At 46.3% G+C, this 72,089-nt stretch overlaps 1 pseudogene; it reads right to left on the bottom strand.

The window, feature by feature from the left end:
• Nucleotides 1-52,658: 52,658 nt before the first annotated feature.
• Nucleotides 52,659-54,450, bottom strand: LOC107527409 (DNA polymerase delta subunit 2-like; annotated as a pseudogene).
• Between the last annotated feature and the right edge of the window lie 17,639 nt (nt 54,451-72,089).

The raw sequence follows: 72,089 nt of genomic DNA, 5'->3' as shown, positions 1-72,089 counted from the left end.
CCATTACCTTGGGAGTTAGGATTTCAACATATGAATGAATATGAGAGGGACATAGACATTCAGACCATACATAGAAAGTACCTACTTCATAGCATTGTCAAGAGAAACACATGAGTCTAAGTGTGTATAAAAGCAGTCGGGACAGTGATTGGCACATATACAGGCCTCTGCATAATCCTTCCCATTCACAGAATCATCATGTGTAAGAGTTGGAAGGGTCTTGGGTGGTTCCAGTTCGCAACTGAAGACATTGAGGTCCTGAGAGGAAAAGCAACTTGCCTACTGTTACACAGGCACTAGCTTGGATCACAAAGCTACCAGCCTGGACTACAATCCCAGTCTTCTAATTTCAGCTTCGAGTACTTTTCCATGATTCCCTTTTCCTGGCCTTTCCAGGATTTGAGTAAATCTTATAGCCATTGATCCAGGTCTGATACTCAAGACGCTGGTACATGAAAGCAGATGTCTGACCACAAAGCAGACTGAGGACTTCTTATCTGCAACATCATCATGGCTTTGTTTTCTGCCAGCCTTGATTCACAATTTAGGAAGGAGACTCGACTTTAGGTGGTGAACACAGCAGGATGGTCTTGGCTCTCAGAGTACTGTGCATGTTCTCTGCTGCCCAGGAATTTCCTATTTCTAAGAACAGTTCTTTCTTTCTTAAATTGCTTATTGGGTGGGTGCCCTTAGGGATCCTTAACCTGGCTCTTCCATGCTCTTATCATTTGTTTACAATATGTTCACCTATCTCAAAAACACCCTTCCCTGATTTATAAATATCTTGCTACATTATTTGTTTTTTTCTGGCTCAACTGTCAGGTCCCTCCTTTTCTGTCTCTATACCCCCCATCTGATGGAGGGTTGAAGTTCAGACTTAGCATCAGGCTTGTCCTACATGCCACCATGGGAGTTTTTCAGGATGGAAGGTAGATCACCTTTAGGAACTCATTTTCCAGGACCTGCCCTGTGAAAAGGGATATATATATATATACACACATACATATAGATACATATACATACCTGGCAGTTCTCCCCAATCAATTGCAATCTCATTTCTGGTTATCTTTATAAAGACTTCCTGATGAGTGGTCTGGGAACTGAATTGATTGTAGATGTTCAGACATGCAGAACCCCAAGTGTCCAAGACTTGAATGGAGTAGGACCAGGCTGACAAGTATGGCCAGAGCCACAGCAATGAGATGCCCATTTTTCTGTGTTAGGTTTCTAGGTGAACCACTAAGCCTGTCTTACTAATTGGGGGATTTTGAGTTTCATGGGCAAGGAATTATGGGACTTCTCTCATGAACACTGACTTCCAATAACCCACTAAGGTCCTTTGACTCTTCCTCCTAAATATCTCTTGGTTATATCCACTCGTCTCCACCCTCTGCCACCACCACCTCCCGCCTGGACACTGCATGGCTCCGCAACCAGCTTTCCTGACTCCCCTCTGGTTTCCCTCTAATTTGCTCTTCACACAGCATCCAGAGCCATCTTCTTAACCACAGATCTGACTGGGTTATCTCCAAGGCTTCCCTAGACTTTAAAAACCCAAGCCTCTTTAACCCGGCCCACAGAATCCTCCCAACTTGGCCCCTGTTGACTTCTAGCTAGATCCTCATTCCTCAGCACTGGCTCCCTGTACTAATGCTCCAGCGACTCATATCCTGTGCTTGCTTTTGTTTCCATGGGTCTGAACATGCTGCACTTCTGCCTGGAGCTTCCTGCCCTCTCCTTCCTAATTCCTAGTCAATCTTGAAGACGCTGTTCAGACACTACCTAAGGATACCAGGGTAGAACACTCAATGACCCCCATCCCCTTTCCCAGCAGCTGGACTAGAAGGCCCTGCAGTTGTTCCCAGAGCCTTCTGGACCCTTCGGTTGGACCATTATCATAATATATACTAGTTTCCTGCTTAGCTATCTGTCTCCCTTACCTGGGAATATAAGACCCTTGAGATTCATATTCTCTCCTATCCATTATTGTATCCCCAGTAGCCAGCATAGTTCCCAGCATATAGTGGGGAAGAAATCAGTAAGTGTTTGTTGAACTAATTCATTCATGAACAGATTTGCTGAGATAGATAAATCCTAGGTCTTGATGTCAGGGGTGATATGACACAGTAAGCAAAACGCTAGTTCTGAGTTCTTTATAAATTTGAACAAGTCACTTCTCCTCTCTGTACAAAACTTCAGTTTACAAATTCCTGGAATCCTAATCTCAAAGGTCCCTTACAACTGCTGTGGTCCATGGTGCTGAATCATACATGTTTTCTTTAAGAACTACTCTGGGTTGCCTATAAGGGGACTCGGAAGACCATTGTGTCCAGAAGGACCCTTTAAAAACCCATAAATAGCATTAAGGACAAAATTAAAAACAAGTGCTGCTTTGGTCGCAATGGGACTCAGTCCTCGAAGCTCAATTGTCAACATTTCTTGCTAATTTTTCCCTGGGATTGAGGGCCCCCTGCCTTTATTTCCTCCTAATTGGCCTACTGGAGCTTCACTGTGAAGGCTTCACCATCTTTTCCCTGCAGAGCTGATAAAGTTGCTGAATTCCAACGATTAGAGGTGAAAGTAAGGTTCAGAATCAAGACCTGAGAAGAGGTGGAAGCGGTGTCAGAGTCCATGAATCAGGGTACAGTGTCGAGAAATTTAGTGTCACCCTCCAGAGCCTGAAGCCTGAGACCACAGCATCCTGGGCTGGAGGAAGGCAGTGAGTAGAAGGTCCAAAATTATTGCAAGGCTCCACAAGTCCATTTATGAATCAAGCATGGTCTCTGACTAAATGAGTACAACATCTTGCAAATATACATAGTTTTCAAATGTATAACAGAGCTGCTATTGTGACTAATGCAATAACATTCATTTAAAAGTAGCTCTAAATTCATACTAGGCATCACATGCTTTCCTTGCTCAGTGGATGCTACAAGGACTGCAGGCTCTAAGAGAGATGAATCCACATCTGTCTTGTAGCTGCACTCCTAGCAACTCATTCAAGGCTGGGCATGTACTAGGGGCTTAAAAAAATATTTGTTAGGATTCAGAAAATATTTTTACTTTGAAAAGACAGACTTATATTTGAAAAGATTAGGTGCCTAATCAGGGTAATTAATAAAACAATATTTTTGTGTTTTATTATATAGCCTTTTGCAACTTAAAAAAAGAACTGCTTTCACATACATCATTGCATTTGGCCTTAAAAATTGACCTTGAGAGGACAGTGAACTCAGAGGCTAAGAGGCTGCTTGCAAGAGAGGCAGGGGGAGCTGCAGGCAAAAAGTGGTGGGCCTGGGTCTTCAGCTGTACCCTCAAAGATGGCAACAGTTTGCAGAAGATTGTCTCTCCTCTGTCACTCTGTCAGGGCTCAGACATGTGACATCTAGGTAAGATAAGGCCCCCAAATGAGACTGGCATTTTGTCAACTTGGTTTAGTTACTGTAAGGATTACAAAGACAGTACAGGGCTTCTTGCCTTTAAAAAGAAAACGGAGCTGAGGAAGTTGCCTGAGAAACTGCAGGCTAGAGGCTCTCCTTCCTTTTGTATCTCTATTGTTTCCCCCCTTTTCTGCCATTAAATAGAAATATAATGGTAGGAACAAAATGAAGGTTAATCTCTGTTGTGTAATTTAAAGTATTTTTGTGCATTTTGATTGAGGTGCAAGGTTAAGTTATCATAAAAGATGGTTGAGAAAAGAAACACAATGCAAATTGCAATCAGAATAACACTGATTTAAAAAATGATACATTTGTACAATGGAATTGGGTGCAGTAGTTAACATGATATAGGTTTAATTTACTGATTTATAGTGACTATTATTTATTGATTTACTTATTTATTTTGATGATGATTTTTTTTTTTATTGTTAAAACTTCAATAGTGTATAGAAAAGAAATGAGTGGAACTCTGGGTCACTAGAAACATATAAGTTGATTAGTTAAAGCAAGTGAAAGGACAGTATATAGTGTAAAGTGTTTAAATGTAAAATTGTACACACTCTCACAAGTGCAGAGACAACTGGGATAAGCAATAGTCACCAAATATTAAGTAGCTCTGCACAGAGGATTTCATGTGGTTTGACTTTCCCTTTGTGTATTGTTCTCATTGTGCATGGTGGGTGCTGGACTGCACGTCCTCCGAGTCCACTTGCATTGCTGGTCCCAGAGAGGATGACATCTCACCGCAGGGCAGTGGTTTTTATTAGCCATTCCTCACACAATGCCCCAAGATGACTGGATACTCTCAGTTCTTTTGATAACGAAGGATTCTGAGTCTTGACTGGCCTTGTGGAGAGCTGTGGTGGGAGCAGAAGTGGCCAGGCCACCACCACATGGCTCAGGTCACAGTGCTCACAGCTTCCCTGAGTGCTGTCCGCCCGGTTTTCCAGGAGCAGCAGGACACCCAGGCCAGGCACGAGCCCATAGTCTATCCTGCCTGCCTCTCCCACAGGGGCCAAGCTCTGGTTCTTTGTATTTGTTTCCTGTGCCCAGGAGGCACTCATGAGGGTGGGCAGATGGTCCCAGCCTGCCAGGTGTCACAGAGTTTGTGTCCATTGCCTTCTCCCCTACAAGGCCTCTGGTCGTTCACCTTTGCATCCTGTGGTTCCTTACCCTGAGCAGGTATAGGGAATATTGAGTCTGAGGGCCCTGGCGTGGCCTGAAGGCTCCTTAAATGGGAGCCTGGTGGGTAGTGACTGCTTCCTTCACCTGTAAAATTGGAATAATAATGCTGCCTCATATGAGGATCAAATGCAACAACGTTTATAGAAGTATTTTGCAGACTTTAAAACTGCCTTATAGATGGGAAACTGGCAAGACGGCAGAGGCTTAGAGTTAGACATGGATCCGAATGCAGCTTGCCACACAGTGACTCCGAGACTTTGGGAGAGTTAAACTACCTCTCACAGCCTCAGTTTCTGACCTGTGGAATGGGCTTATTCTGCTTTGTCCTGCCACCAGCCCTAAACTCTCCAGAGGAACTGTGGTTTGTGTACTCTCCAGAAAACTGAGGCTCAAATTAAACTTTCTCATGGGCAATTATTCACATATTGTGGGAGTGGGGATGCCCTGTGGCCGGAACCCAGCTTCCCCCACCTTGTTTTTATTTTTACACCCCTGAAATTGAAAACCAGCTGTCTGAATCACTTGCAAACAGAGTCAAAATAATTTTCATGCGTCACAGGAGGCCACGGGCTCCAGCCACGCCTCAGGATAATGCACTAAAAATATCTTTCCAGTGCTATTTTTAAGGCCCTGCAGGCTGCTCGCCACAGGCCAAGGCAGCGGAACTTCTCACTGTGCTCACGCAAAATGCACCAGGCTGATTCCTGGGTGGGCCCTTGGGTCAGTTAAGGAGCTGAACTTCTCAACCCGCACATCCTCCTTCTGACCACAGGGGTTGCTCACTGGGCAAAGGCCCACTCCGCAAGTGCAGCCTGGCCTCTCTCTGGAGACCCTGCCGGGCACAGGGGCTCCCCATTACGCCAGCTGTGTGCTGACCACATGCCAGCTGTGCACAGCCTTTCCACACTGCGCACCCCCTGCATCACCCGCACAGGGACTCTGCCAGGCAAGGACACGGCATGCTCATCCCTCACGTTTAAATAGTCATTTATAATTTTCACAGCCTATTCACGTCTATTACCTTCTCTGATCTCCATGGCACTCCTGCTAAATGGTATTACCATCCCCATTTTATAGATTAGGGAAGTAAAGGAATATTTGTGTTCTTACAACAACCTGTTAGGCAATAGAATGCAAATGAACTCCTCTGCGTGTCTGAAGGTGGGATGACCTCAGATATCCTGACATGGGCTCAGCGCCTTCCTTCTCAGTCTCCTGTACAGTGGCTACACCCACCCCCACTGCAGTCAGACTGCTCGCCTTTGTTCATTCATTCATTTATTCACTGTTCATTCACTCATTTGACACATTTCCTGAGCACCCACTGTAGGCCAGGCCATCACTGCTAGGCTCAGAGATAAATGATGTCGTCCGTGCCTTGGGGAGGTAACAGTGACAGGACCCAAGTCCACAGTGCGTGGTGGACACAGGGTGGCGGGAGGAAGAAGTTATGAAAGGCTTCAGGAAGGGGTCACCTCTTTGGGGGTCTGAAGGCTGAGTAGGAAATAGCAGAGGAGCTCCCAACCTGGTCTGGCAGGAGATGCGGGAAAAGCAGGGAGCATGTGGGACTTGAGAGCAGGTCAGAATGGGTGCAGGCAGGAGGCAGGGACCATGATGCTAGATGGTTAGCAGGGTCAGAGCAGGAGGCCCAGGGGCTACCAGAAGGGCATGGGGAGTGGCTGGAGGTTTTCAGCGGAGAAGAACATGATCATATGTAGGTTTTAGAAGCATCCCTGTGAGGCTGGAGCAAGAGGAGAGAGTCTGGGGAGAAGGGGGCCACACTGGAGGCCATTAAACTAGTTCAGGTGAGACAGGATGGGGGCCTGGACTGAGGTAGGCAGTCAGAGAAGATGAAAAAGACGGATCTCATTCTAGAGGTACTTAAAAGTAATTAAAGGGCTAAAAACTAGTCATAGGGCTCAGTGACCAGTTGGGTGTGTAGGGATGGGAGAAAAGGAGAGTCTGAGTATGGGGTTTAGCCCTGGGTGACTAGGAGCAGGTTGGTGCCCTTCAGGGAGCAGGTAAACGTGAAGGAGGAGCAGGTGGCGGAAAGGGCAGGCTTGTTTTGAATATGTCACAATGTGGAGCCAGTTGGATATCCAAGTAGCTGGACACACAATTAGGTGCTCCAAGAAATCAGGCTCCAACATAACAGCACGGAAGGTGGGTGGGAAGTCGATGAAGCCTGTGAGTCTCAGCCCTCACTTTCAACAAAATCAAATGGGCAGCTTTAAAAATAAAGAAATATTAGTATCTGGGCCCCATCCCCAGAAATTCTGATTTGATTACTACATAATGGGCCCTGGTATTTAAAAAGTCCCCAGGTACTCCTTCTGATGAGCAGCCAGGGCTGGGAAACATGGCCATGGAGACGTGATGATGAGCGGAGGTGGCCCAAACAGGCGGCTGATGGACAGGCCTGTTGTGCACACGAATGTGAAAGGGCCACGGAGGACAGAGGGCCCATAATCAGCCTGATCTCTAGGGAGGAGGCCACCAGGAGAGCATCATCTCACCAGCCAAGGAAGGCAGATACTAAGAAGGAGTCCGGTGCTTAGATGCTCAGGAGGGGCCAGGCAGGGTGAGGGCTGGAGGGTGTCCAGGGGTGGACTTGGGCAGAGCAGACTTGGGAAGGGAGATTGAAGAGCCAGATCAGACCAGACTCAAAGAGAATGGAATGGGGGAAGGGAAGACTACCAAAGGTGGGCAACTCTGTTAAGAAATGTGGTTATAAATGGAAGCAGAGAAAACAGCTAGAGGCACGGGCAAACAGATTTGAGGTAGCCTGTCCCAGGCATAAGGAAGCAAGGAGGACCAGTTGACATCACCCTGAATGATAGGGGAAAGTTAAATTAATAGAGGGGCTCGGGTACAGAGCCCAGTGGAAAGCTCAGCCCTAGGAAAAGAATGCTCCCCCATCTAGGGCAGCAAGGACCCATTAGGGTGTCGCCTTCCTCCACGAAGCTCAGCATCTGTGCCCACTCCAGAATATATACTGATGGGCAGGCTGGCACCGCTGCTTCCCTGCTCCCCACAGGCCCACCTCCAGCCCTTCCTTCTCACGCTCCCCTTCCATGTCCTCGTCTCACTTTTCTAGCTGGAGATGCCCAGCACTACCTGATGCAGGTGACTCCCACCTCTTCTGCCCACTCCTCACCCCTAGAATGTTGCTTTTTTTTTTTTTTTTACCAACTGTTAAGTAGGCTGTGGATGCCTTAAAAGCAGGGACTCAAAATTTCCCTGAAGCACTTGGTGCTAACATATGGTAAGTTTTTAATAAACATTTGTGTGTAAATACATGCCTACACACACTCATAAACATAAAGCATCGACATAAATACATTTATATATTTATGAGCCTAATTGTGCATGCTCATCACAGGGCGGACACACATGCTTACTCTGGTAAATGGGTGCTCCCCAAGGTCTCCCTGCAGGGCCCTGTTGGCTCCTTTCTGTGACATGCTCCCATATCTTGGAAGGAAGCCCTGCATGGACAGGGGGCCTGGCCCATCCACGCTTCCTGGATACATTTGATCTAGTTTAGGAAGTGTTATAGGTCACCTTCAGATTCTGGGATGTGCACTGACATATGGTTAAAGGGAGGGAAATTTGCCAGCCATTATGGAACTTATGCTCCATAAGGCTCATTTTCTATTTTAACGGTAAATGGCTTCTAGGAAGATAACAGTAAGAGGCATCCTTCAGCCCTCATCCTCATGCCCAGTTTGCTCAAGAAACATATGGCAGAAGCAGTGGCTCAATTTCAACTGGCAGTTTTATTTCCTAGTTTATAAGAGTGTCCAGCAAAGCAGGCACTAATATTTTCAAGCTTCCAACAAAAATTCTTGTTTCTACTAGCAAATGTTAGGGTATATTTACCAAAAAATGTTTAAAAATTCAAATTCAGTTTATTTTATTTAAATATATTAAAATTTTTTCTAACACACAAATTGCTCTCTTTAACCAAAAAGCTTCTTAATTCTAGATAAAAATAACAAGTACATGGATGATATGCCATCATGAGTTTAGGGTGGTTGTTTTTTCAACCTTGTGTGAGGACTTTGGTTGAGACAAGAGATGCTGTCTGCTCCTCCCGTCTGTGAGGGACAGTGAGAAGGAGCTATGTCTATATTATCATGCCTTTGATAATCAAGACCCCCCCCCCCCCACACACACACACTACACAATCACATGCAAAACATGTAAACCTGAGCCAGGTCTGTGTGAGGCTGTTTCTTAAGAGTAAGAACCATTGACTTGAGATGCATTGGCCCTACTGAGATCATTTGAGCCCCCACACCATTCCATCCCCTGCTTTGTTTGGCCTCAGATAGGGCCCCTGACATTGGCTAGTCACCCTGAAATATGGAAGGGTCCCAATCTCCCAGGTTACCAATTTCTGTCTCCCATGACTCCTCTAACTGATTTCTTGGCTAATTGGGGAAGATTCCTCCTCCCCTCGGAATAAGAGGATGGAAGCCCAACGGAGTTACCATTTTGTGTCTCAAAAGGGTATCTGGAAACAGATGTTTCTAGAACTGTGAGATCTTCCTGCCATCTACCCTTTGCATTCTTCCATGCTGATGGTTTCCTGAGGTGCTGAGCAGTTAAGACCTGTAGGCTTCAGAGCCTGTCCTTTACATGGAGACCAATAGGTAGAAAATGATGGGGGTAGGAGACAGGGTTGGAAGGGGAACAAATCCCAGGGATAAAGTGGCAGGGGTGGTGATCCAGAGGAGAGGAAAACAAGTTGAAGGCCCAGGGCTTATATGAGGAAACAAGAATTGGGAGCCTGATTGGGCCTCAGAAGGGAGCTTGGGGGGTTCCGAGTGACCCCAGTGTGGAAGAGAGAGAGGGAGGAAGGAAAGAAAGAGTAGAAACACAAGATCTTTCTAGTACCTACTTCACTTCCAATCTGGAACGTGCGGAGAATAATCTGTCAGAACACAAGCCTTGGCACAGGGAGATCTTGACAGTTGCCACATCCTACAGCTACAGCCCTTGACTTGGGACTAGGTCCTATAGACAGAGCACCAACAGGAGCCAGTTCTTCAGTGAAGAGGCTTTATCATCACTCACTCCAGATGAGTGCTCATTAATAACGGCAGTTTCACCAGTTTCATAACAGATGCCAGATGGAGGAACATCCAATTCCTATTTTGTTCATGCTTGAAATAAGGTTACATGAGGAGCAGCTGAAGGAGGAGGGATCCTGGAAAAGAGAAGACTAATGGGAGACATGGGAACTGTCTTCAAACATCTGAAGAGCTGCCCTGTGTGTGGAAGAGGGGCAGGCTCCCTGCTTGAGAGATCAGAGGGAGAGAAGGTAGCAGGTTCAGGTCATTGAAAGCAAGAACCACGGCGCAGGCTGCCACGGGAAGTGGAGAGTCCCCCATGCAAGGGTGATTCAAGCAGAGGCTGTGGAACCATTTGTCATGGATATCCCACAGGGATCACTGCTTCTGAGGCCTTTGTGATCACGCCTGCAGAGCTGAAGCTTGGTCCAGCCTCTCATCCCCTCATTACGTCTCCTTTGTATTGCCTGGACAGGGCTCATCCGAGACACTCAAGGCTAATTGGACAGCCTAAGCTGTCCTCCTCTGGTGATGAAAGCCTGTCTGGCCTATGACTTTAGCTCATTAAAAGTGCCCAGAGCTCACACCAGTGCTGAGTTATAAGCCAATGTTCTGGCTTTGGCCATATGAGAAAGGTATTAATAGCTTTACCTTACTAAAGAAGAATGCAAGGCTAACAGAAGTCATGTAACTAGCTGCTAAGTGCAAGTCTGGCCCAGGCTCCTAGCCACTAGGCCACGCTGATTTTTAAAAATTTAATTAATTAATTTTTTTTAATTACAGTTGACATACAATATCAGGTATACAACAGAGTGATCAAACATTTATATAGTTTATAAAGTGATCACCTTGATGAGTCTAGTACCCATCTGGCATGATGCATAGTTATTCCAATATTATTGACTCTGTTCCCTAGCCTGTGTTTTACATCCCCAAGACTGTTTTTATAACTGGCAATTTGTACATCTTAATCCCTTCCCCTTTTTTGCCCCCATGCTGATTTTTAAAGGCATTCCCAGGTAAGAGAGTAGTGTAAACAATTAGTACTCCACCTAATTTGATCTGTTTGTAAATCAAATTTTTGAGTACCTTCCTTAAAGTGGTGTTTAGTGACACATGATGTCTGTCCCTGCTCACAGGATTTTTGGTTTCATACCGTCTCTTTCATCATAGGCCATGCAGATCAGTGATGACCAGACTTTGGGGAGATGTAATACCCGAGGGTTGCTGGTTTGGTTTAGTAACCTGTCCTCCCACACCTTCCTAAAAGTACTTTCTGGAGTAGTTGGAGGCATGCAGGTGCACATGCAACCCAAGCAATTAAAACATGTTTTGTTTCCACACATTCTGTGAGGTTTTGGGGGACAACAAAATATTCTGGGTGGTCTTAGACCTTACGTCTTTGGTCAGGAATCCAGAAGTAATGCAAATTAGACAGGTGAGGGATGTCAGGAGAGACTGTGCCCTGAGTCACCGCCTAACCCTGCGCTTGCATCACCTCCCAGGCGTCAGTGCTCCCACAGGTAGAAAGAGAAGGTGGGATAGTTGGGCTTATAGGTCATGTCTACAACCTTTGGTTTAAAAGATAGTACTCTGCCTGTGACGTGGGAGGTGGCAGTATCCACTTCCCACACAGCCGGGGATGTGGACTTGGGAGCGTCACACCTGCTGGGTAGGAAATTCCCACCTTAGTTTCCACAACCCTCCTCGCCCAGGAAGGCCCTGCCTTCTCATAACCTCTCAAGAAAGGCTTTAAAAAAGAGTCAAGAATTCTCTGCCTCCTCCGTCCTTTCATCAGGACTCCTTATACCTCATTCCTAGGGCCAAAGCCATGACCCACTGATGAAGAGGAAGGCAGGGATCATTTCCTGAAGAGAAATAAAATGAAATGGAAGGGAGTTCAGAGGAAGTGCTGCCTTTTTCAGGCAAAAGACAGAGACGGGGATGTAGCAGTGTCCACCCGGCCACTGAAGGGGTGTCGATCCCCAACGGCAGAGTACAGCCGAGAGTAGTCTAAACACAGAAGCTAAGCAACGAAGACGGTTTCATCCCCAAGTGGTGCATTTATGGGAAATTTAGGAAACGCAGGGCATTTCCCTCTCCTGAGGCCTTTAAAATGTAGCCAAAGTGTGTGTACTGGGATGGAAGCCCAAGGAGAAAAAGTCCCCTGGCTATTGGGGTGAGAGAAAAAAGGACACAGGAGGACCATGGGTCATAATCAGCATGTTTTCTTATCTCTAAATAAATAAATAAATTGGCTTGTTCATTCATTTGGGGGCTATTCTGGGCTAAAACAGGCTGGGGGAGGGAGAGAAGAAGGGTGTGTAGAAAAAATGCAAATGATTAAAGAAACTGATCTGCACAAATTACAAATATACCCTCAAGCTTTTAGAAAAGCAGAGGGCCTGCGAGAGGAAAATAGTATCAATTAAGGTAGAGCTTACTGTAACACTACATGCCCCAGGAAAAGATGAAGAGAAAGGAGAAGGGAAAGGGAGGGGAGGGGAGGGGAGGGGAGGGGAGGGGAGGGGAGGGGAGGGGAGGGGAGGGGAGGGGGAAATAATAATTTTCTAAACAATCCTGTGCTCTCAGTGTCACTCCTGCCACCATCAGCTCTTACAGGAACGACCGTCTCTCCTTGGCTCCACTTACGGGTATGTGAATAAAGAACAGGATAAATGAAGACTCTGCTGTCCTGGAAACAAACCAGAGAAACCGCACTCGCGGTCCTGGGTTATAGTGAGAAAGACAACCACCTGCCCTGAGTGGGAAAGAACTGGGAAAACCAAATGTGTTCTTGGACCGTCCGTGCGCCCGTGACGTGCAGAAACCCAAGCCAGCAGGTTCCTGTCCCAGCCGGCTCAGACCCCGAGAAACCAGCAGCCCCACACAGGTGCACGTAGAACCACACGGTAAGCACGCCCAAGGCCGCGGAACCCTCCCAGGCAGCAACCCCGGTGCAGGTGGGTTTACAGTTAGAACAGAACAGAACAGCTACATAACAAAGCGCGAAAAATACCTTAAAAAATTGAAGTATCAGTGGCCACAAAAAATGAGACGATAACCCAAAAGAGACTTTGAATAAATAAGTTTAAAAAAACTGAATGGGAGGTGAGCAAAGGGCATGACTGAGTGTGGCCAACATTTTCAGTAAGTCTTCTTGTGAAGAGGAACGGAAAGGGGATGGGAGAGGAAACAAAGGGCATTTAAAGATGGAAGACTGTTGACAGGAATGACCGAGCAGACAGACAGACGCTGAGGATGCGCTGAGAGAGGACATCATTGTAGGAGTAAAGCCCTAGAGAGGGGGAGAGGGGGGAGGGAGGGAGGGCCTCCGGCAGGAGGAAGGACGCCTTGTCCCTCCTAGCGCAGGGAATGAGCTGGTGCAGGTGCAGGGTGGTTCTAGCTTTGGGGGTTGGGGGAGGTGGGGGTGGTTTCTATCTGGTGACTTCTGTTAAAGACAAATGAAGCCAGGTCACTGGGTGAAAGTGATGGAGTTTGAAATGAAAGGACAAGGCATGCGACTGTCCTCTTGCAGAGGTAAAGAACAAGCTTTCCAGAAGAACTCTGGAGGATGGCTAATAACACAGAGTGTGTAATTGAGTGTGGGACAGGGGGAAGAGGGGTGAGGACCAGGGCAGTTCCGGGTGAGTGATTACAGCACTGCCTTATTGCCTGTGGAGCGCTGCTGCAGCAGGGGTGATCAGAGGACAAGCCAGCCACTTCACTCAAAGACCCCAGATGTCAGCCTCTCAAGGTCTGTTCTTGGCATCTGTTCAGCTCCTCCAGAGAGAAAGACTCCATCTCTGTTTAGCAGGGCAAACGCCAGGTCATAGTGGTTCTGTGGCAGGGTGGGGACAGGGGTGGGTCTCATTGTATACATTTCACTGAATCTTCCTGTTTTCAGCCCATGTGTCATCCCCTCCCCACTACCTTCCACTGAGCCTAGTGACCCTGAGGTCCAAGTTCATTGAGTTAAATTTATTTAGAGAATAAATCTCCATATTCTTGCTGGCATTAATGGGGAAAGGCTGGGAGTAGGAGGAGTGTAAGCCCCTGACTGTGTGTAGTGGGGTAACAACATAGATATTCAATCCACAGACAGACTTTAAAATAATGACACTCTTTTCATGCCTGAGCCACACCCTGACTTCTGCAGGGTGGGTAAGAGACCAGTTCAGGCCCTGGAGGTGGCTCCAGGCTGCTTGAGCAGGAAATTCTGTCCTCTGCGTACCAGGAACAAGGTCTAGATGGGAGTGTGGGCCTGCTGGGCACAGCCCTCGGCCCATGGACTCATCACCCTGTGGCTGTAAGAAGGCCCGCAATGCGGCCATTTAAACTGTGGGCAGAGACTTGCATTGCTCAGCTCTCATGGGGATACTACAGCTAACATTCAGTAAGTAGAAGATTACAAATAACTCATTCTTTCTACTTCATTTTTTACTCGTAAAATTGGAACTGTCATCCAAACAGAGAACACGGATGTAGTGTTGGCTCTTAATCTGGGCTACAAGGCAGAGTCCGTCTAGTAGCACTGGAGAGCTCCACCTCCCCCAGAATCTGCTGGAGTCTTAGTCCATTAAGAGTAGTGTGCCAAGAGCTTCTTTATCTCTCCTGGCTGAATGTTTTCATCGTTGATAATGAAAGTCTGGCAGGCAAGGTCAGGGGCGGCTTCTGACTCCCAGCCCTGGGGTCCCACCATCAAGGGCAATGGAGCCAAAGTGATGGTGCGTCCAGAGAGATGGGAGCAGCAGAGAGAGGCCGGCCCTGCTTTCTGCAGTGAGTTCTCAGGCCTTTCATGCTGGGGAAGAGCAGTGGGTCAGGAGTCAGAAGTTTTAGGATTGGGAGCCAGTATTCCCTCTCACCAGATGCTAACCATGGGAAGATATAATCTGTTAAATGCAGCAGCTTTGGAGTTGTCTAAACTTGGGTTTGAATCCTGGCTCTGCTACTTATTATATGTGTGACCTTGGACAAGCTACTCAACCTTTCTAGTCTATACTTTAAACCTTATCAAAATGGGGGTAACAGCACCCTCCGTCTGTGAGGATGAGATGAAGAAATGCTTGTAAGGTACTGAGCACAGTGTCTGCACTGAGGAAATACTCCGTTAAGGTTTCTGATGATTATGAAAATTATGGTGATAATAGAACAGATACTTGGAGCTCTAAGGAGCATCAGAAGTTAGTTCGCCTCTCCTTGACTCAGTTTGCCCATCTGTAAAATGGAGACAATGTTGCAATCCTTTCCTCGTCTCCCTCATTTGTTGGGTCATTCCCAACTGCATATCTACAGAGAGTTGTCAGTTTATGACAAAGTTTCCACCAGTCTATGAAGAAATGAAAAAAATAATAACATAGTGAATGTTTTACAAGTAGAAACACTTCCAATTTTCAAAGACTGTCCTTTATTCTGATATTATGTCATTTCTATTCTGTATGTGTGTGTTAAAATAGCTCTTCTTTTATGAAAGTATGTTGCTAATGGAAGGTGTAGTTTGTTTGTTTGTCTTTAATGGCCTTACTCAGCAAAAAAAATTTGTCAACCCTATATTGGTTCCTTGTTTTTTGAAATTTTACTGGTCTGTGAAATCAAGTCTATAAAGAAACCACCAAAGATGAGGAATTTCAAAGAGTTTGCCAATCGTAAGGGTCTGTATGGAGATAATGAAAATAACAGTACCTCATATTGCATCCCTGTGATGTGCCTGGCATTGCTGAGAACTGACACACATTAGCTATATGCCCGTTAACCGTCCAGCAGGCTAGATGTCATTTAACCCATTTGACGGATGGCGAAACTGAGACTTAGAGCATAGGCATCTGGGCTTTTCATTCAGAGGAGGAACACAATACCAAGTCTGCCTGACTTCAAACCTCACAGTTTTCCCTGAACCTTGCTAAAGGATTACTACAGAGGAGGCCTTGACACAGCCACTGAGACTTCACCCCTATAAAAATAACCACAACAAGGGCTTATGGGCAAATCACTTAACCTCTCTCTGCCTCTAGTATCCAACTGAGAAATTAGGTAGAAATCAGGGTCATGCTGGAAACAGATGGACAGTCAAGCTGAGCCGTCCTAGGAAGTAAAATTAACACAAAGAAACCTTCTCTTTGATTCTCTGTGACTCAGTGCTCTTGGATTATTTACAAAGTTGTGAGGCATCCCAGCCAGCTAATGGACAGAATGCTGCCTGATTACGGAGATGTCATCAGATGGCCACTTTTACTCTTTGGCCAACCAGATTCAATCCGTCTGCCTTCTCCTAGCAGGTCAGGACCTCTCTTCCTGATACTCATGGTGGTGTTCTGGGTCCCAGAGGCCAGAAAACCAGCCCGTGGGCCATTCTGGGCTATGTGATGGGAGACCCCTGCCCTCTCCACTCTCCCTCCCTCCCACTCCACAGTAGCAGGCATAATGCTCTGCATTGTGTACATTTGCCATATTATTCCTTAAGCTCCTCTGGGAGGAGGTTTTACTAACCTTACTTTACAGATGGGGAAACTGAGGCTCATTGAAGCTAAGTAACTGGCTGGGGGGAGGGGGTCACACAATCTGTAAGGGGCCAGAAAAAGAAGGATCCCCACCCGGCCAGGGTGCCTGATGTAGGTCTGTGCCTTCCAGTTCACCATTAAAGTGCTTCCTGGAGACTGAGGAAAGAAGACCCTAAAACTTTACCAGCTCCTGGTCTCCTGTTATAGAAACTGCCCTCTCTGAGTGCCAGGGTATTCCCAGGGAGCCCACCATACATAGGACCTTCCACTCAAGGGCCAATTCCAGCCCAGCAGCTGCTTCCTGAGCCTTATACCCCAAAATGACTGGCAGCAGTGCTTACCTGCCAGGTAATAATGCTGGTGGCAATGATACTTCAATTCAAAATTCGTCCTTTCTTTCTGAATTTGAAATCCAGTGCTTCACAGTCCTGTCTCCAGCCCTTTTAAATTATTTCACTCTTGTAGAAGACAATTTAACAATTAAAAAATTCCTTGTGATCATTTAACTTTTGTTGCAGGACTGAGCATTCATGGCTTGGCAAGGTGAGGGTTTCCATTTCTTCTCTTTTTTACTGTTATTTAAAAATGCACCAAAACGATGCATGCACTCAATTAAAAATAAGAGTATATAAGAGCTTATGAAAGAAAAACAGTAGGTGAAGCCTCTGTCCTGTCTCTCCCCACTCAGTTCCACAATCCAAAGACAACCAGTTATACCCATTTGGTTGGGGGTGGGGGATGTTATTTTAGTTAATTTTCTACTAGTTACCTCCATGCCTCTAACTAAACAGCTTATACAATTCTTCAATCATTAAATTCGGATATTGTTTATTGCTTTGAGAGATGGAGACTTTACTCATTTCCTCCTCCTACCACCTCATTGCCCCCTCCCAATATATCTGTAGCGATAGATTTAATTAATACACTTGACCCCTACTTCCTGTTCTGCCACCCTGGGGACTATCTCCTCTCTTCTCACTGAGGCAGATTAGGATACTAGAACGCCCCTCCTCTGTCCATCCCTTCAATCTGTCACCCCGTGTCACCTGCCCCTTTATTTCTGTGTTTTCAAGGTTGATCACATTAGTATTCATGACCGTAAGCGTGAATACTTTTTCCACACTCCGCCTAATGTGGTTCCAGGCTCGGATCGCGGCCTTTTTCATTGGGGCAGCTGCCCTCAGGGTCCTCGTCATTCATCTTAGATTTCTTTTTCTGGTGTAGATTGATTAATACCCTTGTTTGCCACCCATACCCTGACCTGAGGCAGCCCCATTCCGTTAGCCGCGCCTCCATCGCGCTGTGGGTCCAGGCCCCAGGCTGCCACTCCGTCCTGGCTGGCTGTGCCGGGCCTTCAGGGCCCTGCTGCGACGCTGAAGCGGCGGGGTGGGGTTCAGACACCCGCAAACACAGCCCCCTCCTCCTGGCTTCTGCGGCGCTGAGCCCCCACTCCGCCTGGGCCACTTATCCTCTGAGATGGGGTTGCTGCTGCCCTCGGTGGCTGTGCCTTGGTGGCCCTCAGCCTCCTCCTGAACTCACAGGTGGGGGTCGGGCAGGGGGTGTGGGCCAAGGAAATCACCACGGACCCAGCACATGCAGGCGCAACAGGGGTTTGTATGGGAAGCAGCCATTTCCTGGGCTTGGCCCTTTAATCTCACGCCAGCCAAGCCGGAGCCTCTGGATCCAGGGAGTCCCCTTCTTCACCGGGGGACACTGCCGAGATTTTTCACTCACACCCCGTAGGCAATCGATAGTGGCTGAGAGGCCATTTGTGCAAGCCATTCTCACCCTGGTCCCAGGCGTGGGCCCAGCTTCCTGGCGGGGCCTGAGCCGTTCGGCGCCCTGACCCTGGTTCTGAGGACTCGACACCTGCTCCTCCTCACTGATGAGCCACGGAGGGAACCCGGAGCGTCGGCCCACCCACTGCCCGGCCTCTGCAGACCCTTCCCTTCCCCTCCAGATGATGCAAAGAGGTTGGCAGGCCGTAGTGATTTTTCCCAGGGGTCTCTCCATGACCTGCATTTTCCCCGCTCAGGATAATTTAAGGCTACATTTTCCCCTCACTTTTTGGGCACTGTATATTTTGAATGGCACGAAAGCAGAGTAACACTGGCAGGCAGACCTCTGCACCTGCAGACAGAGAGAGCTGCCAGCCCCTGTCTGCCCTCATTGCCAACTTCCTCAGACTCAGAGGTTGAGTTGATCTATTTGGTTCTTAAATTCCATATTCTTGGATAAGCTAAAAGGGTTATAATTAATGCCTTGCTTTTAAATAAAATTGAAAAGTTAAGGGCCACATCTTGAGGACACTTTGATTAGACACTCCATACATGAGGACAGAAGAAAACGCACACTTTCCGTATCATTGCCAGATGTGCTGGGCACCTTCTGCATGCCAGACACCGTGCCCAGTGCTTCCCGCTTGATCCTAGCTACAGCTGATGGAGGAAGTTGGATGCATCCTGTGGTCCTAAGTTTTCAGCTAAAACAAGTGAGACATAGGAAGGGGTCATAGGCACCTTGGGGCGGAGGCTGTTCTGTACACCTCGGCATCTTCCATGGCAGGTGACAGGATCCCCTGCTCACAACGAGGGCCCTGAATGTTTGTGAAAGAGTGAAATTGCCCAAGAGCACAGAGCTAGTTTGTGTCTCTGAGCTCCTAATGTGCCTCAGAGCTCCTAATCAAATGTTCTCTCCACTAATCCAAGCTTCTTTTGTCTGAGTGAGCCAAAGGTTTTGAAAACAGTAAACCTCCCTTCCTCTCTCTGAAATCAATAAAGTTATATTTTAAAAACAACAACAGTAAGTAAGCAGATTTTAATGATTTCAAACTTCCAAGAAAATCAAGCCAGAAGCATGAAAGAAAACAAGTTTTAAGCAAAAAAAAAAAACAGAGCAGTTTCCAGAAATCCATGATGCTACTTATCCCATGACTACCTCACCCATTGCATCTAAAATGGACAAATATCTGACCAGGGATTGTCTATTTTTTACAGAAAAGTCCATTTGCCTTGTGACCCTCCAGGCCCAGGTGATCTGTGTAAGTCTGGGTGACAGCAGTCCAGCTCATGCCCCCCCCCCCCCCCACCCTGCATCTTCCCTCATGACCCCCTCCCTGGCCCTCAAATGTGCCTGGAGAGAGGCATCCTCCTGCCAAAGCAGGCCCATGCGCCATGTGCAGTGAATTGAATCAATGCATCACTCTTCATTCAGGGCGTGGGAGCTAATGCAGTCAAGGCCCAGCCTGGAGCCTCTGTAGCATATTACTCCCATTAATCACCACTCCCACTGAACAGCTCTCCTTCCACGTTGCCTGAGTGAACACTGGAGGTGCTTCTGGGACTGTCAAGTGTTAGCGGAGTTTTGACTACTTTTGTGTCTCTCTTGATACAAGATTTGGATTATTTAAATAAGCTAAAGCCTCTTACCTTTCAGTGCTTTAAAGTGAGGACGCTGCTTGGGGTCCACCACTAGAGAGAGCATTGGAGACTTTCACCCCCTGAGGGGGACCTCTGTCCTTGGAGGTGCTGAGCTCAGGCCAGCCCTCCCACCTGCTGCCCAGCATATCTACCCCACGCAGGGCACCGGGGAGTGGGCTGCGTGGTTCAGGGACAAACAACATGTTCACTCCCTCACTGAGCAAAAGGACAAATCACTCGCTTGCTTCAGAGCTCAGCATCCCTTATTCTATACAACCGCCTGTAATAACCCCATATATGCATTTAGTGTGTTACGTTAACATAGCCCTTTAGTCTTCGTTATATCTAACTCAGTGTTTACACCAACCCTCTGAGGGGGGTACCATTACGCTCATTTACTCAGTTAGTAATACCTTCATTCATGGAGTGCCTAGCATGTTCCATGCACTCTTCTAGGCGCCACCATTCAACAAATCATTTTATGATTATATCCCCCCAAGAAGGGGATTTTATGGGCCTCATTTTAAGGAAACTGAAGCCCAGAGATACTTAGTGAGCTTTTCACTACATCTTAGAGCAACTGCATAGGTCTCAGAAAGAAACCAGGGCTCAAACTATAGGGGTCACTGTCCGCTCTCCAGACTTGCCTTTTAATGACTGAAACTTGGGTTGTGGAGTGGGAAGAGGGAACTCTTTTCATGATACCAAAAGATCAGAAGGTATTTCAACCACAAGGAGCCCCAGCCCTCCATAAACTTTCCAGCGAGGTCTCCGGATGCGTGTAATGCAAGGGTAGCCATGCTGAGGCTCAGTGACAGTCACCACCGCCTGTGTTCACACACAGCAGTCAGCCTGGCTTCATGGGGAAAGAAGGCTGGGGTGAGAGGTGGCGGGAACGAGACAAGCTTCAAAGGCTGATGGGCCTGACTTTGAATTCTGGCTTCAGCCTTGAGCTGAAAAGGCTTATCCTTTTGAGGCTTTAGTTTCCTTATCTTAAATGGAGGGAATATTATTTTCAGGGTTCTTGGATGGCTTAGTGACAGTGGCGGGACTAGGTGGTCATTAAATGGTGCAGACGGGATGATACTAGTGGGGGGACAGCAGCCGTTATTAATCCCCTTCCAGGTGGTCCAAGCTTCTTTCCCCTGGTATTGCTCTATGTCAAGATAAACAATAAGATTGAGACTATTTGCAAAACTAAAAATAATCGAAACAGATGGTCTTTGCAGTAAAATGTTCTAATTGCTCAGTTAGATTTGGAGGCCAAATCCCAGTATCAGAAATATGATCACTAAACTTCTGTATAACAAAGTATTTTCGAGCTCAACAGTGACTCTCTCACTTTAGGCCCAACAGGAAAGCTACCTGTGTGGGGTAGGTCGTGATTAAAGGCACAGCCCCCTTCTCTCATCCTCGTGACGTACACGTAGCACAGATACCCCCACGGCTGGGTGAGGACAACAGGTGGAACCCATCTCAGATATTCAAGACCGAGAAACTGAAATCAGACACAATCCGATTCATTTCCTGTGCTCGGTGAATCTAAATCGGGAACAGGTGCCTCCAAATTGAATTGTAACAAAATTGGCTTATTTCCTATCTCTACCCACTGAAAACGAATAATTCAGAAGTGCCACAAAACTTTTATCCTATGGCTTATTACTTTGGCTACTTTGTCATTTTCCCCTCTCAGTTCCCTCAACTAAACTCTGAAGGCCTGCTTTGTTCCAAGGCGCTGCGGGGAGAAAGCGGGAGCTAACGTGCCTGTGGCGCCTGCCGAGTTCTCATGATGCGGAACACTTCAGCTGCCTTATCTCTCATGGCCTCATTCCCTGCCTTCAGGGGACTTATATGCAAACAGAAAAGGCAAAACTGTATACAATCATGACACGCTGCACATAGTTTAGATGCCATGAGAGGGGCAAGTGCAGAAGGAGAATTTCATTCCGGTTAGGAGAAACAAAGCAGGTTCCAAAGAGGAGGGAGCACTTGCCTTGGGGCTTGAAGAAGGGGCAGAGCTTTAAGCAGGTTGGGAAGGGGATCTAGCCACTGCGGATGGAATATACTGCTGAAGGTTAATGTTTTGTTGGAGACCAAGTAAACCCATGTAGCTGGGTATTATTTATTGAGAAGAAGAAGAGTAGGAGTGGGAAGATAGGTCCCTGTATCTGCACTTTCTAAATGCCTAGCAACAGAGTTCTATCTTCCTGAGTTGATAATCTTTTTCTCACTGTTGACAAATTCAGATTCGCTGGTGTAAGAACCTCCGGGGGTCCAGGTTGTGAAGCACAGACCTGGGGGTGAGTTGAGGCCTAATGCAGACTTCCTGGACTATTGGGGGTAGTCCAGATTGTGTTGGTTTGGGCTCCAACTGTTCAGCCAGATGAGAGCTGGGAGAGGAGCAGAGAGCTGGCTATAATGCCCATAACATGTAATATTAGAGAGTGGCTGGTGAATTATGTGTCCATTAGCTAAGTGGCCCTGGGGCTTTATGACTTGCTCTTTTTGTAAATCAAAAATAATAACAATAACAGCTCACCATCTTCTCATCCTGCTGGAAGGAGCAAGTATTTCATCTGTCATTATACAATTACAGCTGCTGCCCCAGACAAGCCCATTCCAAACCTCAGGATACAGAATTGGATGAAAAGTCTGTGCTTCCATCTTGACCCACCTAACCAGGACTCAATCACAAGAGGCAACGTAGCCATTTTCTTATTGAAGAAGATTGGCAACCAAGACAGTTCAGGAGGGAAGGTGATTGCTTTAGTGCATCACCCCTTCAGGGAGGGACCAGATGACCCTGCAGTGAAGCCAATAAGGCTCCAACTGGAAGAGGTCCCTGGTAATTCATCCTGATGCCACCTTCGACATTCCAATCTGCTCTGCCCTTTCATTCATGCCCTTCCTGGGCCTGGGGGTGCTGATAGCTGGCTAGGACAGCAGAGAGGTCATTTGGAAGCAAGTATATCTTTTGCATGGCAAGACGACAGGGCTCCCCTCTGGGACAGCTCACCCTGCTCTGGGCGGTCTCATATCAAATCCCAAACTAAAGTTGTGTGGCTGCTTACTGCTGGTTCACCTCCACTAATGGGTGGATCAGTGCAAGGCAAGATACAAATTCCCCAACAATATTTTCCCCCAAAGGATAAAAGACATGAAATAGGAAGAAACCAATCATTGTCAGACCTTCAGAATGACAGACCCTGAAGATATCAGTACACAAAGAGAGCTTCCGTGACTAGGAATCCATGGCGTTTGCTGTTACTAAGCAACTCAGATTTCTGCAGGGTCTCTGTATTGAATGTATCAAGGTCCCTCACAAGTGCCAAATCCAGGAGGCCGAGACTCCTGACTTGTCATCAGACAGAAACCTGGCCCTCGGGGCAGAAGTCTCCTCTCTTATTCCTTGGTATTTTTTCCATTTTTCTCTGTCTTCTTTTTCTTATTATAGCCTTTGTTCCTGATCCACTCTCAGGAATGGTTCCTTTCAATGAGTTAGGTAGGTAGGTAATGAATTATCATCTATTTATGATTTAATTAACATTGATGAACCACTTCAAAGAACCAGAACATCGGCAATGACATACATCTGCCTATGGGCTTCTTCTCCATCTAATTCTTCTTCTTCCTCCCACCCAAGGCAACCACTTGTCCTTTATTACCTTGATTTTTTTCAAAAACAGTTTTATTACATATACAGTTTTGTGTATTTTTATTATATACACAGTTGTTCCTAGTAATAGTAAACAATATTATGGGTCTTAATTTTTCACTCAACATTTTATACATGTATATATACTATATAATATGCACATGCTATATTTTAGCATGTAGTTACATTTCACTCATTTTTACTGCCAGTGTGTGGCAATGCCACAATCTATGTACCCAATATCCTGTCAAAGGGCATTTGTGGTTTCTGGAAATCATATCATATTTGCTGATACGTATAAACGATGTTGTTGGACCATCGGTGTATGAGTGTCCTAGTAGAGATGGAAAACAGTTTTCTTATGTACATAGTGGTTTATTCTTCAAGATCCAATCAAAGGGTTGCAGTGATTTTAGTGACTCAGAAGCAAAAAGCTGAGCACTCAGGCCTTGGGAGGGCAGAGCCGTGGTAGGCCCAGGAGCCTCTGCGGGTAAGTTCATCATCTTTCTCTCCAGGGCACAGCCTGCAGGCAACCCTGCTCCAACCAAATTTGTTACCTCTGTGTCTAAAGAATCGAAGTCCCAGGAGAGAGAACCCTGTTGACCTAGCTCAGGTCAAGCATCCTTACATTTTTTAAAATACCACTCATCTTCTCTGCCTGAGTTCTGAACCAACTGAGAACAAGACAAAAGAATAAGACCAGTGGAGACCAAAATATTATCTGTATTATGGAGAAGTCTTTTATCGGAGAATGTGATGTGAGCAAGTGTGCTCCCACACACAGAACCCCAGAAGCAGGCGCACCCGGTGGCGCTGGACCAGGGATAGTCCCGGCTCCTGCAGGGCAGAATGCGGGCTTCCTGCAGACAGCTAAGAGGATGTGAGGAGAAACGGGCAATGCCTGATCAGTGCTTACTTTCCAAGAACCATATTAAGTTCCTCCTCCTTCCGTGGGGAGGAGAGGCCGGGGTGTCACCCTTCCCCACGTGCAAGGACACATTGTGCTGCCCTGTCCTGGCATCAGCTGCCTCACCAGACCCCAGAGGGTAGACAGGCCAAGTTCCCAAAGGAAGAAGGTAGAAGCTGGGCAGAAAAAGACAGCAGGCGTCCACCACACCAGCCTGCATCCCCAACAGGCCCTGCTGGAAAGGATGGGCTTTACTGAGCCCTCCAGATTTCCTTCCAGAATGCAGCTATCCTTGGCAGCCCCTACCCTTCATGGTGCTCTTACCTCTGCAAAGCACATTCATGGCCACTGTGTAGTGTGACTGTCACAGTGTCGTGGAACAAAGAAGATGAGAATGAAGAAGGAAGGTGATGAAGGTGCCAGGATGACAGTTTTCAGGGTCCCATCTCTGTGCTTTGCCCTCCCCAGTTCCTTCTTCCTCCCCATCCACCCCTGGGAAGGCGCTGGCAGGATGGAAATAGGATCCTAATAACTGGGGTTGGGGGGACTCGGAGTTCAGTGTCACTCTTCTTGACGTGAGATGATGGAGTCCAGGTGCCACGCACTTGGACACAGAATTCTCCTGGCAGCCATCCCTGTGTCCCCAGGCTGGGTGTTCAGCTTTGCATGGCCCTCAGCCAGCCCACAGTGGCCACTCAGTGACATGTTCTCAGGTTAGAACCTCAGCTAGGATATGCCAAGAGGCTCAGTTCAGCCCATGTTACGATGACTTACTCTATAGGAAAAGTAGCAGGTAGACTCTTTCCTTAGGGTCCCTGAAAACATCCCTGTGGGCCTCTGAGTCTGAAGAGGTTTCTGCTGCAGGACAAGCAGTTTTGAAATGGTCAGAAACCAATTGACTTGCCTGGGGTGGTGATTTGTAGCCCAAGGGGTTTGAGCAAAGTGTGATTAGTGCTGATAGGAGAAAATCAACCAAATGATGGAATGGAAACACAAATTAAACCCGGAGAGGGTGGGGAGCAATTGGACCAGATGCACTTAAGGAGAGTTCTAACTCCGAGGCTCTAGAATTTCCTGACTTGAGGTCTCACTTGACAGATGACGAACATGGCGATTTTTAAAAATGTTTCTCCATCCTCATCTGTAAATTGACATTTTCAATGTCTACCTCAACAGGATTATTATAACCTATATATTTTATATAATGAGGTAGCCTAAGCTAACAAGTCCCACTCCGGGCACACTCAGTTCCTTTTCTTTTGCCTCACGTTCCTAGTTTTTTGTTCAAAATTCTTATCCCAAAGGATGGTAAGTTCAGAGTCTTTCCAGCAAAAGACAAACAAAGAGGAGCAAGCTTGTTTCACCTGGGGAGGGGAGGAGGGGTCCTTATGCTCCCCGGTTCCCCACCTGGGCCTTGTGGGCACAGAGAAAGCACCTGTGATGAAAAGTGAGGAGCCATTAAGGGGTGTGGAGGGTCAGTCATTAACCCAACTTCCCAGGGCTCTGAGAGGGCAGCTGAGGGCTGAGCCTACACTGGGAACCAGGGGTCCTTTTATCCCAGCCCCACCCTGAAAACTCTAGGAGTCTCCTCCCTTCACCAGGCCTCAGTCTCCACCTCTTGAGAATGACTGGGTGGGAAAAGACAATATTTAATTGTCACAAGCATTGTCTCCCTCCATCCCAGCCTCTCTTAAAATCCTTCTACTAAAAATAAAGAGGCGCTACCTCTCTCGAGGACTGGCTGGCTGTGGCGTCACAGCTCGGGCTCTAGTCCTGATTCCCACAGCCCTGATGAAATGCTTCTCTTCAGGCACGTTCCTGTGATAAGTAATCACCATGCCCATGTGAAGCACATTGGTTCCTCAGTGGCAGGAAGGGGCCATTCAGTAAATTACTTCTTTCTCTAACCACTTGCTGCTCTGGGAGAGTTAATTCACTTCACAGAGGCAAGCAATTTACTCCTACAGGTTCACCATGAACTGCACCAGGCTCCCAAAGCTTTAGAAAATTACCCAAGCTCCCCCCTCGAAATGGCTGCAATTGCTCAGCACGCTGAACAGAATCCTTCAGGTTCTTCAGCTGTTTCCCATTTCCCTGCTGAGCATTTGTGAAATACCTTCTGTGTGCAGAACCCTGCATGAGACATCTGGGCGCTATGGAAGACAGATGTGCCAACCCTCCAAGATTCGCAAACAAACCTGGGAGACAAAACGAGTTCCAGACTCAGAGCCGGGAGATCGTCCACGAGGCCTTGGGCAGCCCATTATCCTCTGTTTCTCCAGCTGGAAGATGAGAGGACTCGGTTATTCAACTCTAAAGACCCTTATCTTCAGCCTTCTAAAAAGCTGCACAGCACGTGACATGCAATTCCAATGCGTGACGGGAGAGTAGAGACCTGCCAGCTCCCCCAGTTCCTCACTACACGGTAATATCTACCATAACTGTTTTCTCTTTTGTACCTGGGCTTCCTGCACCTGCAATGCCTCCCTCTCCCTCTGCCGCTCCCAACCTCTCTTGAACCTTCCTCTGACTTCTGTGGCTATTGGTTTGGCAAGATTTTAAGGTCTCTAAGCCTTTGAGTTCTAATTAGAGCTTTGTGTCTTTGGATCCCTTCATTTGCAAACTGCAAGCAATAGGATGAAGTCAGTTCATAGGTTACAGGACATGGGAGAAGGACAACCCCTAGCAACTGGCTCCACCTCCTTTAGTTTACAGATGAGGCTGCTGAAGAGGGGAGAGTGATGTACCCAAGGTGATTCAGGGAGTGAGGGGATTGGGGGACTCGGGTCTGCTGTTGGCCAGGCTGAGGCTCTTTCTAATTCTTTCATGTAGTTATTTTATTCATATATAAATTCAACAAATAGTTATTAAGTTCCTATGTGTCACTCCTGGACGAGGCATTGGATATAGAAAGAAAAGAACCTTTAAAGAGTTTACAGTCTGGCAGGTGAGTCAGACCGGCAAACACATCATTTCAGGTAATGTTTTAAGTGGTACCAGATTTGAGGCTGCCTAGAGCATTGTGAGAGCCCAAAGAGGGGATGGGGATGGCTTTGGAAAGGAGGTGACAGTGGAACTGGCAGAAGGATGTGTCCTAGTTCATTGGGAAAGAGGTGGGAGAAGCCCACCCCAGTGAGAAAAGCCTGCATGAGTAAGACATGTTCAGGAGTGCCCCTGAGATTGCCTCGGAGGCCCTGGGTACTGGCAGGGGAAGAGAACAGTAAATCTTGAATTAGGCATTGGTGGCAGCCAAGTTGTGGGACGTGGCCCATGGGCTACAGCCTAAGCTGATTCTACTTTCCTCAGGATTCTTCCAGCACACATGGATTTGCCCTGACAATTGCTCCTCCAATTGCATAAGCCTTTGTAGTCTTCTTGGGTGGCTTTTACATGAGCTGTGAGTCTGCCCACATAGTCAGCCCATCAGACCATGAGCTCTTGGCTTCTCCCAGTTAGAGGACTGAGATGGCTGGGCCTGCCCGTGTCAGAACCCCAGCTCCCAAGAGCAAAGATGGGATGGATTGTGAGGGCTGGGACACATAGACATGGCTAGCCCACAGGGCAGAGTGAGCCATCTGGGAGATCCTAGCAGATGGCAAGAGGAAGTGTAAACAGGCGTGTACCTTCAAGGGGTCAGGGGCAGTCCATGTGCAGACACCTAGGCCATCACCAGGGAATCTGGGGAAGGGGTGGTTCAGACAGAGGCTAGCTCTGACCAAGGACTCCAAAATCAAAATCTCTCCCCCAGAACTTGCTCTTGATCCTTAGACTCACAGTCTGCCCAGCTGCTCTGAATGTCCCCCAGAAACCACAAACCACCGTGCCCAAACAATTCATCATTTTTCCCCCACATCCTGTGGTTCTTCCTGTGGACCTGCCTTAGAGAAAAGCATCTAGTGGTTGCCCTAGATCTTGCCCACACTCTATCATTTCTGCCTTTAGAATGCCTTTCAGCTCTTCCCGCTCCCCAGCATCCCTACACCAGTGTCCTGTGCAAGTCTGCTTCATCTCTCAAGTGGTCTACTAGCCAGCAGATCCTAACTGGTCTCACAACATATAGTCACTTCCCCTTCCATCTATTTTCATTTGGAGTCAGCTTTCCAAAGTCTAAATCACCTATTGGCTCCACAGTGCCCCCAGAGTAAAGACCTAATGCCTAAACTTGGCCAGCAGGATCCTCCATGGTCTGACCTCTGCTCGCCTCTGATGAGCAGAAGCCCAGGTGTCAAGTGTCCTCCATCTCCCCTGTGGTCTGCTGAGCTTCAAGGGCCACACTGACTAGTGATGCCCTTTATAGTGAAGCCCGAGAGTTGGCTTTTCTTTTTTTGTGATGCAAATGCATGATTTAAGCTTTGATTGCCAAGGCATCCACATCAAAAAGAACAGCTATCTTCAATAAACACATAGCCAGCCACAGGGCTCATAAAGAGCCAGGGAGTTACCATTGAAGTTCCTTTGTCTAAAGATCTTTGGTTGATTTAGATGACTGACCATTTGGCCACTTTTTTTTCCCTTCCTATGCTCTAATCCCACTCTTATGTTTTAAATTAACCAATAAAAAGTGAACCTGAGAAACCCTAGGCCCCCACTTTGACCCTAATGAAAAGGAGACCCCTAGGTCCTCTCTCTCTTTCCACCCCCCGCCACCTCATCTCTATCTCTCCTCCCTCCCCCATCCACAACCTCACTGGCCCCAGGTGTGGCATATACCCTCCAGGACCTGTGAGTAAAAAAATCTTGTCTCTGTCAAAGTTTCCCAATGGTTATTGCTGAAGGTGTCCTACAATCATAATGAGAACCACTGGACCAGTCTAGCTACAACACTGGTTTAAAAAAGTGGAACCTGGGCCCAGGTGAGTGTCCCCAGGCATTTCTAGATGATAACATCACTATTGATGGACTGAGACTGACAAAAAACACCCTAAGTCTGACCTCTAGCCCTTCCTGGGCTTCCAGCTCAGGACACCTGCCCTAGGGAGACGGAATGGTCTGCTCCCCAGGCAGCCGTCAGGCACTCAGGTCAGACCAGTCAGGCCCAGGAGAAGGTTTCACTCAGGCCCAGCAGAGACCCTGCTGCTGCCCAGCTGGAGGGTAAATGCTGGGCTGGTCTCTGCCTGACCAGCACGGAGGCATGCTAAGGGGAAGTCATACATTCCTGGAATTAACTCAGCATTCCTAGAAGGGCACATCTCATCTTGATTGATAAATAAAAAAAAACTCATGAGCTCTTTCTTTTTCAGGCTACATAATGTCTGGGAAATACCCGCCATTCTCATGGTTTCAACTAAGCAATAGATGTTTATTATCCTACCTACCACTGCTTGAAACAGCCGCTCGGCTCCATTCCCCATCCCCACATTCTGGCCTTTTCCCATCGTTTCTGAGAATATGTGAACAATAGGACGAGCGTGCTTATATGTTATATTAAAAAGCTTAATCCACGGGGAGAAAACCGTTGGACGTTATGAATGTACACTTCCTTATCTATCAGAGTTTAGGGCTGCAAGCCACAGAAATGGACTCCAGAGACAGAAAATGAGTTTATTCAAAGGATATCAGAATTGCCCCAAGGGCTAGAGAAGCTAGAAAAAAAGGAGTAGGGAGAAAAAAGCAAGAGGAGGAGGAGGAGAAGGTGCCGGAAGGGGGGGGGGGGGAGAGGGGGAAAGGAGGAAGAGGAAGGAGAAGAGAAGCAGCCAGAAGCACACTAACACTATGTCACAGGAGTAGCTTGAGGAAGGTTCTGCTGCCCGACCACTGACCACCTGACATAACAGGTATTGTCTCTGTATCATCAGCACAGGACATTGTATCCAGGACACTTGGCGAGGCCACCTCCAAAGCCACTGGAAAGGTTTATTCCCAGGCCCCACTCCTTTAGAGCTCTTTAGAAGGGTGCATCCACCCTATTGCCCAAGACATCTGAGGGCCATGACTTAAAGCCGTTCTTGAATTCCTCCTCTTGCTTTCCATCTCTCTCACCCTACATCCAATCTGAGACCGACTCCAGCTGACTCTACTGTCCTAAATTGCTCAGATTTCTCAAATCTGGCCCTGCCCTCTCTGCTTGAACTTAGTTCAAGTCCTCATTGACTCTTGTCTAGAATATCCTGCCAGGCTTTCTCTGCATCCCCCCCAGAGCCATATGCTTAAAACAGAGGTGTGACTTCTCCTTCCAGCTATGGTGGACTAGAAAGTTAGATAAAGTGTACTGTCTTTTAAAAAATCCATTTGAAGTCATTGGAGAACTACCAAGACCAAACAAGTGAAGGGCCAAGATCTTGGAAAGAAGGGATGTACAGAGAGGTAAGCCTGACATATAGGCCTTCTTGAGGCATCTGCCTTTTTGTAAGTGGCAGTCTGAAGTTTGAGAAGCTGAGAAGAACATTCAACAATCTCACAGGGCCAGAGTGGCCAAAGTCAGAGTGCAGGGTCTATCAAGAACAAAAGAGCCCCTCGCTTAGCTGCTGGTCAGAAATGAGGGTACCCTTCAGAGCACTGAATAATAATCCATACCAGCAATGTTCATCTTCCAGGATGAGGGAAAGATTCTATAATATGCACTGGCCAATATAGTAGCCACTAGCTGTATGTGGCTATTGAGCCCTTGAAATATGGTTAGCACAACTAAGGAACTGAATTTTTTACTTAATTTTAATTTAAATAGCTACACATGTCTCATAGCTAATGTATTGGACAGTACGGCTCTATATACTGTCTGGCTTTCCATAAAAATTTACCAGGGACATCAAGATCAAATGACTGAAAACCAAAGAAAAAAAAATAGATTTAATAGATCCAAAGGATATGTTCAGATATTGGAGTTATCAAATATGACCTCTAAGTCAAAGAGACCATGACTTCCTTTATTCATTAAGATTAGGTTTGGCTGAATATTATAAAACCCTGAAAATATCAATAATTTAAACAACATAAAAGCATCTTTAATTCTATAAAAGAAAAGATGATACACAGGGGTGGTGGCTCCTCTTTCTGCTCTGCCATTTTCAGTTCTGGCTTTCATCATCCAGGTGGCTTTGTAGTCTGAAAGGGCTGCTGGAACTCCACCCAGCATGGACAAGCTGCAGGCCGAAAGAAGAGGAAAGGCAGAAGGCAAACAGCGTCTCACCTAGTGAATGCGTCTCCCTCTAAGCAGCCTTCCAGAAGTTCCACATCACTGCATATACCGTGGGATCAAAACGTACTCATTTAACTACCTTTGACTGCATGGGAAGCTGAGAAATGTAGTCTTTTGTTCTGAATATTAACAGGCCCAGCTAAACAGCAGAATTCCATGAAAAAGAAGAGGAGGGTAAACAGTGGAGTAGGTAAGGAGCCATCGCTGTCATACATTCCTATTGCAAGACCTCCAACAACTCGCCGGGCGTGTGACACCTTCACAATCAGGCCTCGGGGCCCCATTCCCGTTCCAGCTCCTGTGCCTCTGCCCAGATATTCTATACTGTGATCACCCTGTCACTGACCATTCCTGAAACACCCAGATGCCAGCCTCCATGTCTTCACTCCTGCTCATTTTTTAGCCTGGAATGTCCTTTCTTGGATAAGTCTGGCTCATTCTCAAAGCTTAATTCAAAGGTCATCTCTTTTTTGTCACCAATTTCAACTTTCCTAATCAGAACAAAATCTCTCTCCTGCTTCCCACAGCACTTTGCATATACCTGCATGATTGCCTTTGTGTTGAATTGTAATGGTTGGTTTTCATGCCCTCTCTCGTTCTAAATTATGAGCTCCACATCAGAAACACAGCTTATTTTTCATCTTTATTTCCCTAGAGTTTACTACTGTTTGTTGTATCGTAGGTGTTCTGTCACGTTTTGCTGAGTGGGTAAGTAAGAGAGGAAGGGAAAAATTTAGTCAGTTAATAAATCTTGAATGCTTTCCCTCTCTGATGTCTACAACTCTAACACTAAACAACAGAGACTTTGCACAAAATGGAGGTGATTTTGCAAATTATTTTTGTTATGCCAGAATTGTGTTGTATCGCACATTGCAGGAAACAGATGGGCTGAGCTGGGAAATTTTAATGTTAGTTTATATATATTGTTTGATATGATATACAATCAACTTCAAAGCAGCACAGTAGCAGTAACAAGAAATTCCATTTAACTCAGCGGGTAAATCAAGTATCACTTTGTGCTTGGCAGAGTGACAGATGCTCTGTGAAATCCCCACCACTCTCCCCTAACACACACACACACACCCTAAAAATGAGTTAGTCACTGCCTTCTAAGATTGTGACACCCCAGAAAAATAGAACATGGAGCCCCAGAACAATAGGTGACAATTAAATTACAATAAGTGTCATAACAAATAGAACCTGTTTACTACAAAATGGTATCTGTTACTATAAATATTTAGAGGAAGAAGGGACAGATATAAGCAGGAGTGGTAAAAAAAAGACTTTTTTAGAGGCACTAAAGCTGTTGAGCTGGCTTTAAAGACATATCAGATTGGGCAGGACAGTGACCGTCAAGGCATGAAATATGGGCCGTGGGTGGGAGAAGCAGTGAGTTTAGATTCAGGCACAGCACTGAGGAGCATTGAATTGCACAGCAAGAAAAACTGTCCTTTTTTCATTCTCTTTGGCTTTCTTAGTTTACATTAAGGAGGGAGCCTCCATTGGTGCATCTTTAACAGACAGTAACACTCCTTTTAATAAACACAAGTCCCAAGCCTAGACCTTGGCAGACAACAGTATTTAGCTAAAATTTAATGATGCTCCTTTCATTTTTACTGCATTTACGTGTACAGGCATATTCCATTTATGGCATGTGATTCTGGTCTTCCATCATATATTCTCACTTTAAAAATCAACTAATTTAAGCATAGAGAAAGAGATGATTTAAAGGAAACTAGTAAGTAAATAATAGTTCTTATGGTATATGGATACAGGAAAAGTGATGAAAGTGATACTTAAAGGACTGATGTTTGGGAAATAATGACACTGGGTGTGGAGAAGAGGCTTCCCAGCCACGATGAAAGCTGCGAAGGCAGAGGGTTCCTGGCGAGCAGGGCAAGACCCTGATGGGAATGGAGAGGCAGGGGAGTAGGCCGAGGCTGTCAGGAGGCTGGACTGTGGAGGGCTTTCCCACCAGGCTACCATTTCTCCCTGTGAGCCCAGGAGATCTGTGCCTCTCAACACAGCCCAGAGCTGTTTCTGATCCACACACCTCACCCCTCTGTGCTCTGGGGACAGGGTTGTGTACGTGGGGGACAGGCACCACGGAGAGGTCCAGTTGGAGGAAAGAGTAAAGAACCAGCAGCACATGATGGAGATCTGAACCTTTCAGTACTTAATGTCCAGAACAAGAGCTGCCGCAGCAAATCAGAGCGGCAGTGCCCTGTGCCCAGTGTTCTGTCTCCCAGCTGCCCACGAAGAAGAGCCATGTCATAAGGGAGCATGGGACTGTGTTGTTCTGACCTGGTGCCTCCCCAGGCCCAACCTGGAGGCTACAGTAGTGCTAATTCATGTGTGTTCACTCAGAGATGTTGTTCTCCACCCCTGCCCTTTACTTCTTCCTGTCCTCGTCTCTGCCCTCTAATCCCATGTGACTGGATTGCCCCTTTTCTTATCTCTTTTGCTCTGAAAACAGAACATCTAAAATATCCCCCAATGTCCCACAGAGAAAAGCAATAAAGCTGGGGAGGAGAGGAGGGAGGCTGTGCTTGAATAGGAAATCGATGTGACATTTCCCAGCCCTGCTCTGTCTCTGGCTGATCTGACCCAAGGTAACAAGTGAAGTGACACAGGGTGGAGGCTCTGCTTCTCAACCCCTGATACCATCAATCTAGACCCTGCTGGTAGCACTGACTTTCCTCAAAAAACATTTTAAAAAGAAAAGGTCAGGACCATTTGTTTCTCCATGTGAATGAAATCACAAAGCCCTGGCTCTCGTCCCCAAAAGACTCTTAGCATGAGCCTAGATGCCTGCTCCAAACCTTCCAGGACAAGTTCTCTGGGCACAGTCGGACTTTCCAAGGCAAACTCCCCAGATCTGAGCCCATTCACCCAGGGGTGGTCCCTGAGTCACCTGCATCTAGAGCAGAGAAATGTGTAATTGTATGAGGGTCAGGGCTGGGGTTTGAACCCTGGCCTTTCCACTTACTAGCTGTGTGACCTTGGACTTATCTCTGAAACTTTCTCCTATATAAGGCAGGTATAAGAATAATAATAAGCACTGTCTCATAGGGTTCTTGTGGAAATAAAATGGAATAATAAATGTAGAATGCTTAGTACGATATTTGACATATAGTAAGTGGTTAGTAAAAACAGGTCATAATGACTATCATAGATAAAATAGTCCTGACACCTGTTTTCACTGTGCAGCAAACCACCCCAAAAGTTAGTCATTTAAAGCAAAAATTTATGATTATTTCCCAGATTCTGAGGGATAACTGGGCTCAACTGGGCAGTTCTTACCAGTTCCCCAGGTGTTGCAACCAGATGGCAGCTGAGCCTGGGGTCATCTGAAGACTCCATTGGGCAGGAACATTCCAAATGGTTTCTTTACTCACATATTTTGTGCTTCAGTTAGGATGGCTTGAACAGCTGAGGGCTGAATGAGTATCTCTATTTCTCCATGTAGACTCTTGGGTGGCTGGCTTGGGCTTCCTCACAGCATGGCTGTCTCAGAGAAGTCAGACTTCTTACATGGCAGCTGGCTTCTTCCAAAGCAAACATTCTAAGAGATCAAGAAGCTATAAGGCTTCTTATTACCTACCTTTGAAAGTCACACAGCATCACTTCTGCCACATTCATTTGGTTACATGGGGCCAGCCCCAATTTAGTGTGGGAGGCATCTATACTGGGGTGTCCACCAGAGAATAATTCATCGGGGCTGGCTTGAAGACTAGCTACCATAACAGCCCTCAGCTTCTTCTAATTCAGTATTGAAAAGAGCTCTGAATTTTGAATTGGAGACTTAGGTAGTAGCAGGTGAGTTACCACCCTCAAAGTCCTCATGTGCTTATCTATAAGATGGAGATAATGATATACACCTCACAGGTTGTGGTGGAGAACAAATGTCAGCATATATGGACAGCTCCAGCACAGTGCCTGGCACACAGGTGTGTACCAAAGTTCCCTCCACATTTAGAGCAGGGAGAGATCCTCGTCACCAATATCCCTAGTCCTCCTTGGAAGGGCCACCTGAACCTAGGCTGCCATCACTCTGTCACTCCGTAGCTTCTGGGTTCTACTTGTGTGCCAGGAGGTTTAGTTTAGCATGTCACCTGCCAGGTTTGTTGTTGGCACTTAATAAATAATGTATAATTCAGAAGAAAAGTTGTCAACTCATGCTGCTGTGCCAGAGTCCTTCTGAATGAAATTTATGCTACCTCTAGAGTGAGTTATTTTAAAATTTAAAAAAAAAAGAAAAAAGGCTAAGCCAACTGATCAAAAAAATCCCAGAAATACTTTCATTTTCTCTTGACCTCCATTTTTTAAAACCTTCCAGGAAGCAGCACACATACTCATTTGGGATTTAATATGAATTACCAAGTAGCTGGAGAGAACAAATTACTAACACTGTTTCTTAATGCTGCACTCGGGGCACCAAAGAAAGCCACTTAGCTTCTCAGTGGCTGGCTTTGTCCCTCCTATGTAGCACTGGCTCTGCCTGGGGTGGGGAGGGGTCAAAGAACTCAGCATCTTGGGTGATGGGGAGACAAGTATCATTCACCTTGTACCCTCCTTGTCCAACCTCCCCCACGAGCTCCAAGGAAACTCTTTACCCAGCCCAGAAAGCAACAAATAGAGGCACCACTCCTGAGAACCCTGAGGGCATTTGCTTCTTTGGGCAAAGGAGGGACAGTGTCATGTCTACAAACACATGGGATACTGGTCAGAGAAGGAGATAATTGAAAACATGGAACAGAAACCCTCTTTGGGGAAGTGTCTGTGATCCTCTGTCATCCTGCTTTGGGGAATGTGACTTCTTGAAACAAGCACACACCTGGAGCTGGCCACGAGCTCTCCTGGCAGATCCTCTGTTTCATGGATTTAGCTTTCAGAATGTGGTGGTGGAACCCCACATCTCACGACCCATCCTGAACTCTGAGTTTCAAGCTCACACATCCCACTGCCTAACAAACAGTTTCCTCTGGACATCCCACAAATGCCTCCTCTGACATGTACAAACCTCATTGGCCACCCCTCTAAAACTCCCACCTCCTACCATTCCAGCAACCAAGACAGGACCCCGAGCTCCATTCTTTCCCAACTCTTGCCACTGAGCCCCACCTGTTCTCTCTGAGGACTGTTTGGATACAGTGCTTTGTTGGTATCCTTCCCTCCCATCCTGAAACTGCTGTGTCTAGGTCCTCATCACATCTAACGTGGACCATGAGGGTGACTTCTGATGAAACCTCCCCCTCCACTTCTCCTCTGCCTCAGCCAAACTCCAGGCTCCTCCTCAACTGACTCCTTGTGTTTCCTGGTGTCTGGGGACCATTACTTCCCTACTGGGCCCTTTGTGTCTTCATCTATCAAGTGAAGGGATTGTATAAAATAAAGTCCTCTAGAAGCCCCTTCCAGCTCCCAGGTTCTGTGATTCTTCTGAGGAACGTTTTGCAGAGGAGATACAAATGCTAGGATCCTAATTTGACCACAGCCTGAGGCAGTCTCATTATATCTGAAGGGGGAAAATCACTAATGTCTCCTCAGTGCAAATTAATGCCATTGATCTGCTCAGTCCAGTCTGACTCAACAGAAGGCAATAAATTTGGTGGGGGAGGGGTGGTGTTGGGGTGGGGGTAGAATGAGAATGTACTGGAAATAAAAGGCTGGAAGGATTCTGTTTAGAAATAGCTGGTCTTTTAAAGACAGGGCTATGAGCAGTCAGAGGCCTCTGTATACATCAAAGAATCAAAGAGTTCCTCTCCTATGCATTTAGGGGATACAAGATTGAAGTCAAGACCCACTCTGAGAACATGGAACTTGTTGGGAGCCTCCGACGGTAGGATTGGCTCTGCTGTGTGACCTGGGGCAAGTCTCTCCCTTCCCTGGGCCTGATATTTTATGTCTAGTTGAAGTCACTGATCTGTAGGCTGGTACTAAGTCATCTCAAGAGGAGTAAGTGAGCTTACAGGGCCCTAGGGTCTGTTCTGGACCCATAGAAACTTAAGGATGTTCCTGTTTTTCCCCAAAAACCTTAGTTTGAATCCAGAACATTTAACAAAGAAAAAAAGAGAAAGAAAAGAGTTGTGATGGCTAATTTTATAGGTCTGTCAACTTGACTTGTCCACAGCACCCAGATATTTGGTCAAACCATTATCCTGGATGTTCCTGTGAGAGTGTTTTTAGAGAATATTAACATTTAAAATCAATAAACTTTGAGTAAAGTAGATTGCCCTCCATAATGTTTGGTCCTTCATCTAATCAATTGAAGAACCAAATAGATCAAAGACTGATCCTTCTTGTGCAAGAAAAAAATTCTACCAGAAGACTGCCTTTGGACTTAACCTGAGATTCTTTCCTGGGTCTCCAGCCTGCAGGCCTACCCTGCAGATTCTGTATTTACCAAACCTCCACAATTACATAGGTCAGTTTCCTAAAATCTATCTATCTATCTATCATCTATCTATCTATCTATCTATCTATCTATCTATCTATCTATCTATCTATCATCTATCTGTCTGTCTGTCTGTCTGTCTGTCTATCTATCTATCTATCTATCATCATCTATCATCTATCTATCTATCTATATCTATCATCTATCTATCTATCATCTATCATCATCTATCATCTCTCCTGTTGGTTTGGCTTCTCTGGAGAACCCTAACTAATACAGGAGCTATAGATCCTTACTGCCTATAGAAGGAGGATAAGCATTAGAGTTGTAAAAGCATTGTAGGCTCTGCCAAGGTTACTAAACAATTCTGAGTTCAGCCGTACCTCCCAAATGACTTCCAGACTGCCCCTTACAGAAACCATGAGATGGCTCAAAACTATGTCTGGGAACCAGGACCTTCCTGTACTAAAGAAACCTCATTCCTTCAGGTAAGTGCCACAAGTAAGGGTCAGAGGAGGCCTATTTGTTAATAATTAACATTCGCTAGGTCAGGCATTGCTCTGTGTTCTTTCCTCACATTATATGATTTCATTATCAAACCCTAGGCATTAGGTATTATTAATATCCACATTTCACAGATGAGGAGCCTGAGGCACTGTGAGGTTAGCTTACTCCATTACCTGTAGCTGACACTGTGCTCTTCTGCCTGGTGCATACCAGTAGCTCTACCTGTTAGCTTGCTGGCTAGTGACTACCTTGTGAGCTAGAGGACATTGCCCATATTGTTCAGATGAGAGAAGTTAAGTAGTTTCATATGGTCACACAGCTAGTATTGACAGAGTCAAGATTCCATTCCAAGTCCTCTGACCACATACCAAGCTCTTTTACTAGCTACGCCATTCCCACCCACAACTGTTGCATAGAGACAACAGTTGCTACATGAACTCCAAGCCATCCCTGCTGTTTACAAGCCTACTGACCCCTGGGTCACATTTCATTATAATTATTATCATGAATCACCATCATCTTGATGGTAATTATACCTCTGTTTGCATAATACTGTGCAGGTCTCAAGAACTTCAACATCCTTGCCTCACTTGATCCCCATGATAAGCATAGTAGGGGCAGTTCATAATTTCCTCCACTCCACAGGGCTGATTGAGGCCAAGGGTGAAGGAGGGAAGGTATCTTTTATCAAGTACCTGATTTGCTTCAGGGCATTGCCTGAGGCTATAATATGCTTCCTTTGGTTTATTTCTTACCACAGCCCTAGGAGATGACTGCTTCCATTTGACAGGCGAGGAAACTGAGCACAAACAATATTCATTGCCAGGTAAGATCACTGAAAAAAAACGTATTTTCCCATAAGGTTGTTAAAATTCTTTGCACTCACTCCTTGTACTCCTGGAACCCTGGTCGTCCATTAATTTTTACCTACTTTCCCTTTAAGGAAATGCCCCTAAGTCTTCCCTTCCAAATTCTAATTCCTAATTTTGGTTATCTGAAGTCATTGTTGAGAAGAAAACATTGAGAATGAATTAACCTTCAAGAAGGGCAGAGAATGTAGGCATCCTCCCTTCTAGTGGCTTTGTAGAGAAAAAGCTTTTCCGCCCCAAGAGCCTCCAGGCTCAGACTGAGGGGCTGTGTCTGTGTGATCTGGTGCTGAAGAGACCATGTGAGGCATCTCCCTGCCATTGCTCCCACTCCTGCACCAACCTCACTCAGCTCTCCAGGCCATAAACCCAAGGGTCATCCATGACTCCCTTTCCTCATTTCTCACACATGCAATCCAGCACCAACTCAGCTAGATGTACCTGCTAGGCTCTTCTAGAAGTTATGGCTTCCACCTTGGGACCATTATCTCTCCCTCGGATTATGCCAACAGCCTTCCTCAACTCCATCCTACATGGTTTACTTTTTTGCAAACACCTGCTCCCTCTGTCCTGTTGCTTGTACTGCTGGTCACTGTTGTCAGACCCCCACCCCTCTACTCCCACCCCTCTGCTTGGTCATTTACCTTGAAATTAATTCAATGCCTGACTCCTTTACTAAACTGAAGACTTCCTAAGAGCAGGAACCATGTCTGTCTTAATTACTATTATATCCCCAGGGCCTAGTGCAGTACATGGAATATAGAAAAGGTTCAATAAACATTTGTTGAGTGAGTGGATGAATGAATGAGTTAGCAGTATTATGGCAAGTATCTTAATGTCTAAGTGCTTTTTGCTCTCTGCTTCTGTAACCCCGAGTGAGCTTCTCCTGGCCCCTCGGGGACTCAGGCCCAGGATAGTGGTGTGGGGGGACTTACTCTCCAGCATGGGCCAGGTTCAGCCAACTGTTAGTTTTCCTGTTTAAGCCCCCAACCCTTCTCCCCCACCCCCATCTCTGCCTTATGAACAGTCCAGGTATTCCCCTTCCCTTGCACTTCTTTCCCAGCACCTGCCCCTTCCCTGCCACTGAGTCACACCGCACTCCTGCATTGCACACCCGTGTCTGCATGGTTTTGTCCAGACCTCCCTCCTGGGGTTACACTGGGTTCTCTTTACTCCACCTCTGCACTAAAATCTGACCCTCCTCGAGGCAGGTGTGGGGTGTAAGCATTAAGAATGTGGCTTAGACCTTCAGTAGTTGGTGCTCTGGAAACTTCCTCCCAGTGGGCTGCGGATAATAAAAATGTGTCTCTATGATGTTCTCCAGCAGCTTGCATTGTCTCAGTTCTCTGCTTCAGATCCAGCTCCAGTTCATTAAAACTCCAGACACACATAACAAGGCAATTTTCATGTTCATGAAAGACTAAAGTGCTGGGTCAATATTATTGTCCTAGGCGCTAGTCTCTAGACCTGAATATCCGGCCATGATGCTGTGGGACAGTCAGTGCCCTGGTCACTGACTTGGCCCCTGTAGATCCAGACTCTTGGGCTGTGGCCAGGATTCTGTGTTTTACTTCCTGACAAACACATAGGTGAGGTCACAGGCTGCGGAGCTCTACGACTCTTAAACAACAGAAAAGACTCTGCAGTTTCTCTCTAGGGAAAAGAGAAACCATAAGAACACACACAGTTCCTTCTTAGAAGAGCCTTTAGTTATCCCAGAGAACTGGGGTCACTGGGGTCAACATCATCAAAAGGCATGCACTGAGTGCCTTGGCAAAGACTGCCCCAGAATAGCTCTCCGGAGGGACTGATGGAAGTAAAAAGAAACACCTGCATTTTAGGTTTTGCATACTTCTGTCTTGTTCTAAGTTTTGCAAATATGTTTTATTTTTATAATTAAAAACAGAAAAAGTGTCCTCTAAATGCTTTTCTTTTAGGCATTGAATCAGAGAATTGCAAGATCTCAAGGGGCTGTAGGGCCCTTGGAAAACATCTAGCCCACCCTCTTCTTCAAAAGAGGAAGAAGCTGCATAACCGAAAGGGAAGGACTTGTCTAAGATCATTCAGCTCAAGGTCATACACTAGACAGGAGGCCTTTGGAACACATTCCCAGACATATACGTTTATAAAACTAATTGTTCCATAGCTAATCTAATGGGTTCATGGGCTGCCACAGAAAATGTAGCCTGAAATTTCCCTAAGAATGAAGAAAGGGCAATTACAGGCATGCTAAAAGAAAATGAGAGTGGTCATTCGGCAGGTGGGCTTGTTAAAGCTCAAAATTGAGTGAGAAAATAATGAGAGAATATGAACAGGGCAAAGGAGGCCTCTGCAACTAAAAAACACTGTCTCCCTGACAACCGATATTTCTATATTCTTTTCTCTATACACTGAGAGAGAGACAACACGATTGAGCGAAATAAAGTTGGGGAGGTGGGAAATGGGTGAAGCAGGTGAGGCAATTTAATGGCTTCTTCCTTCTCAGTCTCCAGGGAGAAAATCCCAAGTTGCAAGAAGATGGGAAAGTGTGAAAGAGATGGCCCCTGGAGCCCTTTGAAAATCCTGAGAGGTGGGGCTTTCGCAGAGTCCACAGGTGAGGGGCCTTGGGAGGTCAGAGGGCTGGAAGGTGCTGCTCCCTGTAAGCTAGAGCAGGACACAGACTTGAGGGTCCTTCGTTTCCTCTTGTTTGCTGGTGTCGAATGCTGGCTCTTTAAGGTATCACTAAAGCAACCTGCTGATAAGAAAAAACAGATTTTTTTCTTCTTGCAGTAAGGAAAAGTGCTATTTCAGTCGAGTCTTAGAGGTGTCCAGGAGGGAGCCTGATGAAATCAATATACTTACTGGGATTTTGAAGTCCAGTTTAAAATGAGTTTTTCAACTGGGAGGAAGGCAGTGTTTGATTAGGACTGGGTAAAGCTTGTGACATGATACTTTAGGATTGGTGGACACAGCAAGGCTAGGATTTTGAGACAAAAAGTTAAAGAGAATTGGGATATAAACTCTTGTTTGATGCTTTCTATTAAAGAGTTGATAAGTCAGGATGTTCTTGGAATAAACAATAAACTTATTTGCAACTTTATCCTGCTTGGAAAGAGCTTTCTAGAATGGTAAAGTAATTTTGATGAAGAAAGAATGAATAATGTAGACTTTAAGCTGTGTGGCTATAGATAGTTTCCACTGTCACTGAGAAGACTGCCCTGGAGTGTTATGCTCAGTTCTGGGCAACCCACTTTAAGAAATGTTAACATAGCCTTGGCCAGTGTGGCTCATTGGTAGGGTATCGTCTCATGCACTGAAAGGTTGCCGGTTGGATTCCTAGTCAGGGCACATGCCTGGAGTTGTGGGCTTGATCCCCAATAGGGGGTGTGCAGGAGGCAACTGATTGATGTCTCACTCTCACATCAATGTTTCTCTATCTCCCTCTCCCTTCTTCTCTCTCTAAAAATCAATAAAAATATTTTGAAAAAAAGAAATGTTAACATATTGGGGGCATGTCCCAAGGTTAATGACCAGGACAATGAAACAAAGTCCTGTGGAACCAAAGAAGTAGGGCATTCAGTAAGGAGAAATGGAAAGTCTGGGGTCAGCCCCATGGCAAAGGTCTACGGTGGGGATGAGCAGTTGGTTTCCAGGGCCCTGGAAGGCAGAATTTGGACCAATGGATGAGAGACACAGATGAACAGGCTTCAGTTTAGCTTAAAAAAGAAACTTTCTAAGAATTACAAGGGATGGACTGTTTTGCAAGGTGCTCAGCTCACTGCCAGAAACTACTCAGGTAGGTGATGTTGGCATTGTTGCAGAGGCCATTCTTGCATTCACTTACGGTTTCTCTCTCTTTCTCTCTCGCCCTCCCTCCCTCTTTTTTTAAAATACTACTCATACTTTAAAATCAAGCTCAAATGTTACTTCCTTTCATGAAGTTGATTGATCCCTCCCCACTTAAAAATTATCAATAACCCTTATTGCCTATGTTATTTCCATGTTATTATCATCATCTGCCTATCATCAAGAAGCTCTGCCTCTGGCTTGTTGGGTGACTTGGAGCAGGTCATGTTCCCTCTCAGAGCCTTGGTTTTCTCATTTATAAGATGCTGGGTTTAGGTAGGAGTTTGAGACAGCCTTGGATATCATGGCTCTCAGGCACCTGGAACTATTGCAAAAGCCAAGACACAAAAGCTGTCTTTTAAGGCCTACAGAGAAGCCTTGGGAAAGAAGATGCTGACTTATTCTTTCTGATCCCAGAGGGCAGAAATCAGGCTCCAATGTGGTGTCAGTTACAAGGGTCTGATTTTAATTCAGTACCAGAGAGGACATCTCAATAAGAATCTGCTATCCAAAGGCCTTGGAGCCTTGAGTAGGACAGTGTGAGCACCCCACTCCCCCGTGTGCTCTGGCAGAGGCCAGTGGAGGCGGTGGGGGCAAGCACGTCAGTTAGGAGGCTTGAGGCTGCAACTATCAGAATCACAAGTTAAGTGTTGCTTAAACATAAAGAATGTGTTACCTATCAGAATAAAAAGTCCTATTATCTAAGATAGTAGGGAATCCTGACACAGGGTGAGTCCAAGGTAGATGAGGTAGCTCAGGGATGTCAGGACTCTGGGACTGCTTCTCTGGGTTTCTCTTGCATTTCCCCTCTTGGTCCAAGAGGGCAGCCACAGCTGCACAGGACACTTCCTATATAGATACGCCCCACACAGGAAGGAGCAAGCAACGAATCTCTTTTCACAAATAAAGAAAATATTTCCAGAGCCCTCACAGGCCTCCCTTTACATCTCATTGACTCTGGTGGAACCACATTGGCGTGCCTCAACCAGTCACTGGCAAAAAGGAAAGGAATTAGCTTAATTAGCTGAAATTGGTCAGTGTCCATGGGGAGTGAAACACATGGGCACTCAGTACCTTAACAAAATCAGGGCACCATTAACAAGGAAGGAGGGAGAGCTATTAGATGGATTAAGTACACGGTCAACCATAGCAGGAATTTTTGAATAGATAACTCCTGAGGTTGACTCCAACTCTTTGATTCTTTTTCTATGGTTCTTTCCAGTTTAAGAATCCTAATATTTAAAATATTAAATATTTTTTAAAAGCTGCTTTTCTGATGTCCTTATGGTCCAGTTTTCTTCTCCCACTCCCTGTCTTTGAGGCTGCAATTAGCCCCTGGTGACACATTTGGCATGTGAATGCTATGAACAGTCTTGATGAGCTGGGCACAGACCCAGGCAGTAAACGCAGGCAGGTAATTGAAGTTTTATTCTCTCCTTCAGCCTCCCTGCAAAAAGAAATTTTTTAAACGAGAGAAAGAAGAAAAAGAAAGAAAGAAAAAAAAGAGGAAGGAAGGAAGGAAGGAAGGAAGGAAGGAAGGAAGGAAGGAAGGAAGGAAGGAAGGAAGGAAGGAAGGAAGGAAAGGAAGGAAGGAAGGAAGGAAGGAAGGAAGGAAGGAAGGAAGGAAGGAAGGAAGGAAGGAAGGAAGGAAGGAAGGAAGGAAGGAAGGAAGGGAGAAAGAAAGAAAGAGAGAGAGAGAGAGAGAGAGGGAGAGAGAGAGAGAGAGAGAGAGAGAAAGAAAGAAAGAAAGAAAGAAAGAAAGAAAGAAAGAAAGAAAGAAAGAAAGAAAGAAAGAAAGAAAAGAAGGAAAGACATTGGGAAGCAAAGCATGAGTTTAGGAAATGCTGGCTGCATAGGACACACCCTCTTTGATTCTGCTCTGAACCAGGTCCTTCATGGACTCAGGGTGGGCAGACATCTCAGAGGCTGAAATGGGGTGGAAATGTGCTTAATGGGCTGGTCTGTCTTATTGATCTGGGACTCCTAAAATAACCTGAGATACCAAGGTTGTCCTGAACTACTCCAAACTGGCAGGCCGAAGCCAAAATCTACCTCAGTGTTCAGGCCCTGAAAGCAGGACATGGGAAAGAATGGCTGGGCCTTTGACTTTCTCTGTGTGAGACAGAGCCCCTCCTCCCAGTGAGGCCCACATAGTGGGGCTTCTTGCAAAAGAGGAAAGGAGAGGCTAGATTCTAGACATGCAAAAAATAAAAAGCCAATGTCTACTGTGGTTTCAGAGACTCTGGCTTTTCTCCCCATTCAGCCACTGCCCTTCACCTTCTGTCCACCTGCTCACTCACTATGTTCTAAGCTGAGAAATGCATCCCAGGATACCCTGGTAACCTGCACTTGCTGAGTGGCTAGCAGAGAAGGAGGAAGGCAGAACCCTCAGTCTGCTGTAATTTCATAATTTTGCATCTGAGCGCACTGCACAGGACAAACATGGAAGCTGGAAGAATAGAGTTGCAGGTGCTCTCAGATGGGCTTGTTGTGCCGACGATGATATGTTGCCCAAGGGCGCTGGTTAGAGACCATCCATCCCACACTCAGTCACCGAAGCCTTGAGTGTTCCAGACCCTATACTAAGTGCAGTCAAGGTAGCAGAGAGGCTAAGACTAGGCTCTGCCCTCAGGGAAATCGCAGACAGCTTGCTGGAGGTAAGGCACACACAAACCCTCATGAAAGAAAAGCAGGCTTCATGGGCTCCAACACGGACAGCATCCCACTGAGTAACTACTGCTTCCCAGCAACTAAGATAGATTTAATCATTACTGAGTCCTTACTGTGAGCCCAGCTCCATGTAAAGTTTCTCACATGTGTGGTTTCATTTAAACTTTACCCACAGCTCCATGCATCTGGTGATGCTATTTACAGGTGAGTAAACTAAGGCCCAGCGTGAAGCAGCAGACACGGGGTTTGGACTGAGAACCTGATTCCAGACCTTGCAGCCTTAGGCATTATGGTCCACCACCTCCAGCACCGGGCATGTAGAAAATACTCAGCATGTATTAAATGGCTGAATGAATGAGTGAAATACCAAATAATATTTTAAGCAAAGCCCTGTGGGAACTCAGAAAAGAGAGGATTCTGATTGAGATGGTTGAAGGAAGCTTTCATGAAATCCTGTTTAGGCTCAGACTCACAGAGTAGACAGGGAGAGGGAGAAGGACGTGATTGGCAGACAGATGCTAAAGTGGCCCCAGGATCCCTTCCCCCTGATGTCCATGCCTTCGTGTAATCCCCTCCCTTTGAGTGTGGGCAGGACTTGTGACTTGCTTCTAACTAATAAAATATGCAAAGATAACTGATGTCTGGTGCATGATTACATGACATAAGATTCTAATGCCCATCTTACTAGAAGACCCTCTCCCTTTCTGGCTTCAAAGAAACAAGCAGTCATTTTGGGGAAGCCATGTGGCAGGGAACCAAGGGCAGGTGCTGGCCAACAACCAGCTAGGAATGAGGGTGGCTTTTGGCTGACAGTCAGCAAGAAACTGAGGTTCTTAATCTGACCACGTGCAAGGGCCTGAATCCAGCCAGCAACCATGTAAGCTGGGAAGCAGATCCCTCTCCAGTTGAACCTTGAGGTGAGACCACAGGAACGATGACATAATAAATGTATCTTGTTTTAAGCCTTTAAGTCTGTGGTCATATTGGTATGCTACTAGATAACTAGTATAGTGTCATTGGCAGGAAAAAAGCAGCAGAAGCAAAGGCTTGGAGGTGAAAAGCCTGTGAACATTGGGAAGTTTCTGCTTGTTCTATGTGGCTGGAGAAAATCTGTGAGGTGAGTCCCAGGATGTGGAGGTGGGAAAGGTGGGTTGGGAAAAGGGCCTTCAAAGACAGAATGCCTTGTGCGGGCTCTGCTCTGTAAAAAAGGAGTTTCCAGTGATGGTAGATCCTAAGAGGAATCTCTATGGAGAGTGAGTGGGTGGGTCCCTTTGAGGAACCCTCAAATCATAACCTGTTGGTGAATGTGTACAGGTGAGTCTGATCCACATCTCTGGGGTTTCCAAATGGGGCTCCAGCTAAGATCCTGAGGCGGTAATCCTCAGTCTCACTCTTTGGGGGGCCCAAGTCAGCTTGTGACAGAGTGGAGGTCAGGAGCTAGGGCCCTGGGACAAAGACACAGCTGAATTGAATAGGTTTCCTCTGCCTCCCCCATCCTTGCAACACTCAGCCCAGGACTGAGCCCCCAGTTAGGGCCAAAGGGGACTCCTGGAGCCATCAGGGCCACAGCTAAGGTGTCTCAGCTGTAGCCAATGATGACATCAGCTTGCTCATAGCCAGTGGAGAAACTGCTGTGGCATTTGAAGGTGAGCGTGGTGAATGAGTAGTGGGGTTTTAAATTCAATAGTTTGTAGATGCATTAAAACAGAAACAAAAAATGGTCTCATCATTTGAAAAAGTTACTCGGCAAATTCCCCTTAGTGCTGACTCCCTTGCTTTCTAAAAAATTAGTTGAGTGAGTCAAAGCCCTCGTCTTAGTGGGGGGCCAGGGAGGCAGGAGGTCAAGAAATCCTGGCTGGCACTGCGACATCATGTGAGACTGTAGCTTCCTTGAGGAGGAAGTTGCTTGGTGGTGAAAATATTTCTTCTCTTTTCTTCTGAGGAAAAAAGAGATGCTGTTTCTCTCATATTTGACTATGTGGCTATTGGGAGAGTGATCAGAGGCGTGGCTCACTGGTGCCCGATGGTCCTGCAAAGTTTTGGTGAGGAAGCGAGAGATCAGGTCAAGATGGAGAGAAAAGATGCTGGAGGCAGTTCAGCAGCCCTGGAAGCACCACACTTGGGGGAATTGAGAATGCGAGGTCCTCTAGGACCAGAAATGACAAGGGAGTCTGACTAATGTGAGAGGAATAAAACACTAAAGGGAAAACCAAAGCTACATTCCAACCATTCCAGTCACTGCCCCTGGTTACAAAAAGAAAAACAACTTTAAAGGGCATCCCGGAGAGAAGAATTTAATTCATTCAAACGACCCCATTGGCACCAGATGCTGAGCTGGACCCAGGCCACGTTGTCATGGGGGTGAGATGTGACTTCTGCCCTCCAGGAGCTCCAGGACCAATGGGGAGCCAGCAGGGAACTGGTGCCAGGCTCTTGCAGGGGTCAACAAGGGTCCGTCCAGCTGGCCCTGAGCTCAGGAGGGTGGGAGAGGGAGGCTGTCCATGCAGCAGTGGAGAGCAGGGGCGGGCGGTGGCCGAGGGGACAGCGTGGGAGGCAGAGGCCGGTGAGCTATGGCACGCTACGGGGAGTGCCCTGTGCAGCTGAGGCTGGAAGTGTGGTTGGGGCCAGACTGAATCCCAAAGCCTATTTTTGAACAAATCAGCCCAGGAAGCTCTCTAGATCTGCCTGAAGCTAACAGCTACCCTGAAGGAAGTGGTTTGGAATAGGGGCACAGATGTCCAAGAAATATCCCCTGACTTCCCTAGGCACCCCTTCCTTTCTGGGAAGCTCTCCAGCAAGCTCTGGCAGCACTGCTTTCTCACTGGGCCTCACACTGGAGATTTCCTGCTAAAATGAAGCATTGGTGGCCTTTGGTGGGGAGTGGCTCCTGCTGTTTTACCTATCATCACCGTCACTCGAGTACCTCCTATTGCCTAAGACAAAATCTAAAACCCTCATTCTAGTGTTCACCTCCCTCCATACACTCACCCCCAGCTTGCTGCCCAGGGCTACCCCTGACCTAGATGCTTGACTCCATAGCCACAAAATCACCAGAGAACTGGACATGCCTCTCTGGGTTCTGGCTCCCATGCCTTTGCCCTGCTCCATGTACACATGCCTAAATACTTCCCCTCCTTCAGGCTCACCTAACACAGCCTTCTCCTCTGACCCATTCTTACTTAGAACTAGAAATGATTGTCCCCTCATTTAAAATCTCTTACCTTCACTCCAGCGGGCTTTCACCTTCAGAGAGATGGTCCCCACTATTCAGGAACCCATGGCCATGGAGGTTGCTGGCCATCACTAATCAGGGAAGACTGGAGACATCCCTTACCTGTTCCAAATCCTGCCTCACCTGCTTCAGTGTGTCACCTTCCCTGGTCTTCAGGGAAGGTTTAATTGTTTCTTTACTTCAGGGTCATTGTTACTACGCACATGCACATAGAGCCAAAGAGGAGAGAAAGAGTTCTTGAGGAAGGTTGTCCCATGTGGATACACCCGAGGCTTTTAGAAGTTGCCCACAAGGATCCCCCTTCTTCCTTAACTCTCTGCCTTCTCTCTCCCTTCCTGAAGCCCTGTCCTTTGCAGTGTTTCTCAGCCAGATGCCTTATTTCCCTCTACCTTCGCCCAGGAGTGGTTGGAAAGGGACAGGGGTATTTTTGATGGTCACAATGACTGAGAGGTGCTACTGGCATTTTGTGGGCTGGGGCCATAGAGGCTAACCATCTTATGATGCACAGGACAGTTCCACACAATAAAGAATCATCCTACCCAAAAGGTAAATGCAGACATTAATCCTTCAATATTCCCTCAAATGTCACCAAATCCCTTCCTCCCCTATTTGAATCCTGTCATCTGTCTCTTTATAAATAAATGAGCTTCAGTCTCCCAAAGTCCCCACTGTATGTCTTGCAAAATTGACAGCCTCAGATGTGGAATGCCAGTGCTTTTTGTATCCAAAAAATTACTACTGCTCCACCAAGAGAGGCAGAGCAGCTACCCAAGAAGAAAGGGAAGCTCTAGTCCTGTGCCCAGGTCAATGGAAAAAAATGGTGGTAAGGTCTTGCAAGCAGGGCTGCGTCAGATTAGCTCTTCCCTGGAGTGCCTAAACTCAAACACTTCTCACCAGTGAGCAGATAAATACCCATCTAAACTCCACCCTTCTAGATGAGAAACACATATCACTCTTGCTAACACCAGCCCCATGGCGCTCAGGCTTATGTTACAAAGCTTCCTATATGAACTTGACAGAGGTCCACATGCCTCTGCATTAAAGGCAATAGCAAAACAAGGTAGTGGCAAGTGAATCCTGTTTGCCTTGCCCTTTTCATCATCATCATCATCATCATCATCATCATCATCAACATCAATTATTACTATTATCAATGGTACAGGGCCTTGCACAGAAACTCAACCTGGTGGGAGTTATGTCCTTGGAGGTTCCTGACAGCATGGGTGATTGTTAGGAAAATATGGGGCAAGGCCATGTTCCCGCTAACCAAGGTCCTTGGCAAGCCCACTTTCTGATGTGCTTAATGAATGGCCTAGTGCTTGATTAAAAGTGCTTGAGAGAGAAATTCTCTCGAGAGGTGGAAAGGTGCCAGGGGGAACTGGAAGGGCTCATTTTTCATTCTTTATCTTGGGGAGCTGGCAGGAAAAAGGACGGTGACTATTCCCTGGAGAAAGCAATGCTCCAAATGGCTTGAGAGCCAGCCCAGAAGGCTGCTTCTTGGCAGTCTCCTTGGCCAGCACGACTTTCCAAACGTCCAAGTCAAAAGCAGCTTTTGTGGGAAATTCAGAGCAAGATCCCATAAAACAGGAGTTTTGTCCCACTCTTCCCAGAGTGGATGTGTCTGTTTACTAAAGCAGTCAGTAGACCATAGAACAAGGTGTGCCAGAAAGAGTCCTTTCAGGAAATAGGGAGCCACTGAAGTGGGGTAATGGGGCAGAGACAAAAGAGTGGGCAGGGCTAAGGAAGGTTGAAGAACCCAAGGTAGGCAGCATCAAGAAGCAGTTACCACCCTTGGCCCAAAGGGGCGTGGAGGGAGTGATTGCCAGAACCCTGGAAATAAACTGTGGCTGTAGGGTAGGGTCATTGGCCACAGCCAAACCTTATAGCCCACAGGCTGGGAACCAGGGAATACATGCCTCATCTCAATCTCCTCTTGCTGGTGGAAGGCAAGGAGCATGGATAGGAACTCACTGATTCAGCCTCCTGGCCCAGAGCAGGAGAGATGAATAAGGGAACTTTTACAAACCACTCCAAAAATGAGTGCCTTAGAAAGGCTCATTTGATTGAGCACTGTCCTGTGCTCTGAGAGGTTGCCATTTCGATTCCTGGTCAGGGCACATGCCTGGGTTGCAAGTTTAATCCTGGGTCGGGTGCGTACTGGAGGCAACCATGGATGTTTCCCTCTCACATCGATGTTTCTCTCTCTCCCTTCCTCTCTCTAAGCATGTCTTCAGGTGAAGATTAAATAATAATAAAAATAACAAATTAGTGCCTTAAGACAATAACTATGAATTTAGATCTTGGTTTCATAGATTAGCAATTTAAGCTGGACTCAGTTGGGTAGCTCTGGTCTGACCTATTTTGGGCTTGGCTCTCTCAGCTAGGCTTACTCATGTGTCTGAAGTCAGTTGATGGGTTGTCCAGGTCTATGTTTAAAATACCCTTGTCTGAGTCAGTTAGAAAGACACAGGCCACCCTTGACCTGAATCTCTTTCCCTCCAGGTTAGAGCTTGGGTTTGTGTACAAAGCAGAAAAGGGGCCCAAGAGCAGCAGGTAGGCCAACCCCAAAGTGCAAGTGCTTCTCAGCCCTCTGCTTACATTGCATTTGCTTCTGCACCTTTGGTTGAAACAAGTCACATGGCCATCCTGATGCAAGAGGAAGAAAAATAGATTCCACTTCTAAGGGGACATGAAGAACATGTGGCTATATTTTGCAACCTACCATAGTCTATGCAACAGCCACAATTATTCATACTCCTTTCACCTGCAAAATATGCTCTCCCATATCCCAGGACCACCAAAACTGTATCCCTCCAACCTGGGCTTGTTCCTGTAGCAATTGGCTTTGGCTACATAACAAATGACCACACTTAGAAGCTTAAAACAACAACCGTTGATTTAGCTCACAATTCTACAGGTTGACAATTGGGGCTGGGCTCAGCTGGGCAATTCTGATTTCCACCAGGGCTAACTCATGAGCCTTTGATCAGTACTCTTTGCTCCTCCACATGACCTTGGATCCTTTGACATGCTCATCCACATGGTGTTAAGATTACAAGAGCAGCAAGAGAGAGCAAACTGCAATGTGCAATCACTTTTCAAGCCTCTACTTATGTGCCATTGCTAACATCCCATTGGCGAAGAAAGTTAATGGCTGAGCTTAGAATCAGAGCAAAAGAACAGTGAAAGGTACATGGCAAGGGGACATGGATATAGGGAGGGAATAACTGATGATCGTTTTTGTAATTAATCTACCACAATGGAGTAGAGAGTAGATCTTGAGAGACAAACAGAAAAGATGCCCCTTACAAGTCTAAATTTCATAATGCCACATTCAAGCCTCTTGAGAATGGGTCCCACCCAAATATCAACTCTATTTATCCTGCAGCCACACACTTGCTGAACTGGGCTCCTCCCAATTTCATGGACCTGCCCTGGCTTTTCCATCTTCTTGTGCACTGTTCTCTTCTTGTGCATCTTCTTGTGCACTATCCTTCATATGTGTGTGTGTGTGTGTGTGTGTGTGTGTTTAAATATATTTTTATTGATTTCAGAGAGAGGAAGAGAGAGGGAGAGAGAGAGAAACATCAATGATGAGAGTCATTGATCGGCTGCCTCCTGCACGCCCCCGACTGGGGATTGAGCCTGCAACCCAGGCATGTGCCCTGACCGGGAATCAAACCATGATCTCCTGGATCCTAGGTTGATACTCAACCACTGAGCCATGCCCAGCGCGGCATATGTATGTATTTTTAATAGTCAGGTTTTATTTGCAAAGACAAGGTGCTACAGTGCTGACATTGCAGGAACAATGGCTGGGGCCTCTCTGGACAGACTGCCTTCATGACTCAGGGGCCTAGACCCAGGCCTCCCAGGTCGTCCTCCTCTGCCCCAAAGCCTGAGAAGCTGCTGGGCTGTCAGGCCAGGCTGTGAAGGTTCATGGGGCAGGTAGTCTTTGAGCCACTGACGTTCAACATTGCCACCAACAGCAACAGGACAATCTGGTCCTTGGGACTTCGTATGATTTTGGAGCCAAAGCTGGGGGTGTTGCTACAAAAGTAGGGATTTGGGCATATCAGAAAGATGAATGGGTTGCTTTTGTAGAAAGGGTAGCAACCCAGGGTGTCAGGGGCTGTAGGGCTGATGTGACAGGCTCTCAGTGTCCACTCCAGGGTTTCCAAGTGATCTTACATGGTGATGTACCAGAAAATGTCACTCACTTTCTGTCCCACTGTACCCAGGAATCTCACTCCATTGATGGTGGCCTGGTAGAGGTTGGTGACCAACTGGAGTGTGGAATAAGCACTGGCCAGCGGGAGCATGCAAGGGCGCAGGGGCTGCTGAAGGAGTATCTGATTGGTGGGTCAAATTTGCCCAGCATCATGTCCAAGGGTATCGAGGCACTCAGCTGCAGGAGGACCTCATCCAGCATCTTGGTAGCCTCCACACTGGTTGCCTGAGTTTTTTTGGTCAGGTACTTGGCCTTGTTAATGGAATCCCTGCTCTGGGTGCTGTGGCTGAGGAAGTTTCCTGTGAGGGTGACCTAGGAGATGTGGGCAGTGCTGCACTGCTCCTCTTTGTCCCCCAGCTGCCCCATCACCATATCCACCAGCAGGCTCTTGCCCCTTCTCCACCAAGGGCCAGGCTGGACATCAGCAGCACAAATCTATCCAGGTCAAAGGGTGGTGCAGGTGTCTGAGGAGCAAGCCCTGTAAAGCAATGGTCCTCCAACAAGAACTTGCCATCATCTCTGAGAGCTGAGCATGGCCAGCACCGTCCCTGTGACCAGCTTGGACACATGGATGGTGCCTTCCAGTTTGATACACTGCAATTCATCTTCCAAGACCAGCTCATTGTCTGGGTGGATGTACTTGCTCCAAGGAGGCTGGGGTAGCAGGCTGTGCTCCTTGCTGACCTCCCGCAAGATGGACTGCTAGAGGGGCATGGCTTTGAAGAGGGTCCCCACCACACAGCACTTCTCCCCAGGGTTGCAACTCACACAGCTCCTTTATTCAAACTCCACTGCCAAGCACAGCAGCCCAGGGGCCCTGCCTCTTCCAGGAGGGAGAGATCATTGAAGGCAAGGACCCCCTGGACTTAAAGGATCATTTGGACCCAGGAGAACAGAGGGACTAGGGATATGGATGGATCCTGGATAGGTCCTTTTAAGAGAGACAGACATGCAGAGAAAGAGATGTGAAGACAAGGCAGAGATGCAGTGACATGGTCACAAGCCTGGAACACCAGCAGTCACCAGGAGCTGGAAGAGGTGGAAGGACCTTCCCCTGGAGCCTTCAGAGGGAGTGCAGCCCTGCTAACACCTGCATTTCAGACTCCTGGCCTCCAGAACTTGGCTCCAGGGAACTGGTGCCTGGTCTGCTCCATGGAAGCTCTCGCTGCATTGGAGATGAGGAAGAACATTCCCCCGCTGCTGCTGGGCATGGCTCACCAGGAGGGGCCTCATTTGGATGAGGCAGGTGGCATAAATGTGGGCATACTGCTGGCTAAAGCTGTGCTCCCCCAGCAGAACGGCTGTGAGAAGCTGGTGTAAGTTGCCAAGGACACGCAGACAAATGTGGTGCTACTGGCAGACTGTGGGGTAGCAGTGTGGGCCCTCTGGGCAGCCTTCTTGGAAAACATGGCGTGCTTGAGCAGTCCAGACTGCCGTGCCCAGGCCAAGGCTGAGGTGCTCACTCAGGTGTCCACTGTTGGCCCCACACCTCCACCTGAACAGCTACCAGGGCATCAAATCCACACGCTCCAAATGAATTCCTCATCTGCCCCATCCAACCCCCAGCACCTGCTCCATCTCAGGGCAGGAGGCCAGATAAGCCTCGACATGCGCCGCGGCCCCTCCCCCATCTTTACCTGACCACACCCTCTGCATCCTCTTAACTCCATTTAAAACCACTTTTCCCAGAGGCCTTTCCTGATTCTCATCCTTATCCCTTTCCTCCACCATACACATACATACATGCACACACAGACATACATACACACAGAGACCTACATGCACACACAGACACACACAGAGATACATACATGGGCACAGAGACACACATACACAGAGAGACATACATGCACACACAGACATACATACACACAGAGACATATTTGCACACAGGCATACAGACACAGAGAGACATACATGCACACACAAACATACATACACACGGAGGCATACATACACACAGAGACATACATGCACACACAGGTGTACATACACACAGAGACATACATACACAGAGAGGCACACATGCATACACATACATGCATACACAGAGAGACATGTATGCACACAGAGACACACATGCACACACAGACATACATATACACAGAGACATACATACACAGAGAGAGATACATGCACACAGAATCATACATATACACAGAGACCTACATGCACACAGAGACCTGCATACACACAGAGGCATACATGCACACACAGACATACATGCACACACAGACATACATACACACCACCACAACCACCCACCACCATGTGGGAAGTGACTATAGAGTTCCTGCCTACAAGGTCTAGAGCCCTCTCTGAGCCACTTATCAGGCACTTAGTGCACTGTATTTATTTGGAGATGGATGTTATCTCCTTTCTTGGACTGTGAGCCACCAGAGGGCTGGATCCCTGCATGGGCTCATTCTTTGTCTCCCTCCACAGCCTCCAGCACAGACTAGATGTCCTCTTGGCCTGAGGAAGTCAGTGATGAACAGTCCAAAGACTACAGAAGAAGATACTGCAACAGAGCCAAGAAACACCCTTCAGAATGGAATTCAGAAGAGCAGGAATTGGCTACCCACTGAATGAGGGGTAGGGCTTTGGGCTTGCCAGAAAACACATCCTAACCAGAGGTCAAATTCATGAAAAGATAGTCCTCAACTCCATCCAAGGGTGAACTTCCTTTAGGAGAACAGTCCAGATTAGAAGGGGCTGGCAAGAAGAAGGGTGAGGCACCCCATCTGGCAGTGAATCAGTCTTCTGGTTAGTTTCTGAGAGTGTTTTTGCCAGGGCCTTAGTCTATTTATATTTAAGGTTTGCACATTAATAATTCCTTCATTAGACTCATGTTACCGCTTGGCACCAAGAGTGTGCATTCCCAGCCTACAAATAAAGGGTTTTCAGGAGCCAGTAGCTCTACTCATGAGGCAGCCTATGCTGAGCCTGACCACTGCCAATTCCCTGGGAGTCTGCTGGGCACTGGCACATTGTATACCACTGCAAACTAGTGTGTGATTAGATCGAGGGGGGAAGGTGTGGAAAGGGAAGGTGATTGGGCAAGTGTCAGTCTGAAGGAATCCTAAAATGCTAGGGAGGGCCATTTCAGTGAATTTCCTTACACACACACACACATACACACACCTGAATATCCCTGTGGAATGGGCCATCCTTCCCCTTGTCAGAAACCAGTAGCTCAGCCAAGGAGGGCTTCTTCCTTAGGCTGGGTGGAGGAACTGAGACAGTCCTGTGGGCCCCACCTTTCCAGAATTCTGATATTTGACCAGCCCAACTTCCCTGTGTTCTAAGTGGTGGAACAGTGCCCCAGAATGTATATGTAGCCTCACTGAATACCAGGATATGCCAGGACTAGAGACAGGTCTCCTGCTCTTGTGTCTGAGTGCCAGGAGTGACAGCAGGGAAGGGATGCTCACACCAGCGGAAAGTAGCTCCTAGGTGGCACCACTGCCTTCAGGCCGGCAGTGAGCAGAGTACCTACCCCAGGAGCTGGGCCTAGAGTGGCTCTTCTGACCCCTCCCAACAATGTCTCTGAGAACAAAACACCTCCAGACACCAACCCCCTTATCAATATGTCAAAACTGAGATTCCTGTCAAGATGGCAGAGTAGGTGGACACCATGCTCACCTCCTCCCATGACTACATCAAGATTATAAATTATAGAACAACAAACCTGGAGAACCTTCTGAAGATTAGCTGAACAAAATTCTATAACTAAAAATATAAAGAAGAAGCCATGTTCAGACTAGTAGGAGGGATGGAGATGTGAAATGGGCTAGCCCCAAACCCATGTGTGGTGGTTAAGAATTGAGAGGGCTACCTCAGCTGAAGAGGTCCTCCTGAGGAGTGAGGGGTCTCAGCCCCATGCTGGGTAGAGGAGCCCACAAAACATCTAGCTGTGAAAGTCAGTTGGGATTCTGTCCATCTGGGTGAGATGAAAGGCTACTGGAAACACATGTATCCCCTTAAAAGACCCACATAGACTCTTGCAGGCACTCACTCTGGGCTCCAGCAGGAGAGTGGCTCAAAGGCACCAGAGACATACAGGGAGAAACTGAGATGTGTGGCTTCAAGGTGAGGGCTGAAAAGACAGTCACTATTGTTCCTGTGTTGAGCCCTCCTACCACATGACCAAATCTGAATCTGCACTAGCCTGATGACTCCCTGGGACCATGAGCCACCCAACTCACACACTGCTTGAGGCTCTTTTGGCAGCAGGCAAACCCTTAAGCTGGGCTTTTCTTAGGGTTATTTGAGGCTAGAGGGGGCTCTTTTATAGCAAACATTTCCTCTCAGATTACAGGAACTGGGATTACCAGCTGAAACCACTCACCTTCTTCTGCCTATGAAGAAAAATCCAGTTGATGCCAGGCAATATTGTTCCAGAACCTAACCCCTTTCTCAAATCCCAGCCCTTTCCCCATAGAAGCTCAAGAAGCCCAAGAGGAAAGCCAATGTCCTTCTCAAAAGCAGACCTCAGCTCAGTGGATCTCAGGTGCATACTGTGGCACCCTAACAAGCAGGTGATCCAGAATAGATGGGCTGGAAGAAAGCATATAGCCTCTAGATCCTGAGCCAGAGAAGCAGATGCTTGAAGACCTAGGAAAAAAGTTTCAGCCCCCCCCCCCCCCCCGTAGTGTCTCAGTGTCTATGGAGAAGTCAGATTATTTTGCCCAGAATTCAGGTACTTTACACTATGACCCCAATAATTCTGGTCTCATTTTCTGCTAGACCTTCAAACCACTAGCCACCTTGGAACATTTGTGCTCCCCAAATATGCCTAACTCATCCAACCTGCAGGTCTTTGTTCCAGCTACTGAAGCATCATAGGTCTTAGGATGAATTCTCAGAGCCTGAGATAAAGATTCAAGTACAAGTATTTTGTGGAGGCGGTAGGGGTGATGACCAAGAAAATACCATAGGATGGTTGGGGAGGAAGGAAATTAAGAAAGAGAACGTTACTGAGTAGGTTCCCATTTTGAACAACTAAGGCTGGCTTCTACTGGGGAACTCTGAGAGACAATGTAAAACCCACGAGAGCTGTCCCCACCTGAGAGCAGAGGGAAGTGAGTGTTTATTCACCAACTCCCATCAGTCATCGGTGGCGGGGCTCTGCAGGGAAGTGGGAGGTATCGACCCTGCAGCATTTGAGTCTGGCTTGCATGGGGATGGTGGCTGCCAAGGGGCAGTGGCTAGTGCACCAGATGTGTCACCCTCCCCCAATTCCATGCCTCTCTTCCCTCTCCCACCACCATTTTTTTAGTTTCTCCAAATGGCTCACTCACCAAAGCACAATGCCACCTCCTCTAAAAAGCTTTTCTGATCTTCAGACAGAATCATTGACTCTTTCTTCTGGTGCCCACAGGGAATGACAGCACAACTGTTACAGAATCCTCATGTTCCTGCCTCCAGGTTCTGTCTTCACTCAGCTGGGTAGGTAAGGGCTGAATTGACAGCTGGGTAGCCTGGTGGTGACACTCACCCTCTTGCCTTGATTTCCTCCCTTCCTGCTTTACACACAGTGGTGTCTGTGAGTTGTACACTCACAGCAGGTCTTTAATCCTGTTAACATTGGAAGTCAGAAAATACTTCTTTAAAGTGCCCTTTGATGCTATTGCCTGAATCTGTTCTTATTGCAAAAATGAAAATTTAAAGGTTGTTATTTGAAGCAGTGCATGGTAATTACTGTGTTATATAATAGTAAAGGTTTTATCTGCATATGGTCATATAAAAACAAGAATAAATACCTAAATCCCAACTGCTCTCTCCAGGTTACCTGGAGCTGTGATGTGTGATGCACCAAAGCACCTACTCTTGCTCTGTGGAAAGAGGAGAGAATGCAAGGGAAAGAAAACAAGGAAGAAAAGAAGAAGCCCACACCCACAGAGGGTAAAAGTGGTGGCATGCGAGTAGTTTCTACAAGCCCTGAAGTGACCCACAGCGTGAAGCACAGGCCAGACTGGAATAGGCAATCTTACTCTGTTTCCTATAATCAACTTTACTGAGTGTTGCAGTGAATGCAGGAGAAGAGCTGTCCCACCTGCCATCTTCCAGGTAAGAGCTGCCTTAGCTCAGCTGCTGTAACAGAATTCCATAGACTGGGCAGCTTCAACAATAGAAGTTTATTTCAGTTCTGGAGGAGGGAAGTCCAAGATCAGGTTACTAGCAGATTCGTATCTAGTGAGGTCCCTATTTCTGGTTTATAGAAAGCCATCTTATTGTCTCCTCACACAGTGGAAGGAGTTAAGGATCTTGTTGGGGTCCTTTTTATAAGGGCACTAATCCAATTCATAAGGGCTCCACTTTCCTGACCCAATCACCTTCCAAAGGTCCTACCTCCAAATACCATCACACTGGGGGTTAGGTTTCAACATATGAATTGGGTGGATGGGGCCACATTCAGTCTGTTGCAGGAGCCAATAGCTGTGGTTAAGAGATGAAGAAGCTGGAGCTTCTACTAGATCACAAAAGAAGTCTGAGACAGCATGTGATTAAGTGGGGATCTGCTTGCACACAGATCTGTGTCTAACTCATGAGCTGTTGTGTTTGCCCTGCTTAGAGATCAAGCATCCATGTGACTGTGTTTCCTGATGAATAGGTTCTCACTTGGCTGTTGACTGTTTCTGAAGGTCAGGTCCATTTCCCACAGCAGGTGGGAAACCCAGAAGGCTGACTCAGCCTCTGTCCTCCAGTCGCCCAATAATGAAGGTGAGCATAAGACTAGGAATCTATGAAGAAAGCTCTTGTCCGAGAGAGGAGGTTGGATCTTTTAATTGGCCAAAAAGATTTAACTCTAAGAATCCAAGTACCAGCAGCTTCACATATAGCACCATTTTCAGTTCTAAACAGGTGACTTGCTATCCTTACTTTCCAGGTGTTCCAAGTGACAAAGTGAATGACCTTCTCCTTGAGGTCACTGCTGGCCTACCAGACTCTCAATTGCTGTACTTACCTACACTGACCACCACTATTGCCTGCACAGCGTCTCAGTATGAGGGCTCCTGGGGCAGACACTGTTGTCTTCAACTTAAATACCCAGTTCTCAACACAGTGCCTGTTGCAAGTAATATTGTATCAGTGACATCAGTATTTGTCATGTAAATGAGTTGCATTTAAGACCTCTCCAATCTCTTTCCTCCCAGTGGTCCTTGGACCCTCCTCACCTCCTCTCAATTAGTTTCTCTGCTTATCCCTGTCCCAGAGCCAACTGATAGGTGAGTTTGGTTTGAGACTTAAAGGGGACAGTTACAGACACATACATATTTTAGGAAAGGAGTGGGTTCCTGGAGACATGAAAGAAAAAAAACCTACTAAAACCATCCTTACATTCTTACTTATCCACCCACTCAGGAGAGAAAATACTGTATTTTTGCCAGAGAATTATAATAGAGACTCACCTCAACCTCTTTTCCTCCATTCAAAAACCCTACCCATCACTCAACCCACATTTCAAACACCACCTACTCGTGAAAGCATGTCTGATCCCCATCCAGTCATAACGCTCTGTTTTGAGAGTCCCACACACTGTGCCTTTGCTATGGCACCCACAGTTTACTGTCTTCTACTGTATTACTCATGAACAGACTGCTGGACCTGGTGGGCAGGAGTGGGTCTGACTCATCTTTGCCCTACCTCACCCCCAGGGCCTGGCCAAGACAGGAGGAAAGCTGGGTAAATTGAGTTTCAGGATAAAAGGAAGGATAGCCAGGAGTATAACTTGGCTCAGAAAGATTTCAGTTCAACTTCCCAAGAAACCACTCTCCAAGTTCAGGGGCTGGAAAGCTGGTGTTACCCAGCCTGGGACTTCCCCTCCAGGGCTCTTGGCTGGAACCCAGTTGCCTCTCCTATGGTAGCCCTGACACAACATTCCCCTGCTCATCATACTGTTCTTGAGGATGTTTCTTCTTGTACTTATGAAGACAGTGTTGGTCAAGATGGTCATAAAATACCATAAGTGCAGGGCTGAAAGTGGGCTCTCACCTAAGGCTGACGTCCCCTTCTACAGTGTGCCTGTGGAGAAGACGTCCAGCCTTGGCTTGAACAACACTACCCTTGGGTGGCTGAGGCTGGGGACACTTTCCTTAGATTCAGGTCCACCCTTGGAGCCCGACTCTATCTTTGGGAGCTGTACAGAGCAATCTGCATCCTCTTCCTTAGAAAAGTCTTCAAACGTTTGGTAACAGCTCTCTTGCCCTATTGAGTCTTCTTTCGCCAGACTAAATGGCCTCAGCTCCTACTCTGTTTTCACTTGTCCCAACAAGGCTACTGTTTTTAAGTGCTCTTGAAAGAACATTCTTTACAAGGTGAAATAGAAATGAGTAGTCATGTTAGTACTGACCCTACCCCTAGCTGCATCTCAGTAAGAATAAATACTGTCACGTCTCTCCAGTGGTGCAGAAATAATTGGCCAGAGTCAAATTCATACACACACTTGCTCAAATCATGTCAACAAGAGACTGTAGGGGTTTGAACAGAGTTACAGCTTCTGGTTTGGTAGAAAAACAGAAGGTCAGCCCCCAATTCAGTTGTTATTTTTTTCTCTTTAAATGGAGATGTGTGTAAGGCAAGGAGACTGAGAGCCAATAACTCAATTGAAAACTTTCCTTTGAGAACTTTGGGGCAAGACGTGTAGGACCAGAATGTGGGCCAACCTGGTAATAGACGTCACAATAGCAAAAAGGTGAAATGGATGGTAGGAAAATTCCTGAATAGGCTTTGTTTTAGTGAGGCACTTCTTAATCTTGTTTCCCCCAATCTCCCCTTCAGAGATCACTAGAAGTGTTCAATAGATCAGATCTCTTAAAAATAAATTGTAAAAATTTCACCAGAATTCTCCCTCCCTTTCTCCCTCCCTGACTTCCTCCCTCCTTCCCTCCTTTTCTCTCTTCCTCCCACCCTTCCTTCCTTCTTCTCTCACTTTATTCCAAAATGTCTTTGAGGTAACAAATGCCCAATGTTTTTGTGGTCCTGTGCTTTAAATAGCATTGACTTGCTCATTGCTTCACATGAGTGGCCAGTGTTTGGAGTTCAAAATCTTTTTTTGTGATAATTTGGGCCAAAGCTAAACCTGCAGTAATGAGGTCTAGCCTGCAATCAAATTAAATGTCACCGCATTAGGTTAACACCAACACACCTACTGTTATTTGAATCTGTTAATTTTTAAAATTGGTACAAAATCCTTCCTAACGGTGAATTTATGTGTACATATCCTGTAGCTATGTCTATGTGAAGACCCTTAATCATCTTTTTAATGAAATGACCAAGCAAAAAAATTTTTAAGTTTAAGAATCTTCATTCCATCATCTTAAATCCAATCAGTGGTAACTTTTGGAAGGGCAGTAATGAACCCAAGGTCACATCTCCATTTTTACTTGCTTTTAAGCCTAGGGACAAGCAGGCGATGAGGACATGCTCAGGTCATGCCAACCTAGAAGACTTTGTAGTTTGAAAAGAGAATGTCTTCTCTCCTTCCTGAACATCATACCACTGGAACCTTCCCCGGCTTCATCCTACACTCAGCTGAAGGAGGAAGTCAATTTTGCTACCTGTTTAAGGCTGGAGATAAGCATGATTCATGTGCACATCTTACTACCTATCCAACATATAAATTCTGGCCTCTGAGAGTCTGAGAAAAATGGGGAAGGGGAATCGAGGAAGACTTCTTAGGGCAAGGTGCTAACTCTCTCTCAAGTTTGTTCCTGAGAGCCGGGTGGCTGGCCTCACCACCCCAAATTGGAAGAGCCTTCCCTCCTTCAAGTGAAGCTAAGACACAGGCTCATCCCTCAGGCGGGGCAGCAGGGCTGGGCCCTGGGCTTGGAGGGGTGGTGCTGGGGGTGTGGACACTGTACACTACGCCTCTTTTCTGACTCCTAAGAAGCTCAATTTGAAATATCTGTCACGATTGATATTCCAAGGAGCCTGTGAAGACGCTGACAGGGCAGCTTCCTTTCAAGTGCAAAACCAGGGTGGCCCTACACTGGTGGAGCCACACTGGCCCCGCCCTTCCAAGGAGAACCCTGCTTGGAAGGCAGCCCCTGGAAAGCTTTGCTCCATCATTCGCTGAGCTATTCTCCTTGGCTCAAACAACACGATTGTTTGGACCAGTTTCCATCCTAGGCCCTGAGGAATTTGGAAATCAACACTAACGATATTAATTCAGTAGCTAATATAATCCATGCTCAAAAGCCAGAGTAAATTAGTTGGGGCACCCTTATTCAAATTTTTAATGAGCAAATAAAGAGATCACTCACAGTCAAGGATACATGGAGTACATGGCAGAAATGGTTAAAAGCCAAGAGGACCGAGTGGTTTCTGAGAAGGATTCTAACTAGAAAAAGTGAGAACCTACCTTGCAAGGGACTTGGAGCCAGGGATCTGCAGAGCGGGGTCCTTTTCGGGCTGTGGGCAGAGGGCTGGAGAAGCAGAGAGGGGCATGTCTGGACGGTGTGTCCAAGAGGTGGCTGAAGGCTTGGCCTCCTGGAGCTGGAGCTTCCATGTTTGCAGGTAGACTTCTAGGTGCTCTAGCACATTTCCAAGACCAGGCTGTGCAGATTTAAAGAAGATAGGAAGGCACAAAAGAGGGGTTGCAGGAGAAGAAAATGCATAGATGGGTTTTGCTGAGGAAAGCAAGGGATGGTCATGGTGAGGGGCTGCTCCTCAAATTGTAAAGAAGTCTCAGGAACCAGGGGATGAGGGCTGGACCTCACAGGGAGAGACTCCCAACTGTGGGCCTTCCTAAGGCCTCTCAGCTCTAACCCCAGCTTCATCCTACACTCAGCTGAAAGAGGAAGTCAATTTTGCTACCTGTTTAAGGCTGGAGATAAACAGAAGGCTCAACTTTAATTTGTGCCAATTTTTCTGACAAACTCAATTTGAAGATTCAACTCAATTACAATCAACAAAGTAAGCCAACCAGAAAATCACTTGCTTCTCTCGGAGCAAAGAGCACCATCAGTGACTCCAAAGGAGCCAGAAAATGCATAGGCCTCCGTCAGGGCACAGGGCCCTACTTCTGTCCTCAGCATGAACTAGGGCCTCGCCCATCCAGGAGGGCTTCTTTCCAGCTCCCACCATTCCCCAAGGTGCCTTTAGTAAGGCAGCAGCTTGCAGGAGAAAGAACACTGGACTGGTGTCTGGAGTCCTTGGTTCTAGTCCTGTTTCTGCTACTGACTACTGGGTGCCCCGGAGCAAGTCACTTCTCCTTCTGGAGTTGCTGTTTGCTCAGCCTTAAAAGGGGTGGGAGCAAGAAATAGTCCCTGCTGTGCCCACTCTACAGGGTGATTATGAAGCTCAAATAAGATAATGGATGTGAAAGCTGCTCTATACATTCCAGGGCACTGAACAGATGCTCCCCTCTCAGTGTAATGGTGATGATGCCAATGATGATAATGGTGGCAGAGCTATTTTTTATGCAGTTTCTATAAATATCACACCAAGAGATGAAGCCCTGATTGTAATGGCCTAACTTTATCCATTTCATTTGTCTCTGGGTTCTCACCCCATCTCTGAAGAATCGTTTTTAGCTATGTGAGGAGTTTGGATAGAATATCTGAGAGCATCTTTCTCTGCCCCTCCCCTGCACCCTCCCCCCGCCAAGTTCAGCAGCTCCTCCTAGACATCCTCCCTGGAGCATCAGGGACTTGGAGCTCAGTACCCACACTGAGGCCAAGCTCCCTCAGGTTTCACCTGGAAGAAGGGGGCGGTTGATGATCTTCAAAGCCCTTCCCAGGTCACAGTCTCTAAATCCAGCAAATTCTTCTGACTGCTTATTCTTACTCAAAGCAGAAAGAAAGGACACAAAGAGAGGGCTAAGTGGGTCAGGCTATACCTTGTAGGAGATTATGACTGAGTGTGTCCGTGCATATGCATACCTGTGTGTGCATGTGTGTGTGCATGTGCACACATATGGTGGGTATACTTCAAGAGCTGGAATTCTCGTTCCATCACCTGCCTCTTCCATACCATATCCAACAGTTAAATGTTTTTTCTAGGATAGACAAAAACACATTATTTTGCAGGAAAAGGAAACTGGGGCCATGATAAAAGTGAATTGCCAGTGGTTATTGAGAGGTACTCTGGGTAAACAGGGGTCAGAATCCCAAATCACCAAATTCTTGAACTTTTTCAGAGCACACAGATGGGCCTGTGCCCTTGTTTGAAATGAGCTTGCAGCCTGATGCGAGGGACTGGTGGCTGATGTCTGCTGTGGGGGGAGGGAGCAAGAAGAAGGGCTCTTTAGCCCATGTTAGAATCTCAGAGCTGAGGGAGCCCTGATGTTTTTCCCTAATGTTTTTCCATCAGAAATACTTTCAAAATATGTCCTTCATCCTAGCCTCACATTTACAAAGATTTTATATACTAAATGGACTAAATATATTAAGTTAAAATGAATTTATTTTCCCATTATTTATTAAAGAAATTTATGACTGCTGATAGGGGTTTCTAATCAGCACAAGCACCCCAAAACATTGATACAATGCTGGTCAAAAGCAAACAATTCAATACTTCAACTCAGCCCCTTTGCTGGGAAATGTAAATTTTTATCAGGCCTTTTGAAATCACACACACAGACTGGGAACCCAAAAGTTAGACTTCTGGACTAGACCAACTCCCATTTTACAGATGAGGAAAGTGAAGCCCAGAAGGAAAAAGCCACTTTCCAAGGTCACACAGGGAGTTTGTGGTAGATCTGGGACTAGAAGAACAACATTCCCAGCCCATGCCCTGAATCCTTCCTTCAGCACCAGGACAAGTTAAGCCGGAAGGCAGAAATGCATAGAACCAGCTGCAGCTTTCTGGACCCACTGATGCTTCAACAGATCCAGACTGAAGTAGGGATGGGAAGAGACAGCTTATCAACCTGCTACAGAATTCAAATTATGTCAAATGCTGTAAAATCAGCTCACAACAGAGTCTTCCAGGTGACTCATTGTGGGAGCAGAATGAGCCCCAGCCAAGGTCAGAGTGACATCCCAAAGCCTGCCAGTGCTGTCTTTCCCCATCTCATGCTTTCCTAGAAAATGCAAAGCCCAATCCTTTTCTAAAATCACTTAAGGCTCTCTGGGCTCTGGCTGGACTCCCTGGGGCCCCTGGGGCTGGGAGAGGCTTCACTGCACAAGTCTTGCCAACTGAAGAGTTCCAGGCAGGGAAGAGACAGCATTTTCAGTTTAAGCTGGATCCTATTTACTGTTAAAATTATGATACCATGATCTGTTTTTTCTTTTTTCTCCCTCAGGGGGACAGGTGGTGGAAATGTCATTTCTTTGTCATTGAAAGCTAAACCTCCTTTGGCTAAGCACTGGGGACTGCGTTACTGACACTTGCATCCCTGGCCAAATGTGCTCTTTTATAGCAGTGACATGACTGACAATCATTAGGTCCCGACTCCGACATTATACATGCTTATGTTCCTTCTCACTGCAGAGATCTGAGGAAAGCAGAAGCTTTTAAAAATATGTAAATTTAAATGAGCAGTTCCCAGATAAAACTTTCAGATAACTCCTCCTTTGTTAATTGCCCAGTATCCAGGCAGCAGCCTTCATTCATTCATTTATTCATTCAGTAAACATTTAGCGATGTTCTTAAAGGTCCAGGCTCTGTGCTAGGAATTGGAGACAAACAAGTGAGTGGATGAGTGAGTGAGAGAGGGAGGGAGGCAACCGGGGCCAACTCCTGTCTAGGGTGCACTTCTGTACCGCCTTTCTTATTCTCCCAGTGACACTTGAAATTATTAAATATCTGTTTACCTGCCAGAATGTAAACCCATGCACAAGTGCAAAAACTGTTTCTGTCTTATTTATTACTCTGAGCAAATGGACAAGTGAGAGATAGTGGTTTTCACCAAGTATTTTTTCATTTCCTTACTTATTCATATGTATATTATTCATTTTATGAATGAATTCATGTTATGAATAGTCACTTGTTTTATGTATATTTTCATTCTGCATTTATTAATTTACTGTTTTAAAATAGTTTTTTATTTTTAATTACGGTTAACATATAATAATTATATTAGCTTCAGATGTACAACACCATGATTAGACACTTACTATAACTTATAAAGTGATCACCCTGATAAGTCTAGTACCCATCTGACACCATACATAGTTATTACAATGTTATTGACTATATTTTCTATGCTGTACTTTTCAGCCCTATGACTGTTTTTGTAACTGGCAATTTGCACACCTTAATCCCTTCACCCACCCAGCCCCAACCCTCCTCCCATCTGGCAATGGTCAAAATGTTCTCTGTATCTGTGAGTTTGTGTCTATGTTATTTGCTTGTTTATTTTGTTCTTTAGATTCCACATATGAGTGAAATAATATGGTATTTGTCTTTCTGTGTCTGAGTTATTTCACTGAGCATAATGCCCTCTAGGTCCATCCATTCTTTTTTAATGGCTGAGCAGTATTCTATTGTTATATGCACCACTTCTTCTTTATCTATTTGTCTACCAATGAACACTTAGGTAGTTTCCATATCTTCGCTGCATTTATTTATGTGTAGCTTGCCGTATTCCAGAATGATTTAAAGCATCATCATCAGAGGTGAAAGTTTTAATTCTTGACCCCATGGCAAACATTTCAGAATGTGTTCCGTATCCTTAATTTATCATAATTCAGAATTGGACATTTCCTGAACACCTGCCCAGGCAAAGTTGGGTCATGGAGGGATGTTGAAGTGTGATTCTGGCCCTCGGCTGCTTTGAGGGCGGTGCTGTAAAAGGCACAGGCATGCTCAGGTGACAACACTTCTGGGAGAATGAAGGGATTTATGCACAGAGCACCTAAGGCAGTGGAAGCAAAGGGGAAGGAAGGGCATTTGCCAGAGCAGAATCAACCATGTCTTATTTTTGTTGTTGTTCCCCATAGTGCTGGTCATTCAGCAATTACTCTACTCTCCCACTTTCCCATGAGATTAGTAGCATATAGGGAAATTAGGTGTCCTTTAGGACTAAGATGTATTTTCTTAGTGTCCATGCACACCAACTACCCCAGTTGGCCATTTTGTCGGAGGGCAGTGAGCAGAAATAAATGCATTTGGGGAAGTCTTTCAACTCCTTCTGTTGCAAACCATAATACGCACCACTAATCTGTCAGAGTGTGGCTGGGTGCCAAGACGCTGCTGCAGACACCACAGTCTAGTGTAGACACTAGGTGATCACAATACAGTGTAATAGGAGTAGTGGCTGAGGCCTACACCTGGTGTGCTAGGAAAGCAAAGCAGAGGGCCACTTATCCTGGGCCAGGGGCTTCAAAGAAGCTTCTTGAAAAACCAGTGGGATTTAGCCAAGAGAAGAAGGAGGTGAAGGGGTTGTTCCAGAAAGACAGACTCCTCTGAACAACGACCCCAGGGCATGCGTACATGGAGGGTGGAGGATTAAGGAGAAATTGAGAGGTGAAGCCAGAGTGGTCGGCATAAGCTAGATCATGAACGATTTTGAGTTGTTCTGAGGATTTTATTTCAGATGCAGTAGGGAGGCAGACACTGCCGGGTTCTTAAGCAGGAGAGTGACCTGATCAAATATGTGTTCTAGGAAGATCTTTTGGGCATGATGCAGAGTGACTGGAGATGGGAAAGGTTGGTGGCAGGATGATCAGTTAAGAAACTGTTATACTGCAGCAGGAAGACACTAGGCCTGGAAGAAGGCAGTGACAGTGAGAACTGTGAGCATGGATGGATTCAAGACTACTGCAGAAATGTCTGTAAAAAAGAGAAACTGCTCGAGGGAGAAGCCGGCAGTGGGCCTCTGGTTTTCCATTTAAACTGCACCACCCTAGTACCTGTATTTCATCAACCTCCAATTCACTTCAAATGGTTTTAGAATTCTCTCATAGTGACAAGAGCCCACCCCTAAGTATGACTTTCTGAGCAAATCAAACCCTTCTCCTTTTAAATTCATCCATTCAAAACTGAACCCTTTCACCCCAGGGCTTTCAGCAAGGAGATTTTTCTCTAAATTTCTTAATCAGCAGTGGTAAGGTAGTGGCAATTCTTCAGCTCTAGTCCATTCAAAATTGTTCCTTCACAGTGCCAGGAATCCTGGTTACTGGCCTAAATCTTGGTCACTGGCCTGAAATAGTGGTTTTCACCTTTCACCATAAAAAGTCCAAACCTGTAGAGAATTTTAATAAGGGTTTATTTGAGTTGAATTAATGATAATTGCCGGGAAACAAGATTTCAAATGCTCCAGAGAATGACAGTTTTGCAGTTTCTTTTGCACATTTGGAAATAAGAAGGGAACATAAGGAAGATTATATGAAGGTGGGAGAAAACCATGCAGGGATTGGATTACAGGATAGTTAATAAGATTATGTGCTCTCTTGAGGGTGGTTACGCTTCTGAGCGTTCTGAAAAAGAGGCTTTTAAAGGTGCGTCGACCTAGATGCACAAAAACAATGGCAGAGCTTGCTTAAGAGGAAGATAAACCTTTTACTAAGGAAGTTACATACCTGGGTCATGACTACCCACCAAGACCAGCCAAAGTTAGGAATTTATGATCAGATTTAGGTTAGATTTATTATAGCACCCCCTTTTCGTTCACACTCTCCTGCTGCACAATGGATCACCTGGGGAGCTTTATAGCACATTCAATGACCAGATCATACCCCTGACCAAGCACATTAGAGCCCAGGCATTAGCATTTGTTATAACTCCCCAGGTGATTCCAGGGTGCAGCTGGTTGAGAACCACTCAAGGAAAGGAAATATGCTAACTGACCCACTAACCGTACTCCACTCTTGGGGGAGATGTACAGGCCAGGAAAGGTGCAGTTCAGGACCCTGGTTTCCTAAAAGTGTTCCTTTATGAAAACTTGCCTATGGAGTAAGAGGATAGAAACTTTAACAGAGTCACCTAAAGGCAGGGTTGGAAAAGATATGAAGGGTCTCACAATTCATTCCTCTGCCCCTAACTTGTCTATAGGCATTGAAACAGTCTGTCTCAGACAGATTCCAGCTATCCTAATCTGGAAGCAGCCCCCAGGACACCCAGTATCCCTCACGGCCATGTGCGTTCACCCTTCCTCCAGTGAGCCTGGACTTCTCATTTCCCACCAAGTGTCTCTGATAGAAAAAGAAAAGGGAGATCCTGTGAGGGAGGGAAAAAAATCTCTTTCTCTACTCATTGGGATGGAAAAATAATTTTCCCTTTAGGGAATGAAAAATAATCTCTCCCTATCCTGCTAGGTTCTTGGCTGAAACCCCCTGCAATAAAAGACAAATTAACAGGAGAAAACGATACCTCAGGTATACATGGGAGATACCCAGGAAAACTGAGTAACTCACTGAGATGGCCTAAGCCATGTGGGGCCCAGAATGAGTCATCTCAAGGTGTGGATCCGCCGTATGCAGATTGTTTTGAGCTAAAGGCAAGTTTAGCTTCAGGATCAAGAGAAACTTCTGCCCCCAACCTTAATTACCTAGAAGAATTTGAATTAGAGGCCTTGCCCATAAGAGATTATCAAATATAACTTCTTTTGACCTACCTATAGGGCTGGAAAAATGTCTGTGTACTAAAGGCCTATTCTTGTTAACATCTTGAGATGACTTTTTGAAGCCCCCAAGGCACTTTACCTCACTCCCTAGTTCAGGATGTCTTATACCCATGTTTCCTTTCTTTCTCTGAACTCTCCTTCATGTGAGGTCTCTGAGTCTCTCAGGCATGTGTGTTCCCACATAGACGTATGTATTAAATTTGGTTCTTTCCCCTTGCTAATCTGCCTCATGTCTATTTGATTATCAGATCAGCCAGAAGAACCTTGAGGGTAGAGGAAAGTTTGTTCCTCCTCTACAACCACAGGCTTAAATATCATCGGTTAATGAACAAAACAAAACAAAACAAAAAGATGTTGATGGGGAGGAGGCCGGTTATGGGGGGTTACCAGGGAACGCAGAGTAAACAAAGCTAAGGTGTAATTTGCAGATTTAAGCCACTGCCTTCTCCACTGATTAGCTTCTTGTGATATAGTCATCCTCCTCTTCCAGGCATAGAGGGAGACAGGCCTCAAGGGGAGATTTCCCTTGTAGATACAAACGTCTCCTACAAAAGGGTAAAGTCTACCTTTTCATACTTCTGTTTTCAGAGCTTCTCCTGTGTCTGCTGTTTTTCAAAATAATCAGCTCAAAAAGAATTCTCCTGCCAAAGAGGCATATTTTGCGGTGACATATTCTGCTACCCTTTGTACACATCCTAGGTTCCTCAGCTGGGGCCCTGTCAATAAGATAGGCCAAAGACAGACTAATGTGAAAAACAAACAGAATTTATTAACATTATGTATGTGCATATGGGAACACTCCGCCATGAGTAACCTGAAGGGGAGGTTAGAATGTGGGCTTAAGTTCAACAAAGGAAAAGGGGTCTGGATCTTCTGGGTGGGAGAGTCAAGTTTGGGGAAGGTAACTATGAAAAGTATAGTAAACAAGCGTTGTTTAGAAAGGTTTGTAATGCAGATTTAAGTTGGTGCTTTCTCCATTGATAGGAATTGTTCAGAGTCCCTCTTTCTCCTAGATGGGAAGGGAGAAATCTCTACAGATGGAAATTTCCTTTATAAACACAAAAAGAAAACTTGTACCCAGTTTTTAGAGCTTTTTAGGCACCTGCTGGTTCTCAATGGCTTTTAGCTCAAAATAATTCATATACTGTACTAATGTTAAAAAACACACACACACAAATTCTACTGAGTAAATGTGAAGATCTAATTGGCTTTATTAAATGATTCCTGAATCAAACAGCATCCCATCTAGCAACTAGAAGGGTGCTCTGAGGGGGTCTATAAAGTGGAAGGTTTTTGTGGGGGAAAAAAAGTGGGGCAAGGGAGCTATTAATGAAAGAAAGAAAAAAAAGGTTATTTTGGGGCTGGGACATCCTTTCTTTGAGGAAGGAGAAGGGGAAACAGTTTTATCATTCAGATTGCCTCTTCTTTCTAGGAGAGATGGAGAGGTCCCATGTGACAGATTACTTTTTTGGTGCTTAACCAGAAAATTCCTGATTGGTTAATTAAGATTATTTTTCTGAAAGAGGCTGAAAC

Source organism: Miniopterus natalensis, chromosome 6 (genome assembly GCF_054644295.1).
Source record: "Miniopterus natalensis isolate mMinNat1 chromosome 6, mMinNat1.hap1, whole genome shotgun sequence".
In the NCBI taxonomy this organism is placed as follows: Eukaryota; Metazoa; Chordata; class Mammalia; order Chiroptera; family Miniopteridae; genus Miniopterus; species Miniopterus natalensis.
Note: the sequence above shows the minus strand (reverse complement) of the source record. Positions and strands in the feature narration are given on the sequence as shown.